Raw genomic sequence first — 54,257 nt, forward strand, 5'->3', positions numbered from 1 at the left:
TAACTTATAAATTAATTCGATAGCTTATAAATTATAAGTGGTCAAACTGGTAAGCCACACATCCTCTTAACCTCCTTACCCAGCCCGCCTCAGCTCAGAGACGATATGGGATGCGTTCCAAGGAAGGGGGGGGGGGGGGCTCATCGATCAGTGATAGACCAAAATAGAAAAATCTCATTTCAGAACACCCGAAAGCCACGCACCGGCCAACGCCACTTCGTAAGAACAGCTCCCTCCACAAAATCCAATGGATGATTATATTTCTGTCTATAAATTAATACAACCTGTTAGGGTAACATGTACAGGCTATTTCCTTTCTCTTCAAATGAAACCAAAAAAAACAAAGTAAAATTGAAACCAAAAAAAAATAGAAAGGTGCATGAGGTACTTTACGGGAACTCACTCGCCCAACACCTAAGGTTCAATTATACATATATAAAACTGTTGTTCAATTTACCAGCAAGAACCTGCAATTTGTCACCGCAAAGAGAAGATTTCACCAGCCCTGTTCAGAGACAGAGAGAGAGAGAGAGAGAGGGACAAGGGGAGCAAAGAAATAATCAGAAACACATCAAACTTGATGCTCAAAGCTGATAATGCGCAGCGTAAAATGGAAGGTTTTTTCTTTCTAAAAAAATACTACAATTTAAGAAAATCAACAAAATACTAATATTCCCAAACTATTTGAAAAAAAGATAAAATTATACTTTTGGCTGCGTTGGAAAGCCAATGCTGTCCTGCATGGCAATTTTACATTGGATGTAATTTGCCACTTGGACCAGCTAGTTAAGAAACTCGCTACTCGCAGTCGCGAGTTACTATAAAATGAAAAAGAAAAGGTCCAAAAACTAACCACCCCAGGACTGCCCTTTTTTACTAGGAAAAATGCTATTTGTACTCCTTAGACTACATCTTAGGTCACACAATATAGTTAAAATAATATCCTTCACCTAAGACATTGAGGCAAGACAGTGAGGCAATGTGAGGCAGTAATGCGCATGATTAAAATACCTCTCACTCAAGGCGGTAAGACAACACGGTGAGGCGCGATGGATATTTTAATCATTTGTGTGCATGTGTGTAGCCCAAGATGTAACTCTTGATGTACAAGTAGCATGGCCATTTTTGCTTAGACTACTTCAGCAATTTGGTAGAAAGAATAATATTCTGTTAAATAATTTGAAAGTATATAAATTATAGCAATTAAAATAATAAAACAAATCCACAATGAAACATACTCCTCACCTGTGGAAAGCTCCAGGAGCCAGCCAGCGCAGCACACATGAGCAGAAATTCCTTGGACAAAATCTGCCCCGCAGTGCATACCTTGCAGAAGCTGAAACATTCGCATCAACAAAATCGTTTCTCTGCTTTCTTCAGTTTACGGATACAAACTGCAACTTGACGGTAAAACCAGATGGAATAACCAAATCACTGCAGCAACTAAATTCTTCCAACCAGAGGATGTCCAACATTTTCCTTCCTCTTTCCATTTATTTCGGTTTTTAATATACAGTATGCAAGTATCTTTTGGGGCGAAAGGGGAATATGGCGGCCAGGAATGATACAGAACCTAGGGGCAAGGCATCATATAAAGAGACTGGAACCCTAGTCCAACACAATTGTCCTTCTCGAGAATTTCTTATGATAGCAGAGGGCACTTATCCCTGGCAAGCACCATCCAATTACTCTAGTCAGAGTCTGAGTTAATCGAAAGGTATAATCTTGGTCTCACAGAACGTCGTTGGCGGGGAAATGAGAAAGGGCTGTCTGATCTTTCTCTACTTGTCTTCCCAGATGTGTTGTCATCCATACCAAGAAGCAAAGAACCTGCATCAAGTGTAACGGAATTAAAATATGTTAACGCTCAGGTAAAAACTTATGAATGGTTTAAGAAAATAATGGAAACAAAAGAAACAATAAAAAACTAAAATTTTGCAGCAGTTGCTGATCCCAAGGGGTAAAGCTTGGCAAACAACAGAATGCCTCAAAAGGAATAACATGGAGTCAAATTTCCATGATGTCAGTGCAAATGCATATTCTTAAACAACAACAAGTCACAAGCCTAAATCCCACTAGATGGAATCGCAACATATTCTAAAACTGCAGCAAAATAAATATTCTCAAAGAACAAGAAGATTAATCAAGATATAAAGGAAAAGAGAAAAAAAATAGACTGGCAGAAAAACAAAACCAAAGCAGGAAGAACAGAGGGGCATACCAGTGTCTGCTAAAGAATCCATGGCCCTTTCATTGGACTGTAATTGCTGCTGTGAATTTAATCCATTGGCAGTTGTACATTCACCACCATGACTAGTGCTACCTCCCCCAAGTCTCAGAGAAATCCAATCTTCAGAACGGATAGAGTTTGACACATCAGACTGATCTCTCAAACTAGGTTGAATTGATGCATCAGAAGGCCTTGAAGTGAGAAATAATTGTAGAGGGGGATCATCCCCACCATATGGCAAGGGATTATCAACTAAACCATCATTTAAATCAGCATTTGAGCGACCGACAGAAGATGATGGGGGATGAGCAGCAGAATCCATGGGAGCTTCTGCCATTAATGTGTAGCCATTGGTAGAGGGAGGACAGTTAATGGGGCCATTCTGCAGATCAACCAAGGCATCTGAGATATCTGCATCTGAAGCAAACAACTGGAAGCTGGAGCCTGCCTGAGTACCTGGAGGTAGAGGCCAGAATGACGCAGCATATTCATCATCATTAGCATTGAAAAGTCCCAGGCATGAACTAGCACCAGAACCAAGAGCCGGGTCCTCAGGATATGAATCAAGATTTCCATGCGGAGGAGGAAATGTGACTCCACCAGTATCAATTCCAACGTTCTTGAAGACAGGTCCAGAAGAAATCATGGCATCATTTTCTTCTTCCGAATCACTAAGAACAATAACTTCTGCTTCCCCCAATGGAGCCACAATTTGACTAGAAAATCCATAAGTCTGTTCAATATTAAGAGGGATGGACTCAAGTTCAATCCCATTGTTGGAAAAATCAAAATTTCCACCACCGTCCTGGTTGACACTAGGATCTTCACCATCTCTACCACTTCCATTTGCACTACTACTCATAGGGATTACATTCTGACTGTTGTTCTCATGCTTCTCTAATTTGTAACTAGAAGAAAGTCCATGAATATCTTCAGGTTTGCTGAATTCCCAATAACCATAGCAGTTCTTCTTGATTCCAAGTTTTAAACTAGAATGTCCATCAGAAACACCTTCTTGTTTGATGTTCTTAAAGGCGTCTGATTTAGGGTCAACATCATCATCTGTAGGGGCATAAAGTGTACCATCAGGGAAGTGCCAAAGCCCAAGATCTCCAAGATCCCTCCGGTCACCATCTGCTTTTGCACGCCAGGAACCATCAGGCTTCACCTCAATCTCTGTCACATCTTCTCCACAATTTCGCATCTGTGTCACAAATTACAACCAAGCATAAGCAAAATGTGTCCAAAGATCACTGATGGATCTAACATGGTGTGAAATACCTTATATGTGATGCGATTGAAATATGGGTCAATAATGATATTCTCCAGAGAGTAGTTCTTGAGACAAATGGGGCATTGCCACTGCAGACACACAAAGTCCATTCTTATGCATACAAACAGGCTCAAACATGATCTAAAAAGTTAAAGCTGGATACAAAGAATATACAAAACATATGTAACATTGTTTTCAGATGCTTACCTTCCTAGATCGTTGGTTCATCGCCACAAAAACATCAAGATCGAAACAGGCCATGTGAACACAAGGTTTGAATCTTCCAGCAACTTTCATTCTAGAGCCACTCATCTATAGAAAATGTGCATAAGGAAAAAATTCAGTTCAAAAACATATATGCATGGCAATTTTTTTTTAAAAGAAGTGTAGAACTTTGAACAACTCATAGAATTAACACTTTGAGAATGCATCATCCTCACTAGAGTTCTCCTCTACATCAAAACAAATAAAAATTGAACAGTGACAAGAAGAAACAGATAGGGCTAGCTACACGAATTATAAACATCCCACCATCTTTAATCCATAGCCATATCCATCCAAACACCAAATGAAACATCAATATAATGTCACAATATCACATTAGATATTGGCGTCTTTTCTTTAAGGAAGAACAGGGGAAAAAACTAATACAAAGTTCCCGTTGTTTTTTGGGAAGAAGTGAATGAGTAACTTAAATGGAAACATGTCCAATCAATATGTACATGATTAATTAGGATAGGACTATGTGATTTGACAATTTCCATAATAAATATGTTTTGCATGACACAATTAGCACTCCATAAAGAATGTTTAAGAACAAACATAATGTTACAAGAACTAACGGAGAATCTTTTGTTAAATTCAAATTGGTTTGGTTTTAATTAACTCCATTTGTGCCCAAAACTAACCAAGGGGATGACTCAGAACGAAAGATAAACCACAGGGGTCCCCTGCATAAATGACCCAAACCAGAGGTCTAGCGTCAATTTATCCATTATTGATTTCTATTTCTACTAAGTTTACACCCTTTACAGACATCATATTTTTCAGCATATCTTAAATACTTACCCTAAATATATATATATATATATATATAACCCATTTTTTTATATACAAGTATTTGTACACATGCTTAACCCTTCTTCCTTGCTTGCTGCACCCGTATCTTTTTCTCACCCTTGCAATTGCTTGTTCACCGGCATCCTAGCATAGGTTATCTGCTCACTGATATCTTTAGGTTTGTATGGTTATTGTACATCATATTGGATAGATCCACGTTGGAATTGTACGTGCTTCCAGCCATGTAACCAATTTCTTTGGTAGGTTGCCCCATGCATTCTGTCTCCTTATTTTGGCAAGCGTCTTTAGTGCCACTCCTGGATGTACAATCTGACATTGTTTTGTTTTATTTTGTTGACCATGGCAAATATCACTGTTTTTCACTTATAATGGACTAAAGATAAATAATTATGTATTCTTTTGGCATGACCTATGAGGTGGTTGATGTACAAATGTTGTATTGTTTCTTTCATACACACACACATCATCATATGAGGTATTTCATGTATTATGACGTGTGTGATAGTTGGGTCTTTTTCCAGGCTTGCAAAGCTCCTAGTGGGCCCACATCCCTCACAGGGATATTTGCCAGTCATGGCTCTAGAGTTCAGGTTGTGACAACTAATTTAACAACACAATCCATAACATTTTCTAAATTCAGAACTCAACATCAATTTCATATGAAGATGTCAATATAGTCGCAGAATTTCAAAATGCTTTGTTCTCCAGCAACAAAGCAACATGATGCAGTTTGGAAGGAAAAATCAGCAGAAACTAGTGCAAAAATTGGGCAAAACAGCAAACATCAAATCTGGAACAAAGATATTAAAATTAGGTTTTATAAAACCTCAAAAGTTGAATTTAGAGTAAAATAACTGCCTACAAAGTTGTCTTAAAAAGGCTATGTGTACTAGGGTTACAGCAATAATTAAATACTAGTCCTTGATCACAAAGGAATCCTTCCAGTCTTAGGAATTCATCTATATTAAAAGTCACATGACTACTTATTAAAGCTAATATAATGAAAAGTTCCCAAATTCTAAAAAAGTTTCCAAAACCTAATAAATTAAATACAAACCACAACGAAACCAATAAAAAAATAAAAACAGTAATAAACAAAGGGTCTGCTCCAGCATCATATAACAACCAAGCCTTAATCCCTAGGGATTCAGCCTCTGAAAAGAAATGGAACAAGGAGGACTTCCAAGGGTTTCACACATCCTAGTATTGCTCTCAACTATCATAATAATTGATACACGAATATAAAGTGAAAAAACCTATATCTACATAAGTGCAAATTACTTACAGGACAACGTAAGTTGACAGGAATTGAATCAGCAACAATTTCCAGATCACTGTCACTGTCTGCATTTTCCATTGCAGTTCCACCACCAACACAACGGCGAACACGAGCAAGAGCATCTTCAAATTGCTCCCCATCAGACTCCTTGGGTATTAAGCTGATAACCTAGTGAACAAAGCACAACATTACAACAAAAATGAACATTTTATTTCATGGAGAAAGAGCAAATTGGATCTAACTGCAGTAAGTTTATTTTCTTTTGTGATGACAAGTGCCTAAAATATTAAAAAAAAACAGATAATAATAGAAAATGGGTTAAGGATGCAGGCACAATTATGATGAATATAAAGAAACACATTAGCTAGGTAATTGTTAGTACCTATTAATTTCCACCTCGCAGACAAGATATCTTACATCCTATATAAAAACAGAACTAATATGACCTCCAAAAAACCATCACAGATGCAGAAACAGTTCGATCCCAGATTGCTACAATGACACATCTACCAAGATCAAATAACCTCATAAAATCAAACATTTCCAGATCATATAGACCCCACAATTTAGTAACAGGTCCTACTTCTATCAACAATACAAGATGGAAGCAGAACATCCACATACATAAACAATAAATGCAAAACATTCCATAATTAAGTTCTGGAATGGTATCCAAAACTACATCAGGAATCCATGGGAGGGAACAGTAAATTATGAATCTCTTGCATCACACCATAAATCCATGGAGGTCAAACAAGATAGTATACATCAACTTATTTCAAGATAATTACAATGACCTCTGCTGCAATATCAACATCATGTCATTGATCCCTCAATTTACATTGAGTTCAGGAATGGAAGTAGAGACTTGCAAAACATGACAATTTCAGTTAAATTCTTGTGCCAGTATAAATGATTCCAGCTACCGCAGACAGAAGTAGATACAACCCCAAAAAAAAAACACACGAAACATGATACAGCCAGGAAAAGCACTCCAAATGTAAATTTTTGCCACAAAGAACTACAAGAAAAATTTCCAGCTACAGAATAACTGTGGGACTGGTGACAATTGACAGCAATCAAAATTTGACAGTAACTAGATTACATAAAATATAACTAGTGATAATGTAACAACTTTTTGCACAGATAAGGTCCTAAGGGGCAGGCCTATGCTTGAGCATTACATATGTCAGTAATTATTGGATGAGTTGAAGCTACCTGCTGGACAGTACGCCGCTTTACAATTCTGACCCCAAAACAGAAAATTCTAGAGTCACATCCTGTTAAGGAAATTTTATAAACTCCGTCTCCGACAGTTTGTGTGATCTACAAAACAATAAAATGTAAACTAAGAAATAAAGCAAAACTAGAAAACACCATTTAGACAGGCAGATCTTTCAGGTCATAGCAAGGGCGAGAGAGAGAAGAGTTTGTTTAAGCATAACAAAAGCCAACAGGGGATCAACAGCTACAAGAAAACTTTTCTTAATGACGGGGGAGTGACTCACATTAGAGCCATCATCACGACCATTGGCCCCAAGCAATTGTGGTCCAGGTCTATTGATTGTCCGCACTGAGATACCTGTAATTCATGCAAGAACTCATGATTATCCAAAACAAACCAATAAATAATTAAAACGTTTGAGTTTGAGTGGGAGTGTAGGTGGTTAGCTATGCATGCTTTCAGTGTATCTATTCATTAAGGGGGTGTTTGTTAAAATGAGCAAGATAAGAGGCATCAAGATAAGGTTGAAATGCATTCTGGATCAAGATATGGAATGATCAAGATGGAAAATGCTATTAGTATATCTTTGTATACACTTTGGACTACACAAATGTGTACCAATGACAAAAGACTCCCTCATAAGGCGCATAGAGGCGAGGGGTATTTTAGTCATAATACCCCTTTATGTAGCCCAAAATGTACAAAAATGATGTACATCTAGCATGATTTGATCAAGATAAGGCTAGAAAGCATTCCAAGATTTTTATTAAGCCGTTTCTTATCTATAAAGACCAAGATATGCTTATCTTTAGAGGGGGGGGAGAGGCATATCTTGAAAGATCAAGATAAGGGGTCCTTAACGATTTTTCCAAAAATTTTCAGATAAGCTTAACAAACATGTTGGAAATGATAGAAATTCGTGATGCATCCCATATCTTGGCTTTTCCATCCCATATCTTGATTAACAAATGTCCTCTAAGTGTGTAAAAATATCCAATCTAGCAAAGAAATGTTCAAAAAGCCTGGAATAGTCAAGGGATGAAAGACAACGTTTTTGAGTTTTAACAATTTTTTTTTTTTTAAATAATCATCAGCATGTAAGTGTGTCAAGCTAGGTTAGATGTGTGCCAAGAGATCTTTATTTCGATGGATGGAATGACTCCCCTTCAAAAACACCTGGAGCCCACAATGCATTAAAAATGTCCTGTTATGAATATTTACAAGGAGTACATGGGAAATAGTGACTTAGAGAAGACTAGGACACAAAAATACATTGAATACGACCCAAAGTTACATATATATATATATATTTCCATTTATTAGCTATGTAATCATTCATTAGCTATGCAGCCAAATATATACAAAACCAAATAACGAGAATAACAATGATACAATTTCTAATTTAGTTACAAAGTAAACACTATTTCATTAATATATACTATTACACCACAGACATAAATAATGATAAAAATTCAACAGTCAGTAATTATTCACCAAACATAATAAGGCCAGTATTTCATAAGTATGTCACAAATATAATACATGATTAAAAAAATTAATAGTCACTAAATAGCAAGCATCATTCAACACCAAACGTTCATAAAAAGCACTCAGAACAGCATTTGAATTCAAACTTTCAACCTTTATATAGACCCAATTGCTACCAACACAACATTATCAGACATAATATGGTGAGTCCAAACAAGCTTTGACATGACCAACAAGTTAAACATTTGACATGCCATGTGACATTTTTGACAATGATGTGAGCCCGATATCCGTTGGTATGAATACTGCATTGATGCTGCAATGCCCACTCAAAAACGTATATTTTGGAACAAATGGATCAATTGCTTTCTAATTGGGGTAACATGTCTACAAATGCAAGGGAATTTATCTACTGGCTGCATTTTGATATTCCCAGAGATACTGGGGCCAGATTTGCTGTGCTCTTTTATTATCAGTAGCTTGCCATCTGTGCATGTTGCCTATGCTAGAGCAGCAGATGTGCTTGGGAAAATCTATGCAAGCTTTTTGGCTGACCTTCTTCCCCATAGGATGAGGATAATACCATATTTGATGTGAGGCAGCATTGGAGAGGTCATGATCAGTGCAAAAGAAAAGGTGATTTCATGGGTTCACAATTTTAGTTTTCTGCTAGTGTATTATCTTCTTTTCATTTTCTTTTTCCTCCTGTTTTCTTTCAAACAAGTGGATATCATACGTTCACGTCCTCAATGGGAGAAAACAAGAAGAAAGATTGAATGGACAAAGAGGACTAATTTGGCCTGAATTTCAGAAGTCAGGCTGATCATTCTGTGTTTAATTATAAGGAAAGTTTTTGGATGCTTTGGTTGATTTGAGTAGGTATACAGAATAAATGGCTCAAAGAAACTCTACTGTGCCAGATATGATATATACCATGGGCGTAATACCTTGCAGCCTCTATAGGCAGATGAGGAGAGAGAGTTAAGTCATCCTCCTCCTAGGACAAACACAAGTAAAGTTTTACTACTCTGCCAGACAGAAATTTTCTAAATATATTAGATGCTGCCAGATTTTCCTTAATCGTACCATGACTAATGCTCATGCAATAACTGCAGACAATTTAATAAAAGAGACTACTTAAAGCTCAATATAAAAAGATACAACAATCATCACCAACAAAAGTAACTCATGGAACATGTAAAAACCCTTGGTCATGGTAACTTTTCAGAATATGATTAACTACTAAAATATCCTAAAACTACATAAATCCAACAGCTTATAATAATAAGTAAAATAAAAAAGACCCTGAATATGATCGAGTAAGGTCTTTGGTAGGCAGAATGTGTAATCCCAATTTCTGTATCATCACATGGACTCCTGGATTACATAACATTGACAAATTGCAGGTTTTGGTTCTGTGCCCCTCTATCTTGGACTTAGGAACCATTAAAATTTATATTGCTAGATAAATTTTAACAGCTAAACACTTTACACAACTGCAAGATCAGAAATTGGTAATCCTAATAATGAAATTTTAGAGCAAATATCACAGTAATAGAGCTTGTGAACTTCCTGAGTGGAACTTTAAGTTAGCATAGCATACCATTGACCTTTAGGTCTGGACACTGTGGCCACTGCATCCTAAATGGAACCTTGTCGTTGAGAAGCATACACCAAGCCTATATCATAATTACGAATAAAGATTTTGATACATGGATAGGAAACCAGTTTCTTCATCAACTTCAGTAATAAAGCAACCTACCTGGAGATCATATTCGGGTTTCAACAACAAGTCCTTCTGTGTCCTTGAAAGGTGAAAAGTTCTTTCAATGCTCTGCATCGGGTTTGTACTGAAAATTTTGTAAGCAAGAATTAATCATAACACGTAAGTACTAGAGGCAGAATTTTGTAAGCAAAAATTAATCATAACAGATGAAAACTCAAAGACAGAATTAGACAAGCATGGCTATTGATTAAGAATTAAAAAGTACACACAGGAATCTGGATGACCAAACACCATGCTTTCACATATTAATGAGAAAATAAGGATATATTAAAGGAAGAAAGGGGAATGAACAAAGAAAATACCGTCTAAAAAGAATTAAAAGGGGGTAATAGAGAGCATGAATATTCTACCAATCAAGGGCTACAAAAGCTTACAAGTAAGAGAAAAATGATACACATGGAACGTGCAGCTTCTGAGTTTCACGTAGGAGAACAATGAAACAAGAAAATCTTTCTCAATCATCACCAGGTGTCAATCAATGTATGCTATTAAAGGAAGAAAGGACACGCGCGTGCACAAAAAGAAACAACATTATCTTCTTTGACAAACAGATCCAGTGTTATCACCCATTCAAGAATACATGCACTAGATGATGTAAAAACAGAGCAAGATCCATGTCCCTCAAGGTCAAGACAACAGGGTATCATCCCTAGTTGTAGTCTTCTAAGAAAATGCACCTTTATCCATCAAAATTTGAGTAATGGTTGATGAATATATGAAAACAAAAGAGCCACATGATGAAATTTGGGAGAGGGTACTTGAGCGAGACATCTAGTTATAAATAAAAAAGTGTCTCCATTGAGTGTAAATTTACATATAAATCAAGCACTTACCCATCTGTTGGGGAATTTATAGGTGTCAACTTAACAGGACAAAGAGGTTGTTCCGTTGTAAGCAAAAAGCTGCATCAAACAAACTAGAAGATTCAGAAACTTCTTCATTCACATTTGATTGGCTTGAGGATAGCAGAACAGAAAAATATACTATACCGAACCCATCAAGATAAGTATTTAGGATACAAGAACTAATCAGGTTTACAAGAGATATCATAAGTGGAGAAAATATATGCACAAAAAAAGCTTCATTGAAGTTTAAAAAGGGTAAGAGCAAGCAAGAATTAATAGATACAATGACAGACAAATTATCTGTTAAGATCATGACCAACGAACCAAATGAAGAAGATACCATGGATCCATCAAACAAATTGAAAACCATAAAACTACTTTCTTTATTCTGTGCTAAGGTAAAGGACAGAAAAAACAGATTATTGAAACCCATTATAGAACTTGTTTATTTTTATTTATTTACATTTTTGCTAGGTATTATTTTTTGTAACAAGTGACAGTATCCTCTTAAAATAAACAAAAAGAAAAAACCTCACTAGGATTCTGGTTAACAAAAAGAAAAAATCTGACTAGGATTGACTAGGATTATGGTTAAAGAAGAAGCGACACTACTGACGCCACACTACTCAGAAAAGAATAACTAGAAACAATTAACCAGTAATAGCAGCAACAAAACAAATCTTGTTTCAAAACCATCAACTCCATAAGTAGAAGTAGAGAAAATACAAAATACCAAACACAGTTTACATATGGGAATTATAAATGGTGCATTCAAATACAAGCACAAAAAGTAACAAATGATGGCATTACATACGGGTCTGCCCGATTGAGTCTGCAGAGTTCACAATAAAAAATCTCGGGAAGAGCTGGTTGAACACCTTCCATAGGCTTCTCTGGAATAATAACACAACCAATATGTTGCCATACATGGCACTTCGGGTCCTCACACTGCCAAAAGAGGGGGAAAAAAGAATATCTGAAATTTAGAGGCTTGAAAAGTAAAGCAACGCCTTTTTAAAGAACACCCAAAGCAGCAATAGACAAAAGGACCGACAGAAAACATAAATCCTTGTGTCAATGTGGCACCCCAAAAGGATCAAATCTCAATAAGGCATATGGAAGGGTGTGTAAACATTTTTTATGACATTTTATAAACCATAGAATTGTCCTGCATCAGATGCTATTGAACTTTGTAGATCAAGCAAATATGGTGACCTGACAGACTGCTTTATATTTCTACATACTCAACGTTTAAGGCAATGGAAAATTTTGAATTTTGGTCACCATCTGGGGGCACAAGGAGCCCAACAGAAGTGGGTTTCAATGTGCACATGCACAATTTTTTTTTTTTTTTGCCAGAACGGGGATGGACCCAAAATCACATCTTAATCATAGAGAAAAACAAGGTACAAAATACTATCTTTTTAGTCAAAACAGCTGCAACATTTCAGTTTTCCAGGACATCAACATGAAACAATAGTGGAAAGCCAATATCTTAAGGTGTCAGACAAATATTACAGAATAAGCATCACAAAAGTTAAAAGAATTTGTAACATAAGTTTGAGTCTCTTGATTTATTGTTTATTTAGTATTTAGTTATAATTGAAATTGGAATCTGGAAAGTTTTCTTTTCCTATTAGATTGGATTTTATTAAAAATCACAGCAATAAATAAAAAACCAATTCCAATAAGTAAATACCAATTCTAATTAGTATTTAGTTATAACTGGAATTGGAATTTGAAAAGTTTCATTTTCTTATTAGGATTGGATTCTATTAAAAATCATAGCAATAAACAAAATACCAATTCCAATTAGTATTTAGTTATAATTGGAATTGGAATTTGAAAAGTTTTCTTTTCCTATTAGAATTGGATTCTATTAAAAATCACAACAATAAATAAAATACCAATTCCAATTGCTGAAATATGATAGGACGTGCTTTGTTGAAAATTACAGATATATAACTTGTATTAATATTTTTCTGAGTTAATATATGTTGAATTTTTTAATTTTCTTGATAACATGTTTGTGAATATATTATTAGGAGTTTGGACGTATTTAATACCTTATTCTTCAACTATGACGTATATTTTTTTTCTTTTTTTTTAGTTAGGATGTGTTTAGTTCCACCAAGTGTACGCCTTACCTTGCGCCTCAGGCTCCAACACCCGTGTGCACTTTGGGCCTTTAATAACACACTAATAATCATTAAGTTGTCCAACTTTTTATTTAACTCTTCCTTAAATACTTTCTCTAGTGACTGAATTATCTTAAGAGTTCATTTAGCCAGCCCAAATTCTTCAAAATCTACTGCATATCACTGCTGCAACTGCAATAACCACCTTATTTTGATAAAAATCAATTGGTAGGAACCCTAAATCACAGCCGAGAAATCACTGCTCTTGAAGCAAGAGCTTCAAGGTGCGGTCATGTACCAACGAAGTAGTTGAGGAGTTGTATTAAGTATGCTATAGGGGGTTGTACTATGTTTCTTGCTGCATTGGCAGCTTGTACATTCCCAGCACATGTAAGCGGTTACCTACACATGGGTGAGGTTAGAATCAGCTATAAATATAGCTGATCCCTTTCCATGGATGGATATGAAAATTCACGTTCATTCTGAATTCTCCCTCTCAATTCTTTCCTCCTCCCTCATTTCAATCTTCTTCTCTACCTAAATTCTCTCACATTATCCCTCTAGATCCTTTTACTAATCGAGAATTATCATCAGATCCTTAGGGAGCTGACATTTTGGTATTAGAGCAACACTCTTGGGCGACGATCAGATCCTTGAAAATTCATCGCCATGGCTGATGGAACGAGGATGAAACGAATGGAGTCCTAGTTGCAACATGTCATTACAACGATGGCGAAAATGCAAACGAGGAGGGGGACCTTGGAATCTTCTATCGAAACAAGGGTGGATAATCGAATTAACTAAGCAATTGAGAGGTGGCGTGAAGAGAACCAAGAGCAGCGTACTCTGCTATGGGAATAGATGATGGAGTAGATGCACTAGTTCATGAAGATGTTTGCATCTCAACAATTGGTAAGACTCTCCACTGAGTTTCCTCCTAGGGAGAGGTCGAAATCAATCCTTCCTGGAGTGGGAATGGAGCACCGACCAGTAGGATCATCGGAGTTTGAGTTGGAGCCAGAGATTGTAGGGGAGAATACAATGGAGAGGTGGCCCGGAGTCCAGGCTAATCGTACTCAGCCGAGCTTCCCGGTGTCAAACTAGAGATTCCACTCTTTGATGGGGAGAATCCGAGATGGTGGATAAGGAGGTGTGAAAGGATGTTCTCCCTATATCAAGTACAGGAACAACAAAAGATTACTCTGGCTTCTGCTTACTTGAATGATATGGGAGACGCATGATTTTAAGGCTGGATTACAGTGAAGGAAGGAAGCCCCTAGAGTGTATTTGCTGATGATCTCTATGACAGATTTGGGGATAAGAGCATGAGGGATGTAATTGAAGAGTTTAATAAACTCAAACAAGAAGGGACAGTGCAGGCCTACTAGCTCAAGTTCTAAGAGCTAAGGTCCTTGTGGTGCATAATCCCCATTTATCTGAGGAGTATTTTGTGTCAAGTTTTATTAATGGCCTAGGGGATGAAGTAAGGCCAATGGTGAACATGATGTAGCCTTGAACAGTCAAGAAAGCAACTGAAAGTGCAAAGTTACAAGAAATGACCATCGAGGCTTTGATGAAGAAGCAGAGGGGTTAAGTGAAAGGGGTAATCACTGGTGGCTAGTAGGTCAAAAACAAAGTATGGGGAATAGATGTGAGGCATGGTAGTAGGGGTGTCTTGGCATTACCATCTACAACCCCTATTCCTACAACCAGAGGGAAATTGATGGAATAGAGACGTCAAGCTGGATTGTGTTATAGGTGTGGAGACAAATACTTCCTCGGGCATAGGTGTAAAAGACAGTTGCTACTGTTGGAAGGAGAAGAAGACGAAGAAGAGGAAGGAGGGGAGCCTTCGGAGATTGAAGGGGAGGATAGAAGAGAGATCTCCTTGCATGCATTAAAAGGGGTGGCCAACAACAAGATTATTAAGGTGGAGGATAGAGCCAACAATTGCCCCTTAATGGTACTCATTGGTAGTGGGAGTACCCACAACTTCTTGGATGAAGCTATGGCAAGGAAGCTAGGGTGTGAGATCACTAATTCCTATCCCCTCTCAGTAACTATAGCTAATGGCAACAAGGTCCTAAATCAATCATCGTGCAAGGGGTTCTGTTGGGAGATGAATGGAGAGGATTTCATGGATGACTTGAGGTTACTCAAGTTAGGGGGTTGTGATGTGGTGCTTGGGGTAGATTGGATGAAGGGGGTAAGCCCAATCAATTTCGATTTTAATAAGATAGAGGTGACTTTTGAGAAAGATGGAAGAAGAAGGACCCTCGCGGGTAGCCATGAATCGGGAGTATGGAAGATGATTTCAAGAAAGAAGCTACAAAGGATGTTTAAGAGTAAGTTTTCCCTCGTGGGCCAGCCTTTCTATATTCAAGCCATGGAACCTACAGGAGACAACTCGGAGAAAGAGGGAGAGTTATCAGTGACTGTGAGCAGCCACTCCCAAGACCAAAGGAAGGTACATGAAATTGACTCTCTTAACATGCTTTTAATTTAGTTTAGGGACCTCTTTATTGAACCTAACTCCCTGCCACTCGAGAGACCCTATGATCATGCTATAAATCTTAAACCCAACACAGAGCTTGTTAATGTAAGATCCTATTGTTACCCACCTAGACAGAAAACTAAAATTGAAAGGCTCATCAAAGACATGCTACAAAAGTCTATTATTCAACCTAGCCACAACCCCTTTGCATCACCCGTATTTCTTGTCAAAAAGAAAGATGGTTCATGGAGGTTTTGTGTTGACTATTGTCAACTAAATTCCATAACCATCAAAGACAAGTTTCCCATACCAATTGTGAGAACTTACTTGATGAGCTAAACATGCCACTGTTTTTACCAAATTAGACCTTAGATCAGGTTACCATCAGATTCAAATGAGGTCTAAAGACATTCCCAAAGCAGCTTTCAAAACCCACCAAGGGCACTACAAATTCATAGTTATGCCTTTTGGTCTCACCAATACCCCAGGTACCTTTCGGGCATTGATGAATCAGATTTTTGAACCCTATTTGGGAAAATTCATCCTAGCATTTTTTTATGATATCTTAATCTATAGCCTCTCATTTGCCAAACACCTTGATCACCAAAAAACTACCTTTGAGGTCCTTAGGTTCAATAAATTGTATGTTAAGGAGTCAAAATGTGCATTTGCACAGGGATAGGTGGAGTACTTGGGCAACATTATATCCCATGCGAGGGTAAGTACTAACCCTAGTAATGGTAGCTGTTAAAATGTTGTCTCAAGTATAGGATAAGAAGATCAGTAAAAGCAATGCATTTGAGGGCCAATGAAGAATTAAATAGGAGTTTATATCCCAATCTGTAATTAGTGATTTTTTTTTTTTTTTTTTTTTTTTTTTGGGGGGGGGGGGGGGGGGGGGGGTGTTAAACTATAAATATGGTTATATCTTCATTGGGATATCCGCCGACTCTACAAATAGAGGGCATGGAGTGTGTGCGCGTCACAATTCATTCTCATTGTCTAGTTTCGGGTGCAGTGTGTGAGAGGAAAGACTTGTGTCCAAGAAAGTTCTTTGTAATCTCCAAGAAGATTACAATTAACAGTATCTACTAAGATGGAAAGTACATTTTTCAACAGCTACAAGTGTATTTCATTTTTTTTTTAAATACAGATAATTACATATATACACCATTCCACTAGATACTATAGAAGGTGATCCCCATAATGATGCAAAAATCATCAAAAAGGATTCATGGATAGAATCATTACTTGCACGGTAATCAGAGATAGAAGCAAATACAAGTTCTACTCGAAGAATAAACTCACCCACAAGTTAATAAAAGATTCAGAAGCAATACTGCACCTCCCAGGGTAAACATAAACGGGTTGTGAGAACAGGAACAAGGAAAGGGCGTCTGGGAAAAATAGGATAGGAGAGACAATAGACAAACTTAAACAGGAAAAAGAGTTAAGATATTTATATGACCTTAATCATTGTATCATTTTGCAACAAACTTCCACAGAGGCAACGAATTTTTTCCATTTGATAAGAATCTTCAGGTTCCTGCTTGAGCCTCATATTTCTACTGTCAGAAGAACCATGTCCTTTTGATGCTAGATCTGTAGCCCCAGAAACCTGCATTTTTCTGGGGAGACCCAAATGTTATGCAGGTTCACGATGTATACAAATAAGTCTTGAGCCATTTACATTACAGAATGAGAAAATACTCTACAGCTATAGACACAGCTTCAGTTTGATATGCTCACTACAGACTCTAAACCACAAAGATTATGATCTACCAGGGAGAAAGCATTTTCATAGCTTACTATGTAAAGTAAGTGCAAGAATCTGACAGAAAGAGCACACCTGTAAATGTCATCAACAAGCTTTGCAAGTTCTTCCTTCCCAACAGCATTTTTCTTTGCCCATATGCCAGAAACTGCACAGCAATGACAAGAAAGATGCAGTTACTCAAAGGTATATAACCTGTTATGTCCAAAATGTCACTCCAAAAAAATTGAACTCTAGAGATTACCCTGGGATTAATGCAACTGAAAGACAACAAAACACAAACCAGTGATTGAACATATGAGTACATGCCAGATTCCAGCAGAGGACAGACGTGCTCACACTTGCAATGTTTGGATAGGAATCCAGAAGCATCATTAAAGAATGTTTCAAACAAAAATTACTGTACATACACTACCTAAAATCCGTTTTACACAAAATTACACAGTATACAGGTCATCATTTAAGGCATGTTACTATTGAAGAACTGAGAGGCAGAACAGACTTCCATTCCATGACTCCCTCATTCCATCATTTTGAGATCATCAGGACATGGATTCTTTATTACCTTCATTGGGTTAAAGGGAATAGCACAATTGGGAACATCATTCAATACCTAAAAGATTTCCTGGTAACATGTTCCATCCTTTGCCTTGTTTTTGGTCATCAAGACATGACAACCAGGATTTAATAAGCAAGAAATAGAGAGGTTGGAGTTCTACATTTTTTGAGTGAGATCTATCATTCTAAAGTTTCTTTTTTTCTTTTTCCCAATCAAACCTTCTGATCCTTTTATTTTAAATGAAATTCCAACCTTGAAGTGAGTCTAATCACTGAAACTGCAGCACACCCGATCAAATATATAGTGAATTTGAGCACTCTCCAAATTCAATGCTGTTTAAAATATTACCTTAACTGTTACTGTGTTCTCCACAGAGTTTGTCAGTCCCGTTGGTGGGCAAATATATGCATTATTAGGAACCAAACAGAGGTCAGCAACTCCATTTGTTCTGGAATGTAATTTTCGGATATACAAAAATCCCTCCATAATTAATTTCAATTTACCAATTTGATGTGTTTAAATTCTACATAAGTCGGGAAAACAGTATATGGGCCAGTTAAAAATTTTAAATATGCACGCACAAAGAAAAACGAAAATAAAGAAAAGCAATGTCTGTGTAAAATTAAAAACTCCTGAAATGAAAGAAACTATGTAACCCCCTCTCTTAGCCAAAAAAAAAACAATGATACAAACAAAACCCCAAAAACCAATAATACAAAGCCAAGTCTGGTGAAGAAGATATTCTCTATTTATTCACTTCTCACAACCTGATGGAAGAAGTGGATCTATAACATTAACACCAACACCACCAGTGATCACTTGGACAGCAAAAGTGAAGATGAAATAACTAACTTAGCTGTATCAAAGAATGATAGGACTAGTACCAAAAAAAATTGTTTATATACATGAAGTGAGGCAATAGAAAGAAACCAAAAGAATAATACCAATTACCTCGCTCATCGGAGAGAATGCCTAATATCCGGTCTACAAGATCCTACAGATCCAATTGCAAAAAGATAAAATTAGAATGCATTCATGATATACCAACACAAAAGCAAACAAAATTGAGCAATTTACAAATAGTTATAAATACTTGATGAGGAATGATTGACAATTCTGACAAAAGAATTGCAAATGACATATTCTAAAGAGAGGCCAAATTATCCATTAGACAATATTTTATATTGAATCTATATAAACCTCGCAGACTGCCTGATGCACATCCAAAAGGAATGAGCAGATTCATTCAGTTCCACTGATGCATGTTGCAATACTAGATTCTAGTAATAAGGACATATGTCAAATAATGCAGTATGAGAGAGAGGGAGAGAGAGACGGAGGAAGAAGGTAATTTGCCAACTTAAAGTTTCAATATATGCACAAGTAAATTTCAGCACAGGAAAAATGGTTGATCTTAACACAAAGTGATGAATCTCAAACACACATTCATAGCCCTAAAGTGGATGACAAAGAACAAAATTGGGAAAAGGATATTCTGCAATGATATAGCGACAACCCATGGGCTTTGCCAACATAGTAAAATCATACTGCATTGCAAGGAACACATCTACACTCTTCTAAGTGTTGAATTACAAGAGCAAAGAAATTGAAATTGAATAGTCAAGGAAATATAACTCCACCAAAGAGTATAGAGCAAAACGGATGATAAAAGATTGGTTGCAATCATTGCATCCAGCACTCTTGAAACTCACAAGAGACTGAGAATTTGATTAAGTTAAAAAGATACCAAAGAAAGAAAAAAGAAGCAAACAGTAAGCCCAAATCAGCATAAACAGACCATTCTAGATATCAAACCTGCTTCTTTCCCTGCTTTGAAAGACCCAATTGAGAGAGGACATCTTTCAGCTCCTTTATTCTAAAATATGCCAATTTGACCTAAAGAGAAAACATGGATAGCATGACCACATTGAAACCACAAAGTACAGAACAGTAGTCATACATGAAAATAACATGAAGAATAAATGCATAAATAGGGTAACAAATGAGAAGCCTACTATGACAAGAAAAATAATCAAACAATAGAAGCAGCATCCTCTGCATCACATCAACTAAATCAAAAATTGCAACAATAAAGCCACACAAAAAAAAAAAGCTTCAAAAGCTACATACAAATTCCTTTGGCCTTACAACCAGGCTGAGGCCAGAAAAGATGATAGTCAATGGTTGGAAACCATCTTGTACCAATGTAAATTGAATCCTGGGACATTAATCTATCATATCCAATAGAAAACTCAGAAAATCAGAATTTATTCACCAAAAAAATCTCAACAACTACCAGGTTACTGCAATGTATACATCTCCAAGAGCAGGAATTTACATGTCATGGAGACTCTTAAAAACATGAAGGGCAATCAATTAAAATCGAACGATTTTCCCAATAAAATACATAAAAGTGGGCACCCCAGCTAAAGGTTCAGAAACAATTACAGGAGAAGAAAAAAAAAAAAAACTAGATACATCGATACAGGCAAGCACATAATACTGAATTACCTTCAACTTGAGTAAGTAATAATGAAATACCAATAACCTGTCCACAAGAATATACTTAAGGAAGACATACAAGAGAAACTGTGATCCATATCACCGGGCTGATTGACACCAACAAGATCAATGCACTATCTCCAAATTATTTAGTTCAACCCAAAATACCTTATTGCTTTCATGTAATAGAAAAATGGATGATGCACCACTCAAATTAATTTACTTTATGTTTTTAGTTCTTTCCGTTTCTCAGCTTTGGAGTATTATGGGTTTCTTCAATTCCCTAGTTAGTTCACGCTTTGTTACTTAGGGAATACTAAACAAGTATCAAATCGTTTGTATTTCCTTTATAGTCACACTTCTGTACAAGCACATATGCAGTGACAACTGAATTAAGCTAATAACACCTAAAATATGACATGTTAACAAATTCAAAACACGCTTCACCGGCACATTACATGAGATTACTGAATGAATCATAATCATCATATGCTCAATCCGAGAACTAAAATCTAGGGACACGAAAGTGCAAAATTGGCGTACCTTGCAAGTAGATATCAAATCCATCTCTGGTGTCCCGAATAGACAGCCAGAATTAGTTCGTTCTCTTCTAAAGTTCAAACGCCCAAAACTCAACAGCCACAACCATCAAGCACTTCGCGCTCATCCAATTGCGATCGATCTAACCGAAATCATAAAACACAGCACCAAATCGTTCAATTCCAATAAAATAAAATAAAAAAACCTAACCTCCACCAAAACAAACACGAACACCCAACCCACAGATACACTAACACGCATATGTAGAAGACAATCGGATGAGTTCTTACTCGGTGAATCGAATTCAAGGAAGCTGAAGACGAAGACGAAGACGAAAGGCAAATCGGTGGATTAGTCTCCCGTTGCTCATAAAGGCCTCTCACCGACTTTCCTTTGCGTTGGGCGTTTTTCTTTGACCGAAGCCAGCCGGGAGCAATGCACTCCCCGCAATTACAAAGCCCCGGACCTGTCGTCGGTTATCCAATCAGGTTCATAGCTGCCGAACAAATCCGGGCCCCGATTCTCTGCTCTCACGCGTAATGTAGGCGCGCTCTGTTTCCCTCGCTTACGTACAGATACGTACAACCGCCAAAAGCTTCAGATCTTGGAGCCGTGAGTCGGACAGCATCATCATATGTACGTATTGCATCAAATTAATAGAAGAAAATTACACACTTATCGCTATATCACGTGATTAATTTGGAGTATTATTAACAACAACGTCGTATCTTCGAATTTTAAACATTCTCAAAAAAAATTAATTTGAGTTTAAATTTTCTTAATTTTGCTTTCAAAATATTTTTTATTTAAAGTTATTTTTAGAAAAAGTTATGGGGGCTAAAATGATAAGAATCCAAAAATTAGGGGTGAAATTGACTTTTTCCAAATTTTTGTTGGATCATCATCATGCGCCCACACCGAACAAAACAAAGTAGACAACTTGACTAGCATCTCTTGGTGCTTGTGTACTCAATTTTGGTTTTTATAGAATGTTAAAAATATATTGAAATAAAATAAATATTAATCTTATAATAAATTTATAAAAATATATATATCACTCATGCAGTATAATTTGGACAGCACGTGACAGTGGTGATTTGTCAATTTGACCAGTCACATGTCCCCCAATTTTTTTTAAAATTCAGATATGGACTATAATGCAATACGTTTAGAATTTTAAAATTATTAATTTATATTTTCAAAAATTAAAAATAAATGCGTTAGTTAAGATAATTTTTTTATCTTATCTTAAGAATAATTTTTGAAATTGTATTTATAATATTTTTACTAATAATATTTTTAATAAAAAAGAAAACATTTGTAATTATAAGATTAATTATTTAATTTTATTTCCTTAGTAATTAGAATTAAATTCTAATTTGTAAATACTATGAAGTTAGAATTATAATTCAATGGAAATTTTTGAATTAATCGAAATTATTATCAGCATAAATTTTTTTCAGAAAATTAAATTTTAGATTACAAAATAACAATCAAAAGCAAGATAAAAATAAAAAATGGAAATTAATAAAAGCAGAAAAAGGAGGTAAATCGTAAATGGATAAAGAGGCAGAGAGACGACGTCGTATAGGCTTCCGTTATTTGTATCCATCCCATTTCTTTTTTCTTTTTTTTTTTTTTTAGTATGCATGCATGTATGTATGTATGTATGTATGTATTCATTGAACCGAAATTGACATTGGGAGGAAAACCCTAATTTTATCGACTAAAGTTTTAGACTCACAATCCCATTCTCCCTTTTGCTCTGAAATTTCGTCAACCGAACAATCAATCGCCGTTGAGACGCAGGACGGTATCAAGATCGCTCCACCTCTTCACAATAGGTACAAGCCTTTCTTTTCCCCTTCCTCTTCCGCTATTGGTGCATACATCTATGTTTCTTCGGTGATGCACCGACAGACTTTTTGGGAATTTTGGATTCGTGATGTTTGGGGATTTTGATTGAATTGATTTTCCGAATTTGATTTATGTTATTTTTTTAATCGAATTGGTGGGCTCCTTTGGTTTCTGGGTTCGGGAGACACAGAAACTTCGGTAGATCTCGAGTGAATTGCTGTTGCCTGAGTCGGGTGGGGGAGAAAAGGGTTTCGATTGGTTTTTTTTTCTTTCGGATTTCATGTCCATTTGTGACCTGAACATTATGGTGTTCTAATAGACGGATTTCTTCCAGCCAAATGGGTTATCCGTGAGAGGTTAAATGTGAATGTGCTTTCAATAGCTTTTCAAGGTAACTGCTATTGCGGCAATAGGGATTTGGGTGTTTTAAACTTCTGCTGCTTGAATAAGTTGTTATATTTTTTATGACTCTCGGACATCTGTGCCTTCCTTGAGTATTCACATGCATTTATCCATGGAGGAGTTGTACTTGCCTGTAAATGCTCAGCAGCCAATGAGTAGAACAACTCTCATTACATCGTGGAGTTCTTGGTTTGATTTTTATTAGGAAACTGGTCCTGCATTTTGTTACATTTTTTTTACTTTTCATTTCAGTATTTTCAGTGGAAACGAGAAGTACCTAATTGTTTTAGTTTATGGGTTGCAATTGAAGTGAAACTAAGCCACCTAAAGATGAAAATGTTACAGGTGTGCCAGGACTATCATGATTCTTTAGAATATGTTTTGTTGTTGTATTTAGTCAGTGACTCTTGAATTTGCTACTTAATTCTGGTGTGAGTTGTGGACCTGGTGATGGCAAACACGTTGGGAAAAAAGGATCGATACTAACCTAGTGTATTGTCACCGAGGCATGGGAATCATATGCTCTTTATGTTATCAAACTTCCTTTATCTTGTGGCACTTCTAGTTATCAATCAGGTAACTTTAAATTATTAAATTTTTGGGAAGTGTCTTTCTTTCTAGGGGATATCCTTCCTTTTGACGAAAAAATCTTTACCTGTATATAAGGTAGTCATTTAATTTCATGATTTCTAGTTAAGAAGCATTAATATGGGTACAAACATGAATACGGACACAAGATATGACAACATAGAAAAATGAGGATACAGGTACAACAGGGGATATGGTAAAAAAGCTAATTTTTTTTAGTTTATGCTTGGTGATTTTTATTAAGAATTAGTAACCAAATAATGAAAAATGTTGAAAAGACCCTACTAATTTAGCATGAACACACCATGTAAAGAACAGTAGTCATAATTTAATCATCATTGCATGAATAAACAAAGTTGAAATATTTACTTAATGATCCAACCACATGATAATAAAAAGGGAAAAAATAATCCTCTGCAGAAATAAAAAAGCGTGTTTTGTTATTTGTCAAAAATAGTTGATCATCCTCCAAGTTTTGATTATAATACTGCAAACATAATCACAAATGGACATCTGATGTTCTCAAAAGGAATCTAAAACCAAACAAAAAATTAAAGTGTGAAACACAAAATTCAAGCAACTGTAAGTAGATTCACAAAAATATTCAACAAATGCTCATGCTGCAGTTAATAGATAGAGATGAACTATTCATTTGTCAGCCAGGAGATAGTAATAGAAGCAGATGGAGGCGGATAGAGACAGGGAAAGCAAAAATTGAGAGGAGAGAAGAGAGGAATAACGGGGACAGCAATGGAAATATAGCAAGAGAAACTTACATTTCATCATATGGAGGATGATAGATGGATAGGAGGTTGATCACCAATGCTAAGAGATTGTTATCAAAGAGTCTGCAGGGTGAAAATTTTCCAATGAAAAGGAGAGAGGAAAGTTTGGTTGGAGAGTTCATGATTAGATGGCTAGTGGCGATTCTGATTGAAGATGTCACTGACAATGAGGGAGGGAGGATAGTTGGTAGATTGGAGAAAAGAAGAAAGCTTTGAGAATTTTTCTGATGTTTGATCAAATATTTCTGGCTTAAATTGGGGGAGGATTTTATGTTCTTTACGATTTCGGCCTTAGGAAATTCTTTATTTAATTGCAATACGTGTTTGATTCCGGACAGACATATCCTTGACGTGTCACCTTGACTCTTACCCATGTTTGATACGTGTCAGATCAACATGCAATCTTCGTAACTGTGTGGGTGTTATCTTGATTTTTGGATATTAATGCATATACTTGCACCGCCAGTGTTAGTCAACATCCGAATTCTGAAACCTATATTTAGCTTCAATGCAGTATACCTTTCAAAGTGTTTTACATGGATTTTTTTTTTTTTTTTCTGTTATTCCATTTTATAGCTTTTTATTTGTCTGCTAAAATACCTTTGGGTGCTTTTATCCTTAATTTAGTATTTGTAATGGCTCACTCCAGTTTCTCTCTTGTTCACACCCCATTAGACAACAAGAACAACAACAATATATCAAGTCTTAATCCTATTAGGTGGGTTTGCTACATGAATTCTAGTTTGCTAACCATCCCTATTTGTGGCTTCATATCCATCAATCAAACTCTTAAAGTTAATTCCTATTGGATTTGTATTGGTAAACATAGTAACCTTTTTTTTTTTTTTTGAAGTGACTTGGTTGGACTTAGCCTTTGCCATGCTCAAAACAAAGAAGTGGAGATAGAATTTTCATTAAACATTAAGTTAGCATTTGATTTTACAACTTAATTTATCAGTTTCTTCAGCAAACATATATGTGTATAAAGGCTTGCATGCAATGCTTAAAGTTCAGGTGTTAACTTCTTTGAATATGGTCATTAGCTGACAGTGTGTGCAAAAAACCAAAAAGAATAAAAGGAAGCTGAATGTTCAGTGCTACAATAGGAGGGTGCTTCATGATATTAATAGTAAAAGGAAATTTTGATGCTATTTAAATTTCTAGCGCAGGGCAATAAATATCTTATGCTGTTTCTTCTTTTTACCTTATATTGGGTTGGATTTTTGTCTTTTTGGCTTTTACTTCATTTGTGTTTATTATTATTATTACGGGTTTGGTGTATGGAAAGCGCTGATGAGCTTTGTAGATCTCAAGTGATGAACAATGGGAAAGTCATAGTTGAAACCGAAAAGAGATAATAGAGCACGTCAATTAATGGAAATGTGTCTTGCAAGCATAGAATGGAAGGAGAAAAGGGTAAAGAGGCATTCACTATAGAGCATATTACCCTTGGCTTAGCTGTTTGCAGATGTACTGTACAGTTTAGGAATTAAATGCCACTGAAGCAGGCTTCACACCAGGCTTATACTTTGATTTGGTTGCTTCACTTCACTAAGGGTTTCCATTGTCTCACGAAAGAAAATTTAGTTTCTCCTTTTGGGTTCCAAATAATTGCTCCAACCTGATTGTCCTGTTTACTCAGCTTAGCTTGATGCACTATGTTTTTGTCTGATAAAAATTCAATTATTTTAGTTCCAACTTTAGGTATTCATCTATTTGCTAGCTTCTCTTTCAGTGGGGAGGAGTCACATTCTAAAGATGACACATCTCATGAAGAAATTGCAATTACGTTTGAATTATAACTTATATCCATTATGGATCCTGTCAATTTCTTTTGGTTCAAGATAACTTATGGAACTGTATGCACCCACTTATTAATTGGAAATTATAATTGGAACTGTATGCACCCACTTATTAATATTAGATTGCACCACTTCCCCCATTTTACTATCTCCTTCTCTTGCTATTTCTCCCTTGCACCAATGCTATTCTGCTCTTTTTTTTTTTTACCTTCTGTTCTTGGCTCTAAACATTCATGGACATAGAATACTAATGGTTTGATATTGGTGTTGAAGTTATCTTGAACTGAATGGTTTGTTAATAATTTGAATATTTGCAGATATAATTTGATTTCAAGAAACATGTCTTCCTCATCTAGATCAAAGACCAAGGACAAAAAGGCTGGCAAGGAACCACAGAAGTCCTCTCCCAAGCCCTCAGGGCATGGTAACGGAGGTAGTGGAGTCCCAGTCAGTGGATACAATCCGCTTTTGGGAAAATTCCACACTCTTGAGACTACACCATCTTCTTCTGCTTCACCTCTTCATGTAAATGGACGTTTCCGGAATATTGATGAGACTGACGATCATTCTGGGAACTCACTTGGAACTGGGACAGAGTATGACACAGTTTCCAACAATGGTAGTTGGTCTGGTGAATCAGAAGACCATAAAGATAAAGCGTCTAATCCCCCTCTCCGTCAGGAGCCGATACCAGGAGCTGATAATGACAAGAGAGAGAAAATCCGTCAAAAGAATGAGAGGAAACATCAGCGTCAAAAAGAGAGGAGAGCTCAGGAATTGCATGAGCGGTGTAGTGGATTTCTCATGTCAAGAAAGCTGGAAGTGCTTGCCCAGCGGCTCGTTGCAATGGGGTTTTCTTCAGAAAGAGCAACCATGGCTCTTATTTTGAATGAAGGAAAAATAGAGGAATCAGTGGCATGGCTATTTGATGAGGGTGAAGAAGCAGATATGCTCAAGGAACATAACCTTGATGGAGGCAATCTAAAAATAGACATCTCAGAAGAGCTAGCTCGTATTGCAGACCTGGAGATTAGATATAAATGCTCTAGGCAAGAGGTTGAGAGAGCTATTGTTGGCTGTGAAGGTGATATCAAGAAGGCAGAAGAAACTTTGAGAACTCAGAAGGAAGACCCAGATTCTAGCCTACCAAAGCCTGAAGAAACTGGCGATCCACCTACTGTAAGCATCAGCAAGCTTTCAGTATCTGGTAATCAGAACTCAACAAAGGCTCAACCTAAGTCAGTTCCATCTAGCACTGTACAACAGAGGCGGGATGAGAAAGATTTCAATTACACAAGAACAGCAGTTACAGTGGGACCACCTGCAGAATCAGGTGGTAAAAATGTGCAGTCTTCAAGGAAAGTTCTGCCTAGTTTGGAATGGACAAAACCTCAACAAATCACAATGCCCGTAGAGAAAAGGTGGGCAAGTGGGGCATCAAATTCATCTGCCTCCTATTCTTTGGCATCTTCTTTGCAGACAACACCTCCGCCAGCTAAGACAGAAGGCCGATATGCGGCACTTGGAAGCGATTTGAAGAATCTTCAGCTGGGATCGGTGAAGGAACCAGTTATAGTGATGCAGCGACCCCAATCAGCAAATGCAAAACAGGCTCCAGCCACAAGCATAAGCTCGTCTCCTCCTGGGACGGCCTCTGGCTGGTATCCAAATAATGTAGTATTAAAACCTAGTGGATTGGTGCCGCATATTCCGAGCACAAGAAGTCTTGGTGCCAACAATTTGAGTTCAAATCAGATGTACAACCAACTTCATTATCAAAATCAGCAATTGATGTCCAACAACAATAATGCGGTGGATACCCTGGGGGTTAGCCGTGGAAGTGGTTTCTTGGGTAGAATGGGTTCCTCGCCAACACTTGCAGCAGCTTCCTCTCTTGGACTTTTCTCTTCGCTGGGCTCAAATGGCTCATCTGGATCATCATCTCCCGTAGACTGGAACACTGGTCGCTCAATGGTACAACTTGACTATACCAACATCGACTGGAGTTTGGATCTGAGATCATCTGGTTCGAAGCCAAGTGGAACGTGGCAGGGCGTGACTTCCATTATGCAAAGCAACGCTAATATATATGACCCGTACACTGCTAAACTGAGTGCTAGGACTGCTTTGGGACCTGCATTGACAAACAGTGGTGGCGTTGCCCTGGCAGGATTTCAAGATGGAGTATCTCCAGCTGAAATGTCTGCTTCTGGTTCGCGGGAGTGGTCTTCTCCTTTCGAGGAGAAAGACCTCTTTAGTTTACCCAGACAGTTTGTTTCTTCTCCTTCTCTGTAGGGGCAGAGAGAATTTGAAAAAGAAAAAAAGCAGAATAAATGAAGGAAAGAGAAAAAGAAAGACCAGAAATTGTGCTTGGGTTTAAAGTTGTGTTGGTTCTTATGATGCTGCTGTGTTTGTGATGTGGTCATTCATAGTGGAAAAGCATCCGAGAGCCATTTCATTTCTCCTCTCCCCCCACCCTCCCGTGTTTGCTTTTTACTTTTAGATCTATTAATTATCTTTCGCAGCCTTTCATCCATGTGATTGGTGTTGTGCATTAAATTAACTCATGCTTGCAAAAAAATGGAGGTGATCTTTCCATGTTAACAAAGTGTTTTTTTTTTTATCTTGAATTCATTAAGAAATAACTAAGTTAATGGACACATTGAATTATTTATTTCTTTTTTAACTAATAAGAAACTAGTTACTATTTACTTTCTGAATTTCATTGCCTTGGAAGAACATTTAGTCTATGGTTACTTGTTCCTTAATTTGCTTTGCTTTCAATATTTCTTATTATTTTCTTATTTGATGTGAGATTTATACCAAAGTAATTAAGTCCATTGGAATTTGCTCCATCCTCAATAGTGTTAATTGGACCGTTTTTCATTCTCTCTCTCTCTCTCTCTCTCTCTCTCTCTCTCTCTCCATACGCTTGGCGCTGCTTTTCATTTTTACCGGTCAAATATTGTTATCCCATCCAAAAATTTATGCTATTAGATGATGCATAAATTTGGTACCTTTATTGTCTAAATTTATGATATTAGATGATGCTGGTGCCCTTTTATCTAAACTCTGAAATATTCCTTCCTTTGTGTCCTAAACGTATGCTATTAGCTAGACGATGCTGTTTGCTCTTTGTCCATCTCAAAATCTTCCATAGTTTGTCCCACTGAGGTATGGTCTATCGCCTGTGAACGTGGTATGTTATTCAAACTGTATTTTTAGATTGAAAGAGGAAGGAGCAATAAGAATGCAGAAAGGGAGAAACTAGAGATGATAATTTTACTGAAACCTGTTGGGATTTACTTACCCTGATTAATACAAGGACAGGGTCAGGGTGGTTAGGAAATTGGTATATCTGCATCCTACAAAGGTGGTTCATTTGGGGTGAGTATGAACTTAAAAATTTTTGACTAATGAGGCATGGATAGGAACAAAAATTTTGTCATTACACAATTAGTTAAACTCATGTTAGATCAAACTATAATAGGGTTTCTCCTTTCTCTTTAATTATAAGAAATTAAAAAAAAAATGAAGAAGATCCAACTCAAATCTTCTCTTTGATTTGGGTTTTGGTTCAAATTTAAATTGGTTTTGATTTTGAAAAGTAATTTTGGGTTCTCAGGAAAACCCAAATTCCAGTTTCATCTCAGCTTTTGAATTTCTAGAAAAAAAAAAAATCAAATCAAAAACCAAAAAGCAACTCAAATCAACCATCAAATTATTTCTTTTGTTTTGAGTTGCGGGTCAAATTAGCTCTCTTATTTTATGAAAAATACCAAAAAAATGAGTGAATTAAGTTTTTCAAAAATTTATAATTTTAACTTTTGTTGAAAATTTTTAAAATGTGATATTGTTAAATGGTGATTGCAATATGAATAAGGACAATAAAATCAAGTACCCACAAAAAAATACAAATTTTTTATAAAGGTTATGCACTTAAAAGTCTAATCCTCTTTCTTAAAATTGAGTTTGAGACTATTATTAGGGAAAATATAATACTATCTATTAATTGAAGCTAAAACTAATATACAATCTCTTGCTTAGTGAGTAAATATAAATCCTTCACTTATTAAAAATAACAAACTTACAATTAAAAATAATTTCAAATAAGTCACTAAGGTAGAGAATTCCATAAACCAACACACTTCTAGCACTTGAACTTTCTCACTCTTGTTTGAATGCTCTACCACAGTTTGTTCTATCTTGATTAACCTCCATACTCACCTTATATATATAAACATCTCTAAAGAACTAATTGTTACAAAGATGGACAAAGAACAATTTTAAAATTAAAAAATTCTTCAGCTTTTCCAAGCTGCAACTGAAGCATATCAGCATCTATTGGTATCTTAGTTTACAAACATATCAAAAAAAATATATTGTACAAAAAGTCAATCAAAGAAAACTGAGGAGATAACCTGATATCAAAATTAGCCATAAGCTTTTTGAGACGAAAAGAACATATGAGTTAAGAGACAAGAAAATCAAGATCTGCAAAAGTGAAGTTAAAACACGTTTTATTCAAAAAGATATTTTACTTTTTGCATGAAGAAATCAAAATATGATTTTAAGATATAAGGTAAAAAAACATTGTATAAATATATCTTGGAGCGTGCAACAAAAGAAATGCAGAGAACTAAGTAAAATAGAGACGATCGTTGAATTTCAGTAAACCGAAAGCATTATTTTAGTCAAAGACTAGGTCGACCTAAGATAAGAGATCAAGATTCTGGTCAACTTCGATCGATTTAAGTTATACTTAGGTTCGACCAAATTTATGTACGATTAGATAACAACATTCTATCTGATTTCAGTTGACTTGAGCTAAACCATTAGTCAACTTAAAATACATAGAGAAGAAAAAACATATTTTACTTCACAAGGAATTGATAAACTATATTTATATCATTAAAATATTTTTATTATTATCAAAATCTTATTTTCTTACCCTTAAGCTTAACACTATAAAAGAGTTAATACATTTTTATACTTAAAACCCACATTAGTCTTTACTATAAATATTATTAGAATGTTATTAAATTGTTTTAAAATTTGAGAAAGTTTCTTAATCGTTGATATTTTGTTTTTGGGGATAAAAAACACCTAGACTCCTTGTAGTTTTGTCCTTATCTTTTATGTTTTGAAAATGCTTCTATTAATCTATGTGGTTTACCTTTTTAGTGAAGATAGCCCTTTATTGTTGACTCATAATTTAAGTTGATTAGACGAATTAACATAAATTATTTTAGTTAAATATTAATTAAGTTAAAATGAATTTTAATTAAATCAAAATTAAAATAAAAAATATTACTGCGACCATTCTAGCCGACCCTTGGCCCATTGTTGAAACCCATAAGCTATGGGTGCAAAAGCCACTCAAGACGAGTTTCTCCTCGGTAGGTTTTGGTTCATAGATTGTTGGTCACTAACAATATTCAGTGATACATTTCACAAAAAATCTTATCACGAATAGGTGCAAAACCCATTGACAAAGGATTTGTCGTCGTCTCAGGACATGACATAAGTGGTAAATTTTTCAAAAAAATTTAAGAGTGACAAAGAATCAACTATTAATAGAGACAAAAATGTCTCATTTAGTGAAAACTAAAGGCCTATTTGATAGTACATATTTTTCATAGAAAATGTCTAATTATGTATAATTATTATACATATTTTCTATGAAAACAATCAAATACTATTAACTTTTTTATAGAAAAATTGTGTATGATACAAATATTTAAAGGTTCTTTTCATGAAATTCATTTTTCAAGGGGTGTGGTGGTTTTTGTTTTCTAGGTAATCATTACCTATAATTAAATTCTAGATAATACAATCAAACACACTCTAAAGGTGTGTTTGATGGCATGAAAAATGTATGAAAAATGTCTCATCTAAGAAATTGAATTCCATCTCAGGTGTTTGACACAGTACACTTTTCATGGAATTGAATTCCATTGTACAACCATTAAAGCTTATTTTTTGCTCTTTTCCATGGAAAATTCTATCTAGGGAGAGAGTTTTTGTTTTTCATGTAAGTTGGAAAACACTTTCTTTTTCACCTAAATGCTATCAAACACACTCTAAATGCGTGTCTGCTTGAGAGTGTATAACCTTGCGACCGCATTAAAATTATCTCGAAGTTGAATCAGGGGTAAAGCCGATCTCCTCTAAAATTAGATAGGCAAAGTCCGGATACATAGTCATTAAAAAAAAAACTTGTTGTCTTGATTATAGCCTAGAGAGAGAGAAAAAGGTCGGGGTGGAGATGATGGAAAAAAAAAAAGAAAAAAATCAATAGGAAAGAAGAAATAGATGAATGCCATAGGTTTAAGTTTCCACCAATAACCCAAATCACAAATATCTAAGGTTTTTTTTACCATTTATTTTTTTACATATTTTTCAATATTTATTCTATTTTATCATTTTTCTCTCCAATGACTTATTAATTTTATTTTTTAGTGCGTAATTGTGGTTAACTTTTACACTACTATGATATTTAATTTTTTTATCTGTTAATTCAAATAAATTATTTCTCCTAAAGGTTGATGAATTCATCATCTTCTTCTTCTTTTTTTTTTCTTTTCTGGTAATCTTATTAGTAGAAGTTTGGGTCTCCTCATTTTCCTTTTTCTTTTTATTTTTTTTTTTATATCTAAACATTTTGGGTGTGGCATCACCCATTATGAAACATTCCCAAATGAATGCTAAGAAATATCTTTTGAGTGTCTTTTGTTGGTTTCGATGCAATATTTTATTAGATAGAGTGAGTTTTGGTATAACTTAAGATCTCTGTAAAATGTAACTAAATAATTATTTATAAGATCAATAAGTTCTCTTACTCCCACAAAATAAAAAAACTCATATGTTAGGAATATTTTTCTTTAACAATTTTTATTTATTTATTATAATAGCCAATAGCAATATTGTGTCCTTTATCCACATAACATCAAAGTAATGCATGTTGGGTTGGGCTCGGTTCCTATGTGGAGAAAAGGCCAAATTTGGTGGACAAAAGCTTATTTTAAAAGCTATTTTCTTGATCCAAACTTTTTTTTTTTTTTGTAATTATGGCTGTAGAGAGAAGTAGTAAGAGAGAAGAAAAAGAGTCTTGCTCTATGTATGTATATGCTGTGATTGCATCTGGGTTTACTCGACGGGTGAATCGGGAGAGAAGGTCGCTTGTTCGCAAGATTAATCGGGCGATAGTCGAAACTTGGGTTATCAAAAAAAAGATAGAAGAAAAAGAGAGAGAAATATAGTTATGACCAAACAATCGATATGAATATCCTATGGTTCAATCTTCGTGATTTTTTGACTAACTTCTCTATTCTTGTAGAGTTTTAATCCGAACGGTTAGATCTTGTTTTTGAACTCTGTAAACATGTTATTTCTATTCAGAACAGTACTTTATTTTTGAAAGAAAACTATTTTACAGATGTTTCTAACTTCATCCAGTTGTGAATATTTTGTCGATCTGAAACGATCAATGGTCTAATCGATCTGAATTTTGGACAGGAGCTTCCAGACTCGCCATTATTCAATCTCGACAACAAGATTTGAATTCGGAAACTTATAAATATTGTATGCTTAGTCAAAACAAAAACTATATTTTTGGTGATTTCTCTTTCCATTCATTCTATTATTTTGTTAATTGTTATTATTAGATCTCTTTTTTTCACTTATTAATTGTTATGCCTACTTATATAAAAAAAGGCTTTATATGGCTTTCATTTGCTTGCAAACGCCTTAATTGTTGGTGTTTGGTTATCTAAGTTAAATAGGATATATACTACTCATCATCTTACGTGACAAAAGTCATATTATTTTTGAATTTAATTATATAATATTACTATCTAATGTTATTTGTTTATTGGCTAATGACATATTTAGCCCCTTCACTTTTGCCCATTTAACCAATTGGCCCCCTCACCTTTCAGTTAGGGTCTATAAATACCTCAAGTTTAAATTTAAAGACCCATCAGCCCCCTCAGCATTACGCGTGAAATCACGCTAGGTCGAGGAGAGTGAGCAATAAATAGGTCTTACTCTTTTTCTCCCTTTCGCTCCCTGCTACCATGGTGTCCTCTTCTATCCCTCTCTTCCACCAAGACCCACTGCCGTTGCAGCCCTCGTCGTCTCCGTTGCGGTTGCCGCCTTCTCCATTCTTTCGCGTTTCCAGTCGTTCGCCTCTAGTCACAGCCCCTCTTTGTTGTTGCTGTCCCTGCTTTTTCAATTGCGGCGGCTTGACTTCTTCTCTGATTTTGCTTCCTCCATCAGTTCTTCTCTCATTCAATCCTTTCTCTATTTTCCCCTAATTCAATCTCATCTTTTCCACCAAGATCCACCACAATCTCCAATTGCTACTGTTGCGTCCTCCATCTGTATACCTATAGATATATATATACATACAGCTTCATATATATATATATAGATATATATATATAGATATATATTATGTTCCAAATCCATCCCTACATTGGACATCAGCTTCGTTCGCCGCCTCTATCGTCTGCGTCTCTATCGTCCGGTTCCTCCATCGCCCACTGCCTCCATCGTTAGTAGCATCCGCCCCTGAGCAGCACTGTGTATATATATATAATAATAATAATAATAATAATGTTCATTATGTTTGTATTAATATAATTTTTTAATAAATAATTATATATAATTTATCAATATTTAGTGGTAAAAAATTATTATTTAGACATTAATATATATATATATTATATTAATATAAATTTTTAAAAAATAAAAGTATATATTTATTAATAGATAAAATTTTATTAGACATCAATATATTTGTATTGTATTAATAATAAAATAATAATTTATAATTTATTAATATATAACATATTAATATAAAAATTTAATACTAAATAAATGTGCATACCACACACAAGTGCTCTCTTGCATGTGATTTTGAATTTTGAAGTGTTTAATAGCCTCAAATTAAAAGATGAGGGGGTTGGTAGGTTCTCTCTCAAGTTTAGAGAACAAAATGGTTAAATCAGAAAAGTTGGAGGGGCTAAATATGTCTTTAGCCTTTATTTATTACATGTGATTATCTGAATTTTTCCTATATTTCAATTAAGTTTGAGATACTTTAAAATACTTCTTATTCAGAACGTGTTTTTCCATTATAATTTGAAATTTTCTTTTTAAACATCTTTATATACATAAAAGTAAAATAGTCATTGCACAAAATTGACTCACACAATTTTTTGCCTAAAGATTAGTGAAATTAATAATTCAATATGTTTCGTATATTAATACATATCTTTATCTTTATATCTTTATAATATATTAAAGTATAATAGTTTGTAAACATTTTTTTCCCTTCAAAAATCTCCCAAACTTTTTTTTGTCTCTAAAATTTGTATGGTGTTGCCCAGAAAAATACTCAAAATGGGGTGGATTGAATTTTTAAAAATTAATTCATAATTTTAACTCTTTTAAAAACTTTAAATTTGTAATCTTAATATGTGGTGATTATAGTAGGATTAATAACAATAAAATTACATAATCACAATAAATAAGAGAAATTTATAGAGGTTCGACTCTAAAGAGTCTAATCCTCTCTTTCAAGACTTAACTTGAGATTCTATTAGAGAGAATCAACATTAGCTTTTAATTTAAGCTAAAACCAACATACAATTCATTGTCTAAGCAAGAACCACTAGCACACTATTAGCAAATACAATCCCCTCATATAACAAGTGAGTAAAAATAACAAACTTACACCCATAAACAATTGCAAACAAGTCACCAACGGTTGAGAATTCCACCAGCCAGCACTTCGAACATTCCCACTCTTATTTAAATGTTCTATCAAGTTTGTTCTACCTTGAACCTCCATACTTACCCTATATATATACATATTTTAAACACACTAGCAATTAAAGAAATGGTTAATATAAAGTTTGAAATTCAAAAAATGTTTAAACTTTCTTAAACAATAAGAAAATATGTCTCACATTTAATTCAAAATAAATTTACTTTTTATATAAAAAATCAATATTTGAAAATTCAAATATAACCTTTTGAAACATAAATGATTAAAATAATAAAACATGTTTAAAAACAATCTTCTTTAATTCAAAATAAATTTATTTTTATATGAATAAGAGAAAACATGTCTAAAAATAAATTTCTTTTAATTCAAAATTTGAAAATTCAAATATAATCTTTTGAGACATAAATGATTAAAACAAGAAAACATGTCTGAAAGTAATTATCTTTTAATTCAAAATAAATTTACTTTTTGCATGAGTAAGAGAAAATATTTATATCCTGCAAATATTTTTGTTAATTATCAAAATTTAATTAATATGAGCAAGTTGGCTCAACACATGGGTTTTTCAATGCTATTAATTAATCAAAAACAAATTTTTTTTGTCATATCGTCTCATCAATTAATCCCACAATTAATCAAAAATAAATATTATTTATGTGGAATATGAATAGACAACTTAAACTATTAATTAATTCATAAAAAACCATTCATTAGTATAAAATTTCATCTTTAAATATATATATATTATTATATATATAAAAGTAAGATAGTCATTGCACAAAGTTGTACATAGTTATATATATTTTTAAATATATAACGAACATCTTTGAGTGGATATATTATAAATTTTATAATATTTATTTATAAATAAATATAATATAATAAATAAAAAAATTTATAAGTATTTTGTCAAGTGACCATTAATCATGAATTGTTTTTTTTTTTTCCAAAACTTGAATCAAATCAAATGTAGTGATTAATGAATTATTAATTTTACTTTAATAATTGTAAGAAAACTATTTGTTATTATATTATTAAAGTAGGATTGTAATACCTCAAATTTTTTAAAGGGATAAAAAGTAATTTTAACTTGAACTATAGATGAAATTATCAAAAGATTATAGGCTTAAGTATAAATTCTTAAAGTTATAAGTACAGAATTGACTGCAAGGAATATCCTGGAGTGTAAATGTCTAAGGAAAAAAATATGATCTCGATGAACGTTTCGAGATAGGATTTATGATATTAAAAGAAATCGGAATCAAAATGATTTTCGGTATAACTAAAATATAACTATAATTTAGGCTAAAAAATCGAATTGTCATATGAGACTTTCGGGAAGTCAATGGAACCCTAAGGGGGCTCCAATTTTATGTAAGAATCAATCTTGATGTGGTTTTGTGATGAATTAATAGTCCGGTGAGGATACTGGGGCAAAATCGTCCTTATCGAGTAAGATATGAATTATTAATTTTGCATTTCCAGTATCATAATGTAAATTTATTGAACGTTAGAGGGTGTATTTGTAATTTAAGAAATCCGCAAGGGTAATAAGGATGAAATATGAGAACTAAATGAAATATGAGAACTAAATGTGTATTTTCTCATAATTATATTAGTGTAATGTATATAGATATATATAAGCGCACGCGTGATCAGGGCAAATTTACAGCAATTATGGGACAAACTTTGCACCAATTGAGGACATTGGGACGAGGGATTGCAGAGTGATTTGTGGCAGAAATTCTGGAGCAATTGTCTGGAGTAAGATTGATGTATATAGATATGTGTATCTGTGGGCTCCAAGTTTGCAATAGTGTGTATGGCCAAATTAATTAGAAATTTCTTTCTCCATTTGAGCATTTGGCTGAATCAGAGAAGCAGAGAGAGAGATCGAATGAGAGATCGGGAGAGCTGAAGATGGCCGATCGTGGTGGCCAATTGTAGTGTGAGGAGGCAGCTGCGTGCTGGGCAGTTATGGGCGGCCATGGAAGCTGAAGCAGCAACAAGCGGGCGAAATAGGGCTGACGACAACAGTAATCAACGCGTGCGCGACGATCAGGGACGGCCAATGGCTGACCGATGTGGCCGTTTCTGATGGCTAAAGGCGGCCATGGCAGCAACGTAGCTCCGTCACAACAGCTGGGCGGCGCGACCGCAAACCAGCAGGAGCCGCAAGTAGCGAGCATGGGCGGCTGGAGGCCCGGGGCGGTGCGGCCAGCGGTGGCAGAGCTGCAAGTGGCGTGAGGCGGTGCTGGTGCGTGGGCTCATGGCTAGCGTAGGAGTTGCAGGGGAGGCACGTTGGAGAAGATGAAGTGGGGAAAAAGAATGAAGAAGAATAGTGAAGAAAATGAAGAAAAAAAAAAGTGAAAGAAAATAAAAAAAATGGAGAAAAATTTTGAAAAATGTCAAAATAATTTTGGGAATTAATTTGGAATTTGAGGAGCATGCCCGAAGTTAGGAAATTGATCGGGTACGTGTTTCGAGTGACGTGTATATCGAGGAAGTCTGAGAGGCTAGGTTAAGGTGAGTAAAATTTTCTAGAAAATTTTAGAAATTCAGTAATATTATTTTATAAATTTTTATAGTAAAATATTTGAGAAAATATTTAGTTTGGATGTATTGAGGAAAAATATGAAGAAATAAAGAGAAAAATAAAGAAAATACAAGAAATTATGAAAAAATATATTTTAATACTTATTTAAATAAATATGATGGTTATGGTGTTTTGATGCTTAAGTTGAAGTGACTTGTGCTAATTTTGATGTTAGTATGCAAATCGAGATTATGCACGTATTTTGAGGTAATACGCAAATATCGTGGTAGCTCGATAAGCTTGAAAAGGTAAGTAGTTCTATCCAAAACTCGATTTTATGTTAATGATTTTATCATGTTGTCATGTTTTGATGTGAATATGTTCATGTAGATTGCATTTATATGCTATGATGAAATGTGTATATATACACGATGATATCGTTGGTCATGCATTGCACAAGGTTTGGGATTATGGACTGGCACCGTTGCTTTACCAAGGATGCACCCATACACCTCGCCCTAGTAAGGAGGCTGTAAAAATGACGAGCAGCAATTAGGTGCGATCGACTCAAACTATAAATGAATGATGACATTTTGCATTCATGCACGAAATATGTTTATTGTTCTCTTAGTTAAATGATTCATCATCTAGGGCTTTACCTCTAGAATATTCAAACGTTCCAAATGGAGATTGTAGCAGAAACGAGAATGAATGAGGTATGAAACAACACTTAGTAAAATGCATGATGAATTAAATATATGTTATGTAGCTCATGTATTTAAGTTATGCTAATTTGAATTCTAAGCGGTTTGAGGAATAATGATGTATAAGCTTGTTTTTTGTTAACGTTAAAGTTAAGGTTCGATTCTAACTTCCGCATTTGATATTATGATGATTCTTTTTCGAGATAAATGTATATAAATTTTGGAATAGATATGATGAATGATATGGTTTAACATTAGTTTTAAATAAAAAAATTTATTATCCCAGAATTGTCCTAAGTTATAACTCGCCATGAAAAATGGGGCGTTACAATAATAGTCTGCCAAAGTATTTTGCCAAATGACAATCAATGGTGATCTGTTTTTCTTCCAAAACTTGTATTAAATTAAATATAGTGATTAATTAATTATTAAAATAAAACCATTTATTATATTATATTATATTTATTTATAAATATATTAGAATTGAAAAACTCGTGTATTAGTCTTGAAAATGTAATATATTTTAATTAGCATTGTTAAACCTACCACAAACCCATGCATTGCATGATAGTAATCTCGTGGAAAAACTTGCATAGTTAAATGAATCAGTAATTATGCATTAATTTTCTTCTATAGTCTTGAAAATATGAACTATTTTCTCTCTATTTTCAAGATTAACGCATAAGTTTTTCAATACTAATTAAGATTTAAAATATAACATTTTTAAAATTAATGCATAGATTTTTTAATACTAATTAAGATTTAAAATCTCACATTTTCAAGATTACGGAAGAAAATTAATGTATAGTAACAGAAAAATAAGTCAAATTTTATATTTTCAAAGTTTTGTTATTATTGTAGAAATTAAATTTCAAGATCAGAAATTAAAAATTTCAATAGAATTTTTAGTTAACATTGAAAAACTCATGCTTTGTCACGTTTAGTAGTTTTAATTTATATTTATATTTATAAGTCAAAATCCATATTTTTAAAGTTTTGTTATCTTTGTAGAGATTAAATTTTAATATCAAAAATTAAAAATTTTAAGAGAATTTTTAATTAGCATTACAAAACCCATGTTTCCCATATTTATGAGTTTTAATTTATATTATATTTATAATTTGTAATTAAATATATATTATAATAAATATTTTTATTTTGATAATTAATTTATTACTCTCTTTAATTTAAAGCAAGACAACTGAGTGTTTCAATACTAATTAAAATTTAAGATATCACATTTTCAAGACTATGGAATAAAATTAATGCATAGTAAAACATAAATAAGTCAAAATTCATATTCTTAAAGTTTTGTTATCATTGTAGAAATTAAATCTTAAGATCAGAAATTAAAAATTTTAAGAGAATTTTTAATCAACATTGAAAAACCCATGCTTCCTTATGTTTAGGAGTTTTAATTTATATTTGTAATTTATAAATAAATATACAATATAATAAATAATTTTATTTTAATAATTAATTAATTATTACCTTTAATTTAATGCAAAACTAATGTATGAGTTTTTCAATGCTAATTAAGATTTAATATATCATATTTTCAAGACTATGAAAGAAAATTAATGCATTGTGAAAGAAAAATAAGTCAAAATTCATATTTTCAATATTTTGTTATCATTGTAGAAATTAACTTTCAAGAGCAAAAATTAAAAATTTCAAGAGAATTTTTAATTAGCGTTGAAAAAATCCATACTTTTTTACGTTTAAGAGTTTTAATTTATATTTATAATTTATAAATAAATATATGATATAATAAGTAATTTTACTTTAATAATTAATTAATCACTACCATTAATTTAATGTAAATATTTAATGATTTGTTGTTCCAATGTAATAGATTTTGTGTATACATAGGAAATTCATGTTAAGATTTTTCAATTTATATAACATTGTGTAATTTAATTAATAATAAAAGTTTTTTTAAAGTAACTTTTCAAAATATGAATGAAAGAGTTGATTTTGTCAATTAAATTAACACTAACAAAACGCAATGGACGTTGAATGTTCAAGTCGTGAGACTTTGGGAGATTTCATGCTTTGAAGATAAGTCATAAACTTATAGCATTGCCATTGAGATAATTTTCATAGATGAACGTGTATTTTTTTTCCTTATAAATTTATTGATAATTATTTATATAAATTTTACTATCAAATTTATATGGTGGAATGATTCATGTAACAATCAAGCGTTAATTGATTCAATCTTTCAAAGCATTAATTTGTGAAGGACAATTATATTTTATGCCCAATTTTATACTTACATACAACAATATGAAATACAAAATTACAAGTCACAAGTACAATTAAAACTTAATGTCAAAACACTATTATTGTAAATGCCATGGATGAAAGTTTTTTAATACAAAATTTTATTTTTAGATGTAAAGTTATTTGATTAATGATGGTCTAACATTTTCAGCTATGTTAGCTCATTAATTAAGTTGTAAAGTGGTAATGAGTACACGTTCTTAATGGAAGAATGTTGTATAAATTAGAGGTTTGGTCCGTAAACTCTATCATCATTTTCTCTTCATCATAAACCATCATTCATTCAAGGTGTTCTAGAGCTTGAAAATGCCAAAACCAATAGAAAACGTGAAAGAATGTCAATGACAGAAGATGATTCATAATCTATTTTCTACATTAATCTAAATGCTATTAGATGTTTGTAGCATGTTGGTGAGGAGTTAATTTTTCTAAATTTTAATAAATTATATCCCTATTTTTTATCTTACATTAATGTTTAATTTGAATAATTATACACATTATGTACTATTGTCAGGATGATATGAAGAAATTGACATTTACTGAATAATTGAAGATGTTAAAGAGTCAATCGAATGACCAACGTTACTACTCAAAATCTAATGCAATTTGGTCAACTATTCAATGGAGTCAAACCATAGAAGGGCTAAGCATTTTAATTCCAAAGAAGGCCCAAGCATTTTAATTCCAAGGAAGGCTCATATCTAACATAAAGAAGACCCAAAACCCAACTTGTAAAAATCTATTTTTTTAATTTTTTTTAAATATTTATTTTATGAGTGCTTCTTTAGATATGTCTTTTAGCTAAAATCCATTTAACTTTAGGTGTGTGAGTGCCCATTAGATATAATTATGTCTAGTTGAATAATTGAAATTGTGTGGTTTGTATTGCATCGTGTGAGCTATAAATAGCTCACTTGATTGCACTTGTAAGGGTGATTATTATTTTTGAATCAAAACTTAGTTGTTTTATTAAATTTTCTCTTTGAAAATTGCTCTTGTTCTCTCTTCTTTTCTCTATTGTCTTCTTTTGTGATATTATTTTCTTTCTTTTTTCTTTTGAATTCTTATGTCATTTATTATTACTTTATTATTCACCTCATAAATAGCCAGTTAATTTCGGCCTTTAAATTTTTACAATTTTAATTCACGTCTTTTTATTATCCATCGTCTAAATGGCCGATTAATTTCTGCTATTTTAAGTTATGTCATTTAAATTTTGTTATTTAAATTACGCCATTTAAATTCCTGTCAATTAACTTTCAAATGAAGATGAGTAGTTAAAATCAACATTGGGTTAAGGTAAGGACAGTGTCCAACGCCAATGATTCCCAAAGAAAGCTGCGCTTTAAATGAGTGACATTAATTTCAATTTCAGTATGAGTGTGTATTAATTATTGAAAAATCACTAGGTTTGGATTGAAGCGTAAGCCTAACTTAGAGCTTTCATGCCACGCATAGGAGTTACTAGAACTGGAAACGCTATCATACCCAAACCCAGATGATTAATTTAGTTATTTTGTGTATTAATTACAATTGAATTTATGGTAGTTGCTTAAATTAGAATCTCACATATCATGTATGGGAATTGCTTAAACTAGAACTATCATCATCTCTAATTGCATTTAATAACAAACCCTCACATCTGAAATTAAATTAATATTGCTAATCTTTTCTGCTAAAAATTGAAGATCAACGGGTTGGTACTGAAATTGTCTTAACTTAAGTGCTATTCAATTTCATATTCTCACATTTAGCGTTTATTTCAATTTCTGCCTTACTTTATTTTCTAGTATCCGTTAACTGAAAATTCATAAAAAAATCTTGTTGCAAATTCGTTCAAATGCATGTGCATGCATGTGACAATATTTTTCTTTTGCCATAAATAAATCTCTCGATGGACAATCTAGACTCATTCAGAAAATACAAATTTAAATTTAGATTACAACTGCACTCATATACTGATGAATATAAACCTCTCACCAAAATAAAGAAAAAAATTATATTTATTTTTTATTTTTTGTATTTTAATTATAGGATGGGAGTGCCACATGTTAAATCAGTTTATTTGTCTATCGCCTTATTGCATGCATACTAACATCATAACTGAGCAGAGAAATTATTGACCATACTGAATTAAAGCCTTTTCATATTAAAGTAATGTTTTAAAATTCTAGAAGAGTTGGAAATATGGATGCCACCATACCCACACAGCTTGCCTACTTGTATGTTGTTATGCCTCCGATGTTAAGCTTTATGCATGTCTTTTGTCCTTGCCCTTGTACCATTAGCATGGCATTGGATTAGAGATGTAAATACGTTAGTTAACTCTTTTTCCTCTAGTATATACATAGCGATCAAAGTAACTAGGAATGTGAACATCTTTCAAAGAGGCAAAGACTTCCATACCTACCACAGCTTCCAATTCATCCATTAGTTTCCAATATACCCCCCCCCCCCCCCCCCCCCCCAAAAAAAAAAATAAAAATAAATAAATAAATAAATAAAGAATTCATCCATCAGCCCAAAATTGATCATCATGTTGCTTGCCCAAAAAAACAAAAAATATTCCAGATCCACGGAAGAAAATTGATCAAATATAGCCAGGATCTCATGCATCCAGTACCAGTTCATTTAAAAAAAAAAAAGTCACAATTTGGCACCCATGATGCCTTATTTGCTACCACGGTTCTTAAAAACCCAATATACCAAAGACCAGAAGCACACAAAACATACAAACATGACCGACTTCCACAGACATTGTCCCTCAAACACGCTTTCATATCTGAAACAGCAAGTATCTAAAGGAGAACCGAGTTATATCTGAAAACAGCACCTTCAAGTCTGGCACAGGAAAGAAGAGGGAACGCCCAAAGCGCTTGAACTCCAGGACTTTTCAGTGATTTTTTGAGAGTTCACACGCGGCGTGCTACATGTTATCCCCATGCTGCAGACACATTTGCACGCATTTTTGTTCAGATAAGGGGAATACGATGCTGTTTTGCTTCAGTCAAGGCCGAAATCTTCGCTGAGAAGTGACCCGATGGCATCCGTCAGAACGGAATGTTCCCTACTTTGCCCGCTTTTGTAACCAATCCAGTTTGAAGCAAGCAAGAGATCAGGCCTCGAGAACAGCAACTGATTTGCAATTTCATCATCCACTATAGAGTCTGCAGTAACCCAGTCAACTGCTTCTTGCTTCACTTTGCTTCCTTCTAAGGAACACAGACGACATCTCATTATAAGTACGTGTCAAACTTTACTTCATCCGACATAGCTAATTAATGTAATACATGAGTACTCACCTGGAAAGGTCTCGACTGAATGAGGCTCACTGAAGGTGGTTCCACTGAGAGGAGTACACTCTCCAAATACTGATGCAGCAGAACGACCAAGAGGAGAGATAGGGTCGTTACATATTTCCCATCCTGCGTCGCTGAGATTGTGTGATGACCACCCGTCTCCATCAGCACTGGCCACAAGAGAAACACTGGAAGTCTGGTTGTGAGAACTGTTCCTTGAAACAGAAATACTGGGAGTCTTGTAGAAAGAACCGTTCTGTGCGCTTTTCCAAGTTTGAGATTCATAAAGTACTGCTTCCAACAGGCCACTGTTCCGCCCAGAAAGAAAATCTGGACGTGTCTGCTCAGTTGTAGGAGACTTGATCAGAGTATCGTAAGACTCAAGGGGTGGTAGCGGAGACGATGGAGTTCCCCAGCTACATCCTTGAGTATGTGAATGTTGGATCGAAGGGAGCTCCAACTTCGTAGCCATAGTGATGGGCTCAGAAGCAAAGGAGTTGCCATTTAAAAGAGCAAAGCTGCAAGGAAGTCCAGATGAGGATGATAGGTGGTTGGCAGCAGAAAACCCAAAGGATCGAGCAATTTTCTTACAGCCACCATCTTGAGATTGATAGAGTGCTGGGAAACCACCATTAACACTATTATTGACACCAGCAAACAGGCACTCTGATTCCCGAAGACGCTTTAGTGGATGCAGCATTGGTAACATCAAGCCTTTGCTCTGGGAAGAAACAAGACCTTGTGCCAGTAAGCTGTTTGCTGGAACATCAAGCAAGCCAGTTGTAGGAATATCAAGAAGTGATGGCGAACGCAGTTGTTGATTAATTTCCAAATGCTTGAACTCCACAGCAGGAATCTCAAAGCTATTCACTGGCAAGAGATCCAGGTGGTGTGTCTCCCCAGTTGGATATGTGCCTGTGTGCAGACCTTGTTGATTCTCCTGCAATTCTTTACATACATCAGGAGGATAAATAGGTAAGCCAGCACGTTGTAGTCTCTTGATTCTAGTATTCCAGTAGTTCTTTATCTCATTATCTGTGCGTCCAGGCAACTGAAAAAAGAAGAATGAAATTAGTAAAGCAGTTGAACAGAAAAAACCAAGAAAAAGGATGTTTTATATATTTGGCAGCCAATATCATAAGGCAATCAGCATTCGTCAAAGCTGCATTATATGATTGTTAACGTCACTAATTTGTTTCGCTTGAGTTACATACGTTGGTCCCTACTGACAGGCATGAGGGTACAGCACCAGATATACCACCTACACAGCATGAACGTATACATAAAAAAATCGATCTACTATATCATGGTTACTATGATAAAGTTTTATCAAAACTTTTTATGGACACTTGCATGCTAATTGATGGATTTTCATGTTAAAGAGGAGCTGAAGACTGGTTGGTTCTATTTGGTCTGGTACCAGTATATTGGCTGTGGCCTGAATCAATGTAAATTCCACTAAACCTTGATTGTCATTTAAGAGTTTAACTACAGATAACAGTAACTGCGTAACAACTACAATCAGTCACATACTGATCAGTCATAGGAAGTGCTAACTATTTCTTCTCCTATTTAAGAATCTTAAAATTCATTATTAGAAAACTGTGGATTATAATTTAAGAAAGGCAGTGGCAGTGTGACTATTGCCAAAACGAAAGTCTCATGGTCTTTCCATTTAGGATTCAACCTGCTATTGAGCCATAGTACCGCACTAGTGGCAACAGCAATCATTATAAGGACCACTTGCAACACATTCCTTGCTTCTAACCATGGAAACCATGCCCAAGTGCTTTGTTTGACACTGTAACACCTCTTCGACAGCTCAGCTACAGAAGTGTCTGCCAAAGTGCTCCAAATTGTCTGCACATTACAACAGCACCAGTGATAACTCCTTGACTAGGAAAATGAACTTCCACCCACCCAAATGCTCCGTTCACCTATAAGATGCTCACAACACCACCTCCACTTGGTCAACAGCAAGGCTCGAACTCAGCACTCACACTTGCACACTTAAGGCCATCCAAGTGCTCTCCTTTTCCTATGCAGAGCACCCAGGTTCTGGCACAAATGATCTCCATAACTTGCTTACCTCCAGTAAACAATGACTCCAACAACCTAGGTTGAGGCATGTTTTACGCATTTCCTTTCATCCAAGATTTCTAAGGATTTTCTAATTAAAAAAAAAAAGATTTTCAAAGATTAGCAGATAGGAGACTAAAGCTAAAGGTTTTGTCAGAGCAGCACTCCTCACTTCAGACTATCAAAAGGAGTTTCCCATCCAACAACCACATTCCCTTGTTCAATTAGCTTAAACATAATAGTCACCTTCTCCTCTATATTGATGAGTTCGGACTATTATTTTACCCCATCCTTTCCCCTTCTCTCACTCTGATAACTCCATAAACCATCTCTCTTTCCAGGTCTATACTAATGTTTGACCCCTATAATAAATACCCAAAAAAGGATCTTCCTGCAAACTCATCTCCAAACACTTCTTACACTCCACTGGGTAAAAGTACTACTCTTAGCACCCTATGCCAACTCAGTATACCAGCTCCTCTAAGAGGACCTCAATTAGTCCTCGTACTAAAAACCTTAAAACATTTTGTTATGCGGCTTTACCTACTAAAAAATGGTGTTCTGATTTGATTTCAAGATCTCAAATGGATTTACAATTGTTCAATATCTCAAAGATACAAGTAAAAGATCATCCTGTGGTTGCACAAGGGGGAGGATCAATTGGTTTGGAATCCATCAAAAGGATATATGTTTTCTGTTCCCTCTTTCTATAAAGCCCTTTGCAAGAAAGGAAGAAAGGGCTGCTCTATGGTGACTGGCAATCCCTGTAAAGATGACCATGCTTTCCCAGACAGCTACTCTCGGGTTCATCCTCACTTCTGAGAATCTGAGGGGGAGAATGGTTTTAGATTGGTGTTTTATGCAAAAGCGATGGAAAATCTATTGACTACCTCTAAATACTAATTCTAGCTTTTCAAAAGCTATGTTGGTACTATGGTACTAAACTACAACTCCACGCCCATGACACAGAGGAAATAAGGCATGCATTTATGATGCCTCTAATGTGTTCCCAAAACAGTGCCCCTTCTTATATGTTACACACACACACACACAAAAGGAGAAGGAATCAAGGTTGTCATGCACAATACCAACTACCAAGTACCCCTGCTCTATTCATTTATGTCGTGCACACTGCACACACTCACCTGAACACACAGAGTATGCATGAAGTATAGGAAAACTATATGTATGGCATATAATTGGTTGGCTTTAGGGTTATGGTCAAGGCATGGATCAATATTCCCCATCCTTTTTCCCCAATCCCAACCAGTTTTACACTTTCCACCCCTAGTTGGTCGTAACTAAGTAAGGGCTCCTCAAATTAGTCTCATTAGAGTAGGGGTGGGACCAGCCCTGAATATTCTAAGTTTTTTGCATCCTTCTGAATAGGATAGAATGCAATGAAAAAATGTTGTGACATGTTAACCCCAATACAAGAGCATTGCATATTATGTATAATGAAGACAGATAAATTTTCCAAGTACCACAAGCAAAAAATAATCAAGATATTCCGAGGAAATACTTATTACACAATATGACTAATGGGAAATAACAGTTCTTACAGAATACCATTGGCAAGATTGCACTCATAATAAAGGCACAATAGATTATTTATTCTCCACACAATCAGTTCAGGTGATCATATGAGAGAAAACACTTAATTAACCTGAAAAGCAAAGTTTACTACTAATCCAAGGTGTTACTAGAAAACCATATAACCATGCACTATGGGAGCATGTGATATTAAACCATGCAACCTGTTTGAAACCATGAACTAATTACGCAACATGTTACTGTCTATCTCAACAGTTTTATTTTCAGGAGGAAAAGAATGTAGGGGAGGTTCATGACTCAAAAGGTGCAAAATAAGTGCTTCATTTTGCCAACCTACTCATTATGCTACGTTTGTGGACTGACTTCTACCGTATAAGATAGATGAGCAAAAAAGCAAGCACTCCCTATAAACGAGCTTGTGATAGAAGGGAGGGGGGGAGGGGAAGATGCTCCTCAGTGCATTTGATGCTATGACAACCCCAGCACTTCTTGTCTGTACATGAATTCTATTTTGAGTTTGGGGTCAGCACAAAAGATAGAATGTGGTATCTCAAACTTATTCCATCGCATTCAAAAGGGAAAAGAGATGAACAGAACAAATTAAGATGTTACTCGATTAATAAAGTCCGCCAAAATCATTTTTGAACCAATGCTCTTATTCAAAGCTCATAGAAATACTTTCATCAAGAAAAAATACCTCTTTCAAAAGTTGTACAGGGTTAAACTTGAGTAGAATGTTCATGTCCAACATACTTGAACACAAAAACTGATATTTCACTAAAAGAGAAATCATATTAAAATATTAAAACACACCTCTGCAGATATGCGGGCCCATTTGTTCCCCATCTTTGCATGTAGTTCAACGATGCGCCGCTCTTCCTCTTTGGTGATAGCGCCTTTCTTCAGATCCGGTCTTAAGTGATTTGTCCAACGCAAGCGACAACTTTTTCCACAGCGAGCGAGTCCAGTATTCTTCTGGACAGCATTCCAATTTCCTTCTCCATGTCTCTTAACATAATCCACCAAAATTGCATCTTCCGCTGCTGTCCAGGGACCTTTCTTCAGATGATTGCGGCTTCCTCCACTGGCACTTCCTTCAACCGGTGGTGAATCCACACCATCATTGGACAAAATCTCGTCCTCGTTCTCACTCATATTGCTGCATAAAAAAGATGCTACGAAAAATCAGAAATACAAGATACACTTAGCAGTACCTAAATAGGAGGATCCAGCAAAACCGAAAGGCGATCATTGATACTTGCTGTAAAAATAGCATGCATATCAAGTCAGTAAGAAACCAGTTCACTGAAAAAAGAAGAAGAAGTAGAAGAACATATATCCCTAATGACATCAATTACACTAAAAGAAACACGAGGAAATATGGGCAACACAAATCATTTTTTGCGGTTGGTAACTAAAAGTAGATGCTTTAAATGTCAAGCCCAGTATCACCTATGCACACCAAATGGGAAATACAGGGCCTCATACGAGTATAAATTAGCAAAAAGTTAAAACATAAAAAATTCAAGTACAAGATAACCAAGCCAAACAGAATTAAACTATAAATTACCAGCAGTAGACCGTGCTTTGGTCAGTCTGTATGTATGTAAAGATACTCTTTTACTCTGTACTTCGTTTCTTCGGTTGCTTCGGAAAGTAAAATCTGGTTCAGCTTATTGCCAAAAAAAGCAGTGATGAACATTTCTGGAATCGCAAGTAGATAATACATATTTCCTGTTTCGTATTATATAAATGTATATAGAATAAGAGGGTTTTAGAAAGTGAACCCCATATACCTGAATAGTGACTGATAGGAGTTGTAGAACTAGAACAAAATTAACAGGTACTCATCATCATGATGTCCACTGTTCCTCCTCCCAGAGAAGTCCAAACCGACATGTCTTCGGATAAGTACCACCACACCGCTCGAGCTGAAAAGCGGGGGGGTAACCCAAAACCGGAAAATTACCACAGAACGAGTAATTGAAACTTGTAATTCCAAAGAGCGGTATTATCCTTCAGAATTCAAGCTGATTCCACCAGGCTTCCAACTAGAAATCCGAAACTGGTTTCCGATTTCCTAGAAACGAAAAAAGGAAGGGGACTACAAAAAGAAAAAGAAGAGAGAAAAATCAATCAGCGACTGCAGCCGCAAAAAGAAAGTCCCAGATCTAAGCGAAACAAAAGCTCCGGGATATTGAAATTTCAAAATTGGAAATGGAAAAAGGAACGGAGCGAAGGAGAGGGGATCCAACCCTAACCGACACCGTGATCGGTGAGAAAGGGAAGCGAGGATCCAATCACAAAGGCTGCTTCTCTTCCGATGATGAGAGAGAGGGATCCGGCCATCGCCGGAGAGAAATCGAGAGACGGCGATAGACCAAAGTTGATCGGGAAATGGCAACTCGAAAGCACAGGTAGGAGACTTCGAGAAACAAAGACTCAGAAGCGGCTGCGGCAGAGCTCAGAAAGAGAGAGAGAGAGAGAGAGAGAGCGAGAGAGAGAGAAAACACGGTCCTATTTATATGTGTATGGTCACCTTAGGCTATCATTATTATGTTATGATAATTAAGTCAAATAACTCTTTAGTTTAATGAGCCCTGAACATCATTAGATCTCATTGACTAATAAATTTAGTATTTATTGGATTAGATATTGGCATGGATAGAGTAGCTTATTTAATGGAAATTATTAATTAATGTCATTTAGGCCACGTTTGATTTGGTAGATGATGCCCAAGTACATTATTAGTATAATTTTTTGCATTTATATTAATATTTAGTTTAGAGACGTTAAAGTTAAAGTATGACGTTTATTTTAGAGATAATTTTATTAAGTTAAGATGTTGTCGATTGATAAATACGACAAATAATTGCATCGCGAATTGATTGGAGATTTGAGAAAAATTCTTATAACTATAAAAATACGTAACGTGAGATCGGAGCAGTTGTCGAATATCGACCTAGTAAATTTCTATTGGGTGGGTGCTAAAAGGTCAATAATTAACGAAAGAAAAGTAGGTATATTCTATTGGTTGCATTCTTAAAAGTACGTTTTGTATGCCGTTATTCGTTATTTATTTAAAAAAGAGTATTTTCGATACAAAAAGATGTAAAACTTATTATTTTTATTTAAGTGTTTTGATTAACTGGATTTGGATCGATTCAATACAACCGAAGAATAGTCTAATTTAATTGAATAAACGGGCCCATTGAACACTAACCCTAACTTGATTCTACACACTAGCAAGCCTTCCCTTTATTGTTTTAATTAGATATTTTCTTTCTAAGCAATCTCTTTATTTCTCACTCCAAATTTATAAAAATCCTCATAAATCATAATATTAAGATCTTTATCTTATCTTCGTCAATCATTCTCTCCTCTAAATTATAAGTTTTTTCAAATAAAATACTTCGTTTAGCTTATATTTTCATCAAATATAACATATAAGTTCTTTAGCAACTTAATTTTAATCTATGACTTAATTATGAGTTTTTTTTAATAATATTTTCTTTAAAATAGACGAAATAAAAGGATAAAATATTTCATCAAATAAATTCTTATAATTTATAAACTCTTTACAAGTACTATCAATTCTAAAATTTAGTGAAAAAATTTATAATTCAAGTTGAGCCAAATATACCCTCCTAATCAAACTATTAAGAAAATTTAACTAGCAAAAATGGTAAGCTTGCATATATGTGTAATAATATATATATATATATATGAAGAAATAACTCATTAATAAATGAATTGTTGGAAGACAATTGAAGGAGTTGGCAGCCATGGCCAACTTTGCATAAGCCACGTATACAATAATAATATAAAATCTTTGTTAATCTGCATGGCATCAACGTGGCGATGGCCTGACCTCACGATGATAAACAGGTTCCATGAATCAGCGTTTGCCGCACCGACTCACTTCGTGCCTATCACCTCGGGGCTGATGATTAGGCAACAGATCAGCCGCTACGTGGCGTCCTGGGGTGCTTCTATTGCCACGTATCCCCATTGCACGGTGTATATATATATATGTATGTAGCTGTGGACACGGCTGGGGTGAAGTCTGGTGCTAGTCGTGGTGACTGAAGGCTAAAGGGCCGGGGTGGGTTCGGAGCTTGGGAGTGCAGTTGTCCCGTCGTGTTTGGTGGAATGTATATGTGTCCATATCCAGAAGTAGTATTAGCATATGGACAGATGTACGTCCCATCAATAAAGAAGGAGGTGGCCCACATGGTCTTGGTCGTAATATGTTATTGTCAATTTCATAGAATCCAAGTTTGATTTTCGTACAAGAATCAAATGCCCAACTTACTATTTGACTTATTTAACATAATTAAGAATACGAACATTAGAGATCATTCAAAAATAATCATCCCAATAAAGGTGTTTTCTCTTCCAAGTTGTTAGGAATTAAACAAAGTACGAGTCTCGTTAAATTTTAATTAGCTTATTTAAGCATCTATAGTTTATGATTTATTAAGGGTGCTTAAGAGTTACTTAGTGTATTTTCGTCGTTATTAAGGATTATTTTTGTTTTAAGATACAAGTCTGATAACTTTTGATTTAACTTAAAATAAGTATACATAATTTATGAATTATTTTGTCTGTTTAAGATTTATTTAATATTTATTATAATTATTAAAAATTAATTTTATTTTGAAGTATGAGTTTGTTAGTTTTTATTTTATATACATGATTTAGAAATTATTATTGTTGTTGATGGAGCGCAAGAATGATTTTTTTAACTAAAAAATGTCATTGTTAAGTTGTTTGAACTCTACTTATAGAGAAAGATAGAGTTTTCTCAAATTACATAATATTAGATTTTTCTGAATAATACTTATCTTAATATTTTGAAATCTATTAACATTAAGATTCTTATGAATAATGTTTATTTAAATATTTTGAGATCTACTAAAATTATAATTATTATAAATAATGATTATTTGGACATTTTAAGATCTACTATAATTAAGATTCTTATAAATAATACTTATTCTAATATTTCATTATCTACTAGAATTATAATTCTTTTTATATAATATTTATCTTTTTGACATAATTTTTGAAGGAATTTTTGGACGTTGAAATTGTCTTGTTTGCAATTTATTCGGGACCCTCCAATCAAATAAAGTCCAAAAAATCATTATTATATATTTACCCTCCAATCAAATATGTAATTGGAATAATAAAAAGTTTATGAGTGTAATTGACTCAAAATTATATAATTAATAGGTATTTTAAAAAAAATCAAATATCTAAATAAAAAAATATATAAATACAAGAATTAAAATATATATTCGACTAAGAGATTTAGTGCTTGGTATGTTTGACATGTAGGGTACTATGTTTG

At 34.6% G+C, this 54,257-nt stretch overlaps 3 protein-coding genes across 9 annotated transcripts; 1 reads left to right on the forward strand and 2 right to left on the reverse strand.

Annotated features, from left to right (window-relative positions):
- Positions 1 to 234: 234 nt before the first annotated feature.
- LOC127797475 (E3 SUMO-protein ligase SIZ1) lies at positions 235 to 21,713 on the reverse strand. Of its 3 annotated transcripts, none has more exons than XM_052330403.1 (18): positions 21,504 to 21,713; positions 21,217 to 21,355; positions 19,987 to 20,067; positions 19,123 to 19,165; positions 17,688 to 17,760; positions 17,307 to 17,466; positions 12,021 to 12,154; positions 11,195 to 11,263; positions 10,338 to 10,425; positions 10,179 to 10,254; positions 7,371 to 7,444; positions 7,081 to 7,188; positions 5,869 to 6,030; positions 3,711 to 3,815; positions 3,512 to 3,592; positions 2,222 to 3,434; positions 1,246 to 1,830; positions 235 to 505 (listed from the first exon to the last, which is right to left on the reverse strand). In XM_052330403.1, the coding sequence occupies exons 2-17, from the start codon at positions 21,238 to 21,240 to the stop codon at positions 1,691 to 1,693; spliced, it is 2,631 nt and encodes an 876-aa protein (XP_052186363.1). In that variant the 5' UTR covers positions 21,241 to 21,355; positions 21,504 to 21,713; the 3' UTR covers positions 235 to 505; positions 1,246 to 1,690. The 3 variants fall into 3 exon arrangements, with proteins under 3 accessions (XP_052186363.1, XP_052186366.1, XP_052186364.1); XM_052330404.1 differs by lacking the exon at positions 235 to 505 and adding an exon at positions 586 to 1,167; XM_052330406.1 differs by lacking the exons at positions 17,688 to 17,760; positions 19,123 to 19,165; positions 19,987 to 20,067; positions 21,217 to 21,355; positions 21,504 to 21,713 and having other exon boundaries at positions 12,017 to 12,154; positions 17,307 to 17,454.
- A 1,211-nt stretch (positions 21,714 to 22,924) lies between these two features.
- Positions 22,925 to 29,183, forward strand: LOC127798190 (uncharacterized). 2 transcript variants are annotated; one of them, XM_052331565.1, is made up of 2 exons: positions 22,925 to 23,057; positions 26,965 to 29,183. In XM_052331565.1, the coding sequence occupies exon 2, from the start codon at positions 26,987 to 26,989 to the stop codon at positions 28,940 to 28,942; it is 1,956 nt and encodes a 651-aa protein (XP_052187525.1). In that variant the 5' UTR covers positions 22,925 to 23,057; positions 26,965 to 26,986; the 3' UTR covers positions 28,943 to 29,183. The 2 variants fall into 2 exon arrangements, with proteins under 2 accessions (XP_052187525.1, XP_052187526.1); XM_052331566.1 differs by lacking the exon at positions 22,925 to 23,057 and adding an exon at positions 23,084 to 23,461.
- Positions 29,184 to 44,487: 15,304 nt separating this feature from the next.
- Positions 44,488 to 51,398, reverse strand: LOC127798037 (transcription factor GAMYB-like). 4 transcript variants are annotated; one of them, XM_052331320.1, is made up of 6 exons: positions 51,157 to 51,396; positions 50,698 to 51,005; positions 50,472 to 50,548; positions 49,715 to 50,060; positions 45,272 to 46,319; positions 44,488 to 45,181 (listed from the first exon to the last, which is right to left on the reverse strand). In XM_052331320.1, the coding sequence occupies exons 4-6, from the start codon at positions 50,054 to 50,056 to the stop codon at positions 44,973 to 44,975; spliced, it is 1,599 nt and encodes a 532-aa protein (XP_052187280.1). In that variant the 5' UTR covers positions 50,057 to 50,060; positions 50,472 to 50,548; positions 50,698 to 51,005; positions 51,157 to 51,396; the 3' UTR covers positions 44,488 to 44,972. The 4 variants fall into 4 exon arrangements, with proteins under 4 accessions (XP_052187280.1, XP_052187279.1, XP_052187282.1 ...); XM_052331319.1 differs by having other exon boundaries at positions 50,472 to 50,573; XM_052331322.1 differs by having other exon boundaries at positions 44,488 to 45,178; positions 50,472 to 51,005; positions 51,157 to 51,398.
- Between the last annotated feature and the right edge of the window lie 2,859 nt (positions 51,399 to 54,257).

Source organism: Diospyros lotus, chromosome 3 (genome assembly GCF_014633365.1).
Source record: "Diospyros lotus cultivar Yz01 chromosome 3, ASM1463336v1, whole genome shotgun sequence".
Classification (NCBI taxonomy): Eukaryota; Viridiplantae; Streptophyta; class Magnoliopsida; order Ericales; family Ebenaceae; genus Diospyros; species Diospyros lotus.

What these genes read in the sequence shown, in the direction of transcription:
- LOC127797475 (XM_052330403.1), bottom strand. Translation starts at nt 21,240, where the DNA reads ATGGATTTGATATCTACTTGCAAG. An exon ending in GTCGTGATGATGGCTCTAAT is followed by an intron (nt 7,189 to 7,370) that starts GTGAGTCACTCC and finishes ATTGTTTTGTAG; the next exon opens with ATCACACAAACTGTCGGAGA. An exon ending in TGAACCAACGATCTAGGAAG is followed by an intron (nt 3,593 to 3,710) that starts GTAAGCATCTGA and finishes GTGTGTCTGCAG; the next exon opens with TGGCAATGCCCCATTTGTCT.
- LOC127798190 (XM_052331565.1), top strand. Translation starts at nt 26,987, where the DNA reads ATGTCTTCCTCATCTAGATCAAAGACCAAGGACAAAAAGGCTGGCAAG.
- LOC127798037 (XM_052331321.1), bottom strand. Translation starts at nt 50,056, where the DNA reads ATGAGTGAGAACGAGGACGAGATTTTGTCCAATGATGGTGTGGATTCA. An exon ending in GGGCCCGCATATCTGCAGAG is followed by an intron (nt 46,320 to 49,714) that starts GTGTGTTTTAAT and finishes TTCTTTTTTCAG; the next exon opens with TTGCCTGGACGCACAGATAA. An exon ending in TTCAGTCGAGACCTTTCCAG is followed by an intron (nt 45,182 to 45,271) that starts GTGAGTACTCAT and finishes TGTGTTCCTTAG; the next exon opens with AAGGAAGCAAAGTGAAGCAA.